We start from the raw sequence: 72,089 nt of genomic DNA on the forward strand, positions 1-72,089 counted from the left end.
CGTACACTACCTGACAAAAAAAGTGAAGCAATCAGAAGAAAAAGAATAAACGAAATGAAACGTACGGATTTGACGTCCGAGCTGGTCCCACACATCTTCTATCAGGGACAGATTTATGAATATTGCTGGCCACGGAAATACCTCATCGTCACGCAGACCGTTCGTAGCCATGTGTGGGTGAGCATTGTCCTGTTGAAAAATGCCACCACAGCTCTACCGTGTTAGAGGTAAGATATGAGCGCTCAGTATGTTAGTGACATATCGTTGCGTCGTGTAGAGTTCCCTCAATCACTACCAGCCATGATACGAAGTCATACCCGATGACGTTCAGTACCATGAGACCCGAAGTAAAACGGCTGCATCTCTGCAAATCTTTTGAAGAGCGAGAAGTCTCCCCCTTTCACAGCCATACTCGCAAATTATCATCCAGGAGAGTGCGTAATCGTGATTCACCTCTGAACCCCATTCACAACACTCCACGGCATCCCACAAAACGCAATATCTGGTGATTTGAAATGGAGCGACTGCATAAAATGAATCGCTAATGAGGTAGATGTCAGACTGGGAATCATTCGAAGAATTCTCAGGAAATGTAGTCCGTCAACAAAGGAAGTAGCTTACAAACACTTGTTCGACCTATAGTCTTTGTCAATATTCCGTACCAGAAAGGACTGATAGAAGAAATAGAGAAGATCCAAAGAAGAGCAGCGCGTTCCGTAACGTGTTCATTCAGTAAGCACGAAAGCATCACAGAGATTGTCAACGAACTCCAGAGTCAGACGTTGTAAGAGAGGCGTTCTGCATCCCGGTGTGGTTTATTATTAAAGTTCCGAGAGCGTACGACTAAAAGACCGCGAAGATAAATTAGAGAGATTCGAACCTATATAGACGCTTACTAACAATCTTGTTTCCGTGATCTATTCACGTTTGGTACAAGAAAGGAGCGAAGTGACATTCGTACCAAAACCACACAACGCAAGAAGCCGTTTGTGTTGTGGTGTTGGCAGCCTATTAATGGGGCAGTATTCCCTAGTCCAGGTCTTGCTAGTCACTAATCAATGGCGCAAGATGACACAGAAAGTTGTACGGCGTCAGTTAATGGTTCTCGGATGATGTGCACGGTTATGAAGGCATCACGATGTGCCTGTGCACCATATGGCGATCCTCGTTTATGATGATGAGACATAGTCGATCGGAAGGATGCCTATCCTGACGTTCTGATACAGCTGAACATCGATCCACTGTCACATGCGAATCACCCACAAATTTTGATATTGTAAAATTCGTCCAGCCGGCCAAATGGAGACCTACAGTGAGGCCACTTTCAAACTCTGTGAGGTGCTGACAACGATTTTCACAGTGATCACTTAACATCTGACGTTGTTCACGTCCCCTTACATGAGAGTCACCCAGAAAGCGATGCACCGATTTTTTGTTGTTGTTGTTGTTGTTGTTGTTGTTGTGGTCTTCAGTCCTGAGACTGGTTGCAGCTCTCCATGCTACTCTATCCTGTGCAAGCTTCTTCATCTCCCAGTACCTACTGCAACCTACATCCTTCTGAATCTGCTTAGTGTATTCATCTCTTGGTCTCCCTCTACGATTTTTACCCTCAACGCTGATCTCCAATGCTAAATTTGTGATCCCTTGATGCCTCAAAACATGTCCTACCAACCGATCCCTTCTTCTAGTCAAGTTGTGCCACAAACTTCTCTTCTCCCCAATCCTATTCAGTACCTCCTCATTAGTTACTTGATCTACCCACCTTATCTTCAGCATTCCTCTGTAGCACCACATTTTGAAAGCTTCTATTCTCTTCTTGTCCAACATGGTTATTGTCCATGTTTCAAAAAAGGGTTCAAATGGCTCTGAGCACTATGGGACTTGACATCTATGGTCATCAGTCCCCTAGAACTTAGAACTACTTAAACCTAACTAACCTAAGGACGTCACACAACACCCAGTCATCACGAGGCAGAGAAAATCCCTGACCCCGCCGGGAATCGAACCCGGGAACCCGGGCGTGAGAAGCGAGAACGCTACCGCACGACCACGAGATGCGGACATGTTTCACTTCCATACATGACTACACTCCATACAAATACTTTTAGAAACGACTTCCTGACACTTAAATCTATACTCGATGTTAACAAATTTCTCTTCTTCAGAAACGATTTCCTTGCCATTGCCAGTCTACATTTTATATCCTCTCTACATCGACCATCATCAGTTATTTTACTCCCTAAATAGCAAAACTCCTTTACTACTTTAAGTGCCTCATTTCCTAATCTAATTCCCTCAGCATCACCCGATTTAATTTGACTACATTCCATTATCCTCGTTTTGCATTTGTTGATGTTCATCTTATATCCTCCTTTCAAGACACTGTCCATTCCGTTCAACTGCTCTTCCAAGTCCTTTGCTGTCTCTGACAGAATTACAATGTCATCGGCGAACCTCAAAGTTTTTACTTCTTCTCCATGAATTTTAATACCTACTCCGAATTTTTCTTTTGTTCCTTTACTGATTGCTCAATATACAGATTGAATAACATCGGGGAGAGGCTACAACCCTGTCTCACACCTTTCCCAACCACTGCTTCCCTTTCATGCCCCTCGACTCTTAGAACTGCCATCTGGTTTCTGTACAAATTGTAAATAGCCTTTCGCTCCCTGTATTTGACCCCTGCCACCTTCAGAATTTGAAAGAGAGTATTCCAGTTAACGTTGTCAAAAGCTTTCTCTAAGTCTACAAATGCTAGAAACGTGGATTTGCCTTTCCTTAATCTTTCTTCTAAGATAAGTCATGAGGTTAGTATTGCCTCACGTGTTCCAACATTTCTACGGAATCCAAACTGATCTTCCCCGAGATCGGCTTCTACTAGTTTTTCCATTCGTCTGTAAAGAATTCGCGTTAGTATTTTGCAGCTGTGACTTATTACACTGATAGTTCGGTAATTTTCACATCTGTCAACACCTGCTTTCGTTGATATTGGAATTATTATATTCTTCTTGAAGTCTGTGGGTATTTCACCTGTCTCATACATCTTGCTCACCAGATGGTAGAGTTTTGTCATGACTGGCTCTCCCAAGGCCATCAGTAGTTCTAATGGAATGTTGTCTACTCCCAGGGCCTTGTTTCGACTCAGGTCTTTCAGTGCTCTGTCAAACTCTTCACGCAGTGTCTTATCTCCCATTTCATCTTCATCTACATCCTCTTCCATTTCCATAATATTGTCCTCAAGTACATCGCCCTTGTATAAACCCTCTATATACTCCTTCCACCTTTCTGATTTCTCTTCTTTGCTTAGAACTGGGTTGCCATCTGAGCTCTTGATATTCATACAAGTGGTTCTCTTCTCTCCAAAGGTCTCTTTAATTTTCCTGTAGGCAGTATCTATCTTACCCCTAGTGAGACAAGCCTCTACATCCTTACATTTGTCCTCTAGCTATCCCTGCTTAGCCATTTTGCACTTCCTGTCGATCTCATTTTTGAGACGTTTGTATTCCTTTTTGCCTTCTTCATTTACTGAATTTTTATATTTTCTCCTTTCATCAATTAAATTCAATATTTCTTCTGTTACCCAAGGATTTCTATTAGTCCTCGTCTTTTAACCTACTTGATCCTCTGCTGCCTTCACTACTTCATCCCTCAGAGCTACCCATTCTTCTTCTACTGTATTTGTTTCCCCCATTCCTGTCAATTGTTCCCTTATGCTCTCCCTGAAACTCTCTACAACCTCTGGTTCTTTCAGTTTATCGAGGTCCCATCTCCTTAAATTCCCACCTTTTTGCAGTTTCTTCAGTTTCAATCTGCAGTTCATAACCAATAGATTGTGGTCAGAATCCACATCTGCCCCTGGAAATGTCTTACAATTTAAAACCTGGTTCCTAAATCTCAGTCTTACCATTATATAATCTATCTGATACCTTCTAGTATCTCCAGGATTCTTCCATGTATACAACCTTCTTTCATGATTCTTGAACCAAGTGTTAGCTATGATTAAGTTATGCTCTGTGCAAAATTCTACAAGGCAGCTTCCTCTTTCATTTCTTCCCCCTAATCCATATTCACCTACTATGTTTCCTTCTCTCCCTTTTCCTACACTCGAATTCCAGTCACCCATGACTATTAAATTTTCGTCTCCCTTCACTACCTGAATAATTTCTTTTATCTCGTCATACATTTCATCAATTTCTTCATCATCTGCAGAGTTAGTTGGCATATAAACTTGTACTACTGTAGTGGGCATGGGCTTTGTGTCTGTTTTGGCCACAATAATGCGTTCACTATGCTGTTTGTAGTAGCTAACCCGCACTCCTATTTTTTTATTCATTATTAAACCTACTCCTGCATTACCCCTATTTGATTTTGTATTTATAACCCTGTAATCGCCTGACAAAAAGTCTTGTTCCTCCTGCCAACGAACTTCACTAATTCCCACTATATCTAACTTTAACCTACCCATTTCCCTTTTTAAATTTTCTAACCTACCTGCCCGATTAAGGGATCAGACATTCCACTCTCCGATCCGTAGAACGCCAGTTTTCTTTCTCCTGATAACGAAGTCCTCTTGAGTAGTCCCCGCCCAGAGATCCGAATGGGGGACTATTTTACCTCCGGAATATTTTACCCAAGAGGACGCCATCATCATTTAGTCATACAGTAAAGCTGCATGTCCTCGGGAAAAATTACGGCTGTAGTTTCCCCTTGCTTTCAGCCGTTCGTAGTACCAGGACAGCAAGGCCCTTTTGGTTAGTGTTGCAAGGCCAGATCAGTCAATCATCTAGACTGTTGCCCTGCAACTACTGAAAAGGCTGCTGCCCCTCTTCAGGAACCACATGTTTGTCTGGCCTCTCAACAGATACACATCCGTTGTGGCTGCACCTACAGTACGGCCATCTGTATCGCTGAGGCACGCAAGCCTCCCCACCAACGGCAAGGTCCATGGTTCATGGGTTTTTTTTCTATCAGCCGAAAAAATGCTACGAATGCGAAATGTTACACAGGCGCCAAGTTTCCGTCATTTTCGACAGACAATGTAGCTTCAGGACAGTTTCAAAATGGTTCTGTAGGTGATGTACTTTACAAACAACGTGCCGTCACTGAATTTCTCACTGCAGGGAAAGAAACTGTGGGAAATATTCATAACGCTTGTACAATGTCTATGGAGCATTTGGTGTCGACAGATCTACAGTTCGTCGCTGGGCAAGGAGGGTGAAGTGAATGTTTATAAGGTGGTTCGGCGGAGATCCACGATTTGCAGCGGTCAGTGAGGCCATCCACGGCTGTCACACCTAACAGACCCGACCTAGCCCACCTCGGACTTCCACTTGTTTGGGCCATTAAAGGAAGACATTTTGAGGACGAAGAGGAGGTGATTCACACAGTGATGCACTGGCTTCGCCACCAGGACAAGGATTGGTACCGACAGGGCATACACGCCCTTGCTTCGTGCTGGAGGAAGGCCATAGAACGGGATGAAGATTACGTGGAAAAATACGGTGTATATATAAAACACCGTCCTTTCGTGTGTGTAACCCTCATTGTGTTCAATAATGGATTGTTGAAGAAAAAAAATGCGGTGCATTACTTTCTTGGCAACCTTCGCATATTCAAAGAAGTCTGAACAACCTTAATGCACTTTGGTAGCCGCTCTACGTATGTGAGAGAAACGCAATTCTTACAGCGAGCGCCACTACTGCCAGCTAAATAAAAGATTCAAGCTACTGAAGGCACTAACTACTGATAGGCATAGTTAGCAAATGAAAGATTTTGATAGAGAACAAACAATGTATTTACCTTAATAGTGTTCAAAAGTCATAATATATATATATAACAGTTCATGACATCCAGTCTTACAAATTTACTGACTCCAGATCATCCGCTCTCAAAAAACTCCGCCATATCTCTCCCCACATCCACCACTGCTGGCGGCTCACCTCCAACTGCGCAACGCTACGCGTTGTTAACAGCCAACAGCCCAACACTACAATAGCGAATATTACAACAATGACACCCAGCCACAGACTGCACACAGGACAGCCAGTGATTTTCATACAGAGCGCTACGTGGCGTTACCAATAAAAAAACCTAAACAGCCTACTTACAATTTACATGCTAGCCGCTGGTGTGTATCTGTACAGATTTTCGTTAACATGCGACCATGTCTTCTGGGTAATTCAATTGTTTGTTAGAGTGTGTAATTCTCTTCCGTCTCCACTTTTTTCTTACCTCAAAAATCGGTTGCAAGCACTCGAAATATTCCTAATCAACTGCTTCACAAGGAAGGTGCTCTGTTCATCCTAATCCAAATTTTCGCGTGACAGGAGGAGAGAAGTTGGGATGGCCGGTGGCAGGAATCCAGAATGATCTGTACATTAAACTTTACGATTAATAGAACACTTGATTTCTAAAATTAAAAAAAAAAAACGTAACTTGTAGTTGCGAGATGTTTGAGGTGCTTCCTGTGCCTCTTACATGCAGTTAAATTTACATACTATTACTACTCGCTGAACAGAGGCTAAGTATGGCCTTCCTGTTACTCACTACTGATGCTCTGGAAGTCTGCGACAGAACTGGAGCCGACCAGCGATGGGCGGCTGGTGCAGTCAGCGTTTACAGGATGGGGCGGGGAGGGGGGGGGGTGGCTGAGCTCTTTCCTGGAGAATGGCGCTGTCCACTCTTTCCATTGGTGCGCGCGTCAGCTCCTCTTGATGCCGTTTTGCGGCTCTCTGCTGCTCGGTGTGCAACCAATGCTTTAGGACTGCACACATTCCTTTTCAGATAAATCTTTCTCTTATATTATCAACTTTCTCCATACGATGCAGCTTTTCGCTTTTGATTTCCCTTTTAGAAATTATGTCGATTATTAACGTTTATTGGAAGACACGAAAGTCGCTTCCTGGCAGTGACGTAAAATGTTTATTGAGGTATGGCTTCCATGAACCTATCTCACAAGGCTGCGTATAAGAGCAGTTTTAAACTCACACTACTGGCCATTGAAATTGCTACACCACGAAGATAACGTGCTACAGACACGAAATTTAACCGACAGGAAGAAGATGCTGTGATATGCAAATGATTAGCTTCTCAGAGCATTCACACAAGGTTGGCGCCGGTGGCGACACCTACAACGTGCTGACATGAGGAAAGTTTCCAACCGATTTCTCATACACAAACAGCAGTTGACCGGCATTGCCTGGTGAGACGTTGTTGTGATGCCTCGTGTAAGGAGGAGAAATGCGTACCGTCACGTTTCTGACTTTGATAAAGGTCGGATTGTAGCCCATCGCGATTGCGGTTTATCGTATCGCGACATTGCTGCTCGCATTGGTCGAGATCCAATGACTGTTGGGAGAATATGGAATCGGTGGGTTCAGGAGGGTAATAAGGAACGCCGTGTTGGATCCCAACGGCCTCCTATCACTACCAGTCGAGATGACACGCATCTTATCCGCATGCCTGTAACGGATCTTGCAGCCACGACTCGATCCCTGAGTCAACAGATGGGGACATTTGCAAGACAACAACCACCTGCACTAACAGTTCGACGATGTTTGCAGCAGCATGGACTATCAGCTCGGGGACCACGGCTGCGGTTACCCTTGACGCTGCATCACAGGCAGGATCGCCTGCGATGTGTACTTAACGACGAACCTGGGTGCACGAATGGCAAAACATCATTTATTCGGATGAATCCAGGTTCTGTTTACAGCATCATGATGGTCGGATCCGTGTTTGGCGACATTGCGGTGAACGCACATTGGAAGCGTGTAATCGTCATCGCCATACTGGCGTATCACCCGGCGTGATGGTATGAGGTGCCATTGGTTACACGTCTCGGTCATCTCTTGTTCGCATTGACGGCACTTTGAACAGTGGACGTTACATTTCAGATGCGTTACGAGCCGTGGCTCTACACCTCCTTTAGTTCCCTGCGAAACCCTACATTTCAGCAGGATAATGCACGACCGCATGTTGCAGATCCTGTATGGGCCTTTCTGGATACAGAAAATATTCGACTGTTGTCCTGGCCAGCACATTCTCCAGATCTCTCACAAATTGAAAAGATCTGGTCAATGGTGGCCGACAACTGGCTCGTCACAATACACCAGTCACTACCCTTGATGAACTGTGGTATCGTGTTGAAGCTGCATGGGCAGCTGTACCTGTACACGCCATCCAAGCTCTGTTTGACTCAATGCCCAGGCGTATCAAGGCCGTTATTACGGCCTGAGGTGGTTGTTCTAGGTACTAATTTCTCAGGGTCTATGCACCCAAATTGCGTGAAAATGTAATCACATGTCAGTTCTAGTATAATATGTTTGTCCAATGAATACTCGTTTATCATCTGCATTTCTTCTTGGTGTAGCAATTTTAATGGCCAGTATACTTACGACACATTTTTGTTTGAAAAGCAGCCGTGGTATCACATTCGATGTACGAGGTCGAAATACTTTAACACAGACGACTAGTTTAAACTAAATTAATATTAATTAATCAGTTTTATTATTCAATTACTTACAAAAATATGCTATCACCAAATACACAGTACATCACCTTACGCAATACGGCGTAGGAAAATCATTTACGTTCAAAACAGCTTCCAGTCGCCTTGGAATGGATAAATAGAGATCCTGCATTGTTTTCAATGGAATCTTGTACCATTCTTGCTGCAGAATACTGGCAAGTTCAGATAACGTCGATGAATGTGGGTAGAGATCACCAAAACTTCAACCAATCGTAGACTACAAAGGCTCAATAATATTAAGATCTTGTGACTGTGGTGCACAGGAGAGATGCGACAATTCATCCTCGGGCTCACAAAATCAGTCCTCGACATGTGAGCTGTGTGAGCAGGAAACTTATCGTCTTGTAACGCACATCACCATTGGGGAACGAACGTTGCACCGTGGGTGGATCTGATCATGCAGTTTGGTCACATAGTCCTTGGCAGTAATGCGGCCTTGCTGAGAAACTATGGAGCCCATGCAGTACCACGATAGGGATAACCAAATCATCACCGTACCCACGCTGTGTTTCACTCTTGGTAGGTAAACTCACCTAGAAGTTGGAATTAGTGTGAAATAAGACTCATCCGACCAAACGATTTTTTTGCCCTGCTCCATAGTTTAGGTTTTACGGCTTCGACACCACTTTTTCCTGCTACGCGCATTTCCATCACAGGTGAGTAGCTTTGTAATTCCTGCTCGCCTTGCAATTCGCTGCTTATGGGCCTCCCTCAGTGTTATTTTGGTGCTGACAGGGTTCGCAATTGCAACATTCCGGTCTGCAGTGACTTCTACAGCCATCGTCCTCTTATTTTTCCTCTGAATACTCTTCAGTGACTGTCCGCCAGACACACTCAATACACACTTTCGTCCGCGTTGTGACTTAGCGGATAATGTTTCTTGGCCTTTCCTGTGTGCAGTACTAATCTTAGGTAGGGTGCCTCTCGAAAAACCCAATACTTCAGCTGCCGTGCTTACAGAAGCATCCACCAAATGAACACCAACAATTTCCGCACGTTCGAATTCAGTAGAACCGACATCATGCATTCAGTACTACACAGTACACTTTTCTGACCACGACTGACTCTTGCAACGTTTCGAGGACATTGCACAGGTGCTATTCGTGGTCAAATGCAACAGTGCAGTCTGTAGGCTTGTCTAGCATCTACATTTATATTGAAAGCTGTATTTCTGGCTGCGTTTCCATATTTTTGTCCACCCCTGTACTTTGACTTGCCGAAATCTGAACCATATTTATAATCTGTGGATTAAATCCAGTCTGTTCCGTTCAGTTCTATTTTTACCTTTTCCAGTGATGTTTCTAGACCTTATGTTCTCATGTCAGTCAACCTTGTACAGATGAAGAAGAATACTTTCACAACTTACACACCCATACTCCGCCGGCCGCGGTGGTCTAGCGGTTCTAGGCGCTCAGTCCAGAACCGCGCGACCGCTACGGTCGCAGGTTCGAATCCTGCCTCGCGCATGGATGTGTGTGATGTCCTTAGGTTAGTTAGGTTTAAGTAGTTCTAAGTTCTAGGGGACTGATGACCACAGATGTTAAGTCCCATAGTGCTCGGAGCCATTTTTTTGAACACCCATACTCCGCTCCTAAGAGTGCTAGAGGCTTTTCTATAGACAATAGATATATATGTACCAGGCATAATTAAAAATGGTCCAGTACTTCCACAGTTAAGCTTAAAGGTCAGTACGTCTGTATACTATTCTTACCAGAAAATTGAATGCATAAGCCGCTAGGCTGATTGTGCGATAATTCTTGCACTTATCAGACCTAGATAACTTCATAATTTGGTGGATGACATTTAGCCGAAAGTTTGATGCTGCGTCTCCAGTTTTACGTATTCTACACACAAATGTAGATACTCATTTAGTTCAATTTCCCTCAGTTATCTTTAAAAAAAAACCGTTTTATTCGATCGCGATTCTTCCAAAGCTCTGTCAAACGCTGGATCCCCTATATCTTTCTAATCGACGCCCATTTCTTCCTCTGTCACATCATCAGAGAAGTCGTCCCCCTCATAGACGCCTTCAATTTACTCTTTCCACCTACACTCTCTCTCCTCTGCGTTTATCAGTGGAATTCTGATTGCACTCTTAATGTAACTGCACTACTTTTAATCTCGGGGAAGGTAATTTGGACTTTTCTAAGTGCCGAGTCAGTCCTTTCGAATTTCATGTCTTTTTAGATTTCTTCACATTTATCCTAAGCTCATTTCGCCTTGGCTTCCCTGCACTTCCTGTTTACTTCATTTCTGAGTGATTTCTATTGATACATTCCTGTCTTTCCCTGAACACTTTTCTACTCATTCCTTTCTTCGATCAAATGAGGAACATCTCTTGCTCAAGGTTTCCTCGTAGTTACATTCTTTGTACATATGTTTGTTTTTCCAGTGTCTATGACTGCTCTTTTTACAGATGTCCACTACTTTTCAACTGAACTGCATACTATGGTATTCTTTACCTCAGTAATCACATCTTTAGCGAACTTAAAATGCTTCTCATCATTCCACAGTACTTTAGTATCCCAATTCTTTCATACTGATTCTTCCATACGATTGTCTTGGCCTTCAGCCCACTCCTCATAACTATTAAATTGCGATCTGTGGCTAAATCTGGTCCTGAGAACGCCTTACAAACCAGCATATGATTTCTGAATCCTTGTAGGACAATGATGTAATCCCGCTGGAATCTTCCAATGTCGGCAGGTCTTTTATAAATATGGCACCTTCTGCTGTAGTGATTTTTGAACAGTGTATTCCTCGTTATCGGCTCGTGTTTACTGCAAGAATCTACTAATCTTTCTCCTATCTCATTCCCACTACGCACTCATATTCCGGCTAAACACAGTTTTCAGTTCCTTCCCATTCCTCAGCTTTCCATAACCCATCTTTATTCGAGTACATGCTGAGTTAACCGTTCAATACCCTTTTATGTCCCCTGTATCTCTTCACCTTCTACTTATGAGGCATGCCTTAATTATTGTTATTGGCATTGGTTTGCTTTCAGCACTGGTGAGAATAATCCTATCACTGAATTGTTCAAAGTAATTTACCTTTCTATTCATAACGAATCATACTCCCGTTATATCATTTTCAGCAGCTGGCGATGTTATCCTATACTCATCTGACTAGAAACCTTGTCTTCTTTTCATTTCATTTCACTGACCTCCACTACCAAATTTAGACTTCTTACTGTGGTATCGTCCAAAGATCGCAGTGCCATATCAAAGTCGGCAACTCGCATCGATACTCCAGAAGTTAGCGATGTTTCGCTGCAATCCGCACCTACGAATGGGAGACGCTGGCGGAGCCGCTTCTCGCGCCCAGCACTGCAGCGTCATCACACGGAGGCCCATATACAGCCGAGCAGAGGGAGGCTCAGCCCAGTTCGTGACCTCCGATCCAGCAGACAACATAGCCTAGTTAGAGCTCCTGTGTTACTCATGTCTTCGATGGAACTGTGCTGTCACTGGCTAATTACTTTTTTTTCGTCAGAGGAGCAATATGGAATCTTTCTCCAAATGAGAGATCATAATGATACTTCAATTTTAGTTGTAGGCCACATGTCCTTTGGATATACAGTGTTCGTATTTGATGCAGAGATTTCCATTGCCTTCAGCATCCCCATGTCATTGATCATTGGTGAGTCTTCCGCCTTTTACGAGGGCTAATCGGAATGCGAGGTCCGATGGAGTGCGAGATGGAAACCACAGTGCAAAATTCGATGACGCTTTGCACAAATGTGTTAGGCAGTATCTCTAGTATGCCCGTTGACTGCGTCACGTCGTTCTTTTCAGTTCTGAGGCCACAGTGAGCACGTAAAGATGCTCAGAACAATGGTGTTTCCCGCCAAATACGAGGGCCTGGTGTGAGATTTCGCCTGAATTCATGAAACCCACAAAACATACCTGTCATACGTTTCCTTCTGCATGACAATTCTCGGATGCACTCTGAAGGGACAATGAAGATGCTCCTGCAGCGTTTTCGACGGAAGTGTTTGATCACTCACAATAGATCCCGTCTCTCCCTGAGTTTCACCTCTGCTCACATGAACAGCTAGCTATGAAGACAACATTCTGGCACAGATAAAGAGCTGTGGACTAGCGTAGAAAATTTTCGGGAAGCATAGGTGGCGTGATTCTACGAGAAGGGTATTGGAAAGTTGGTACAACGCTAAGAAAAATGTCTAAATATGGGCGGTGACTATGCGGAGGAGTAGCTGGAAGGTGTAGCTAACTGTTGCAAATAAAACATTTTTGTTTTTCACAGTGGTTTCCATTTTGCGACTGGTCGGAACTTACTTTCCGAACTGGCCTCGTAGAAGCAGTTTCTCACTCCAAGAACAAGAGAGTACCCTGCACCTCCATCAATCCTGGCAAGGTCCTTGGCAGAACGAGAGTGACTTCTTATGCTGGAAGTCTGCGGGAGTCATTTCCGACAACTTTTGTTCAAAATTTAAGCAGTGCTTCTCATAGAACCTAGGACCTGCAACGTTGTGATTAGCAGCCAAAGACGTTATCCTCAGACCGCTATACCTAAGAGCACTTTGATTGATCGAATTTCTGTTACAAAACGAGACAAGTTAATTTAATTCACTATTGAACTTGGTCACTTCATGTTGGCTTTCAACGTGTAGTTCTAAGAAGCTTTACTGCATTACGTAAAATATCTGTCTGATAAGTTTTTACTACTGACAAAGATAGAGTTTGTAAAATTAACATTTCATTAACATTTCATCTTGTTTAGCCATTGAAAGTACCATACCAGTTCAGTCGGAAGAAAACGAAAACAACTGGTAAAGACTTCTATTACGCTTCAGGAAATGCACCATAATCTTTCTCTCAAAGTTTCAGAAACGATCAGTATTGTGAGAGCAGTTGGGTTTAACGAGGGGCAAATCAGTTAATTTCTTGAGTGGTTATAAAATCTGTAATTGCAACGAATCCAGTGTCACGACTGTACAAAACGTGTCAAAGTTGTTCCATTGAAATAGCACAGTCAGTTTACTAAAATGAATTCAGCCGAAGAAGGAAGAAGTGTGACCACATTCTTCGGTATGAAGTCTGGGAGTCAATCCAGGACACCATTCTTTGTCCTTCCCTGGCAGTGTAGCAATGAAAGAATCTTAATTGGTGTTCCTGAAGGCAGTTTAGAAGAGATCAACCAAATGGCTGGGCGACGTCCAGCTGTTCTTGAAATGGAAGGAGCACCTTGTATAATTTGCACATCCTTCTGTGAAACTTCTGTTCTGTGAATATTATACGTCCGTGTAAGTCATAAAAACTTGGAGGCTGTCAACTATGCCCGAAGTACAGCTTTCATAAAATCGGCACTCCACCACATACGACTCACTAGCTTCCGTCTCTGGACCACTTATTTATGAAACCACTTACAACGAAGCTGGCGAATCCTAATGTCAGGGAAATTTCTAAAAAAAAGGATTGAGAAAGTAATGGCAATAACATCGAGAGACCAAGAAGCGAAAAGTATTTGTATTTTTTGCAGGAAAATCCATGATATAGATTGTATCCGGCGTTCATTATGCAAACTGTGTGCACATGTCATGTTCTTGCATTTCGGAGACAACTGAGACGTACGAATGCGACTTTTGCCTACGTTGAAGTAACGTCTTGTTCACTCCACTAGTTTTGTGAATGAACAGTTCTCAGGTGAGATTAATTTGCACTGGAATTGCGTCAGTGATATGCTAATTCATTATGCATGAATGATGTGTTTAAAAATTTCGATTCTATGGCTACTAATAATTTATAAAGCTTAAGAGGTCATTTTTAGCCGACCTCTCATGCATCAGTTACGTCTGGGCTATCCCGATGAAGACAGTGCTGGATATTGTAGAAAGCTCGAAATATTTTCGAGAATTAACACGACAAGCCCGCCAATAACACATAATACATCAACCCGTCGCGAAAGACTTCGAAGTTATAAAATAACAATATGTTTCGATCGTCCTCCAGCGTGGAGACTTGTCTGTCACAGACTATTAATTAATGCAATGGAACATCCTATCACGTCTCACCAACCGCTTCAAAATGTCACCTTTTCCGTTGCACCGATTCCATTGCTTCCCAATTCCACAGACTCTGTCAGTAAAATTCAATATACCGTGAATTTTTGTGTTAGGAGTATAATATGAAGGAAAAATAGAAATATACCAGTGGCGATAATTAGGACACCAGCGTTTCTAAGTGACTGTTAACGGACGCCGCATAGTTATGTAACACAATGCAGCTGACGTTAACGTGGCAGTTGCGGCCGCTTGCAGCGAAGCAGGGACGTTGCCAGAGAAACTTAATTAAACAGTAATATGCATGTGATTCACGTAAATATGTTAATTATTCTTACTCGCTGTGAACAACGTCACAAATTGGTTTACAACACCGTGGCTGTACCATAAGACCGGATGGGAAGTGTAGACGCACAGAAGGTTCGATTCACTATGTTTTCTGTTGGACCTTTAAGATCATAATTGTACAGGTAGTGGAGAATCCTAAGCAGATTACTGCGAAATAAGTGTCAGACAAGCTACAATGGGCGTATAATCCCGTAACAAAACTGAATGTTACATTGAAAATCGTTTGGTCCCATTGCAATCAGATGTGCACTTCAAGAAAAAAATGGAACAATGCCTACTTGTCATCGCCGATTTCTCTCAAATTGGTCATATATGCAATGCTGGGTCAGTTATCAAAGTGCCAGAAGGGGCAGCACCAGATAACAAAGGATTCAGAAAAAATTAGCATTTTTGGCGTGAATCTAACGACTTATGAGCCATTTATGATGACGGCATATTTTCGAGTCAGCGGTTGGGATCGTAACTTATATTGCAAAAAACAGTAATAATCCCCAGTTTATAGTATTGTTAATACTTTCATAAACGGCATGAAAAGAAAAGGCAAATGATAATTTGTGGTTTCCAACTAATTTCCAAGGAGGAATTGCAGGGCGTAGACGAGAACGTCTTGTATAAAATTAGATGCTCTTTTATTGTAAAATTGATTAAAATACTTGCTGCGATGACATTCATCGTAAAACCAGGCGGCCAATAATTTTCCCGGTATCTTGCACTCCTCATAAATGTAGCATTTTTAAAATAATGTTGTTGTTTTGAACATTCATGAGAAAATTAAACGTTGTCTACATTCCGCATAGCATAGTTTGCACCAAACCTCGTATAGCGCATCATTTGGCCACATGTTGGCGATGCTTGTAGGTGATGTACGATGATGCAGTCTTCTCTGGTTGCAATTCCTTTTTGTCTATCGATCAGATGGAGAAGAGAAATTTGTGATGCAATCTGACTGAAAGGAGGGATCGGTTGGTAGGACACATCCTGAGGCATCAAGGGATCACCAATTTAGTACTGGAGGGAAGCGTGAGGGGTAAAAATCTAGAGGGAGACCAAGGGATAAACACAGTATGCAGATTGAGAGGGATGTAGGTTGCAGTAGTTACTCGGAATTGAAGAGCCTTGCGCATGATGGAGTATCACGGAGAGCTGCATCACACCAGACTTTTGACTGAAGACCACAACATCAACATCGATCAGATGAAAACCGTTTTGTATCTTTTTGATTAAATTCTGTACCTGACGATAAAAAAAAGACATCACACTACTGCATTAGCGGAGTGCATGTGAATTTGCTCGGTCTCCCCACGAAGGGATTGACAGAAGAAATTTCTTCTCCTGCACGTACGGCTTCATCATATCAGTCAACATGTTTTTGCAGAAGGCTGTTGTAAGTTTCAGAGGCTCTGATGAATAATGACAGCATTCCTGTATTTATTGGCGTATTTATCCACTGTATTTTTGAATCCTCGTTCCAAATGAGCCATTACTCTGACTGTTGACCTGATTTTCCAGAAAGACTTACAGCATTTCACGATGTACACGAGTGAGTTACTTTGCTCATATCCCATCGTTTCGCGAGAATTACTTTTCCCTCGCCCTTTTCCCTGATGGTCCACGGTTCGGCTATAAGTAAAATTGGTACTGGAAATCTGGTAAGCGAATATACTAATGTAAATACTTTGTTATACGGGACGTTAAAGAGAGTATTTTGAATTGACATCGACTGATGAGAATTCGCGTCTTATCTCTTTGTTCGGACACATTTGTTAGAGTTCCTTAATGGACAGCTGTTTGTAGAGTCCTCGTGGATGCTGTAAGTACAACCCTTTCTTGGATATTTATTTCCAATCTAGAATTTCAAAAAAATGGTTCAAATGGCTCTGAGCACTATGCGACTAAACTTCTGTGGTCATCAGTCGCCTAGAACTTAGAACTAATTAAACCTAACTAACCTAAGGACATCACACACATCCATGCCCGAGGCAGGATTCGAACCTGCGACCGTAGCGGTCACGCGGTTCCAGACTGAAGCGCCTAGAACCGCACGTCCACAACGGCCGGCTTGGTCGAAATTTGTGATGACGAGTAGGCGCTGTCGCCTTGTAAGCGGCTGAAATCTGCGTTGCGGGTTGCCTAAATAACGTCTCCCATGGGAATAAAAGTTTTCAGTATTTAATATAATTATTGGCTAAATTAAAAAATTTGAAACGCCGTCATAACCTGTCATTAAAAGCTATAGTCTTACGTTAAAAGTGTAAAGCAATAGTCTAAATCACTTATGAATCACTTGGAGGAACGTGCGCTAGAGATCGCCATCAGTTTCTATCATTTTCAACAGTTTTTGCTGCTTTTAGACATGAGGTTGCGTCAAGTGGTGTACAACATATAAAAGCTATTTGGAATACATACAAAACTGGCGCACCGTGAAGGAATTATGCGAATGAAGCGGAAATCGGTAGATGTGATGTACTTCTACAGACGAACACATTATCTGCACCTTCCTCAGACAGCTCTTCGGTCTGGAATCTCATTGACGGGAGTAGAATTGTCTCCATTGATAAATCCCGCATCGAATTCACCCGTAATGACGGGCGAAGACTTGTCTGGAGATGTCCTGGACAACTGGACATCGGTGTCGCCCGCCATAGGGTCCGGCAACCGGAAGTGATCGTCTGGGGTGGCATTTCTTCTCATAGCAGGACATTTTTAGTAGTCATCCGCGGCACCCTACAGAGCAGCGATACGTCGGCAATATTCTACGCCCCGTTTTGTTGCCCTTCATGGCAAGCCATCCTGGGCTTACGTTTCAGCAAGATAAGCCCGCCCGCACAGGGCGTCTTGTATCCCGCCTGGATAGGTGACGCGTGGATCTGCTCCTGTGAACTGCTTCTGCAAAATGGGCCGAGAGTGAAGGACGCGTGTAGGAGCAGGAGAAGATGAGGTACTTCGGTACTGCGTGTAAATAAAAGCACCTTTACTATAGGAAGAATATGAATACATAAATTATTACTTAACTTTGGCTTAGATGAGCACGTAGGTGCGAAGCCGTACATTAATCAAAGCTAACATCGACTAGAAGTTACAAAGGTAAAATCTGCAGTGGCTCGCCTACTATGATAATGAAACAATGTTGCTAGGTCGTCCGCTCGTGATCATATGGCTGAATCTAGAGCGGCGCTCATAGAGATGCACAGCGCCGGCTAGAGGGCGCTGTCGTCGGCGAAGATCTTTCGCTCTCTTAGTACCAACCCAAGAACGGGCACCTACGCTGTGGCATCGTCGCAGAGGTTTTTCTCCCTTGGCGCTTGCGTTGCCATTTTTTTTCCTCTGCCCTTACAACCGCTACCCTTCGATCGCTTTCCTCCACTTTCTATCTCCTGAAAGACCATGTTAATGAGTAATCTTACCCAGACGCATGGATAATATCACAGCTCGCATCCTGTGACTTCTGATTCAAAAACTAACATGTCATACGGAGGTTACATTAGAACTTTTGGTTTGGTCAACACGTTGGTGTGGGCATGGAGGGGCCCCATCCTAATGTAAAAAAAAATGTGGCATCGTAGCTATTGATGCCACAGGGCGAGAGTTTATACTGCTTGTCTTCGCGCTTGCCAAACCATAACATTGCCACAAAGGCTGCCAGATATCTCCCCAATTGAGAACTTTTGGAGCATTATGGGCAGGACACGTCAACCACCTCAGGATTTTGACGGTCTGACGCCCCAGTTTGATAGAATTTGGCACGATATCCTACCGGAAGACATCCAATAACTCTAGCAACCAATGTCAAACCGAATGACTCTTGGAGAGGTTGACCAACGCCTACTGACTTTCAATTTGTGAAGCTCTTTCTCCACTGAACTCTTCCCTATTCGACTAATTTCTTTGTGGTACGTCGTTTATTTCTTAATTTTTTTTTCTGTTTGTTTTGTTTGTCCTGGAGAGCATATTGTTAATTCTTCAGATACATAACTTGTGATAAGTAAAATGCTATATATTTTAGAATTATTTTTATAACATATGAATGGTTAAACAATACTTAGCCAGTCGTGTACCTGTACACGCCATCCAGTCGTGCACCATCTTGTACCCTGAACACGTGAAGATCTTTTACCATGGAATATGTGGTACTTGGAGATAAACTGAGTTTCTTTAATGTCAGTTTTACGTGTCCCGAGAACGGAAAGTTGTTGTAGTTGGCAAGAGCTGAAGTTACTCAATGTATTAACTTGCCACTGGTTTTTATCTTCTACTTACCCTAATTACAGTGATTGATTGTTGGTGTGTAACAGAGCAATAAAGTAACAGAAAGACGACTAAATACAGTATTGACAACATTGTATTGCTTATACACTTTTAAGTTTCAAAAGAAAATTTGATCCTAGGTATGACTACGTTGTACCTTGGAACATGCTTTCACTTTTGGAAGAACCCAGTTTCCCGGAATAATTTCTGTTCTTTCATAAGAAGACTACAGCACACATAATTTGAATGACATCACTTAAAGATGGAATAAGAAAATACACACATCAAAAAAGTTTTGCATCACCGTCGTTCCCAGAACTTCTGGAGATAGACGTTGATTTTGGATACTCTATCACAGACACAGTCCTTTCGACTGTTCAGAGATGCCACTAAAGCCACCCAAAGAAACAACCAACCATGCATGAGCAGCGCCTATTAGACGGAGGGGATCAGTTGCAGTCATTCCACCAGGAAGGAGGTACACGGCTCGTGTTGTCTGTAGTACAACCATGCCTCTATGGTCAATACCGTGGTTCGATTCCGTCCGCACTGTTACTTTGTGCCAGGAAGAGCTCTCAACAAGGGAAGTGTCCAGGCGTCTCGGTGTCAACCAAAGCGATGTTGTTCGGACATTCAGGAGATACAGAGAGACAGGAACTGTCGATGACATGCCTCACTCAGGCCTCCCAAGGGCTCCTACTGCAATGAATGACCGCTGCCTACAGATTATCGCTCGAAGGAACCCTGACAGCAACGCCACCATGTTGATAATGCTTTTCGTGCAGCCACAGGACGTCGTGTTAAGACTCAAACTGTGCGCAATAGGCTGCATGATGCGCAACTTCACTCCGGATGTCCATCGCGAGGTCCATCTTTGCACCCACGACACTATGCAGCGCGGTACAGATGGGGGCAACATGCCGAATGGACCGTTCAGGTTGGCATCACGTTCTCTTCACCGATGGGCGTCGCATATCCCTTCAACCAGACAATCGTCTGAGAAGAATTGAGAGGTAACTCGGTCAGGCTGAACGCCTTAGACACACTGTCCAGCGAGAGTAGCAAGGTGGAGGTTCCCTGCTGTTTTGGGGTGGCTTTATATGGGGCCGGCGTACGCCGCTGGTGGTCATGGAAGGCGCCGTAACGGCTGTACGATACGTGAATGCCATCCTCAAATCGATAGTGCAACCATTCCGGCAGCATATTGGCGAGGCATTCGGCTTCATGGACGACAATACGTACACCCATCGTCCACATCTTCTGTAAGACTTCCTTCAGGATAACGACATCGTTCGACTAGAGTGGCCAGCATGTTCCCGAGACATGAACCCTATCGAACGTGCCTTGCATGAAAAGGGCTGTATATGGACGACGTGACTTACCAACCACTCTGAGAAATTTACGCCGAATCGCCGTTGTGGAGTGGGGCAGTCTAGACCAACAGTGCCTTGGATAGTATGCCACGACGAATTCAGGCATGCATCAATGCAAGAGAACGTGCAACCGGTTATTAGAGGTACCAGTGTGTACAGAAATCTGGACCACCACCTCAGAAGGTCTCGCTGTGGTGGTACAACATGCAATGTGATGTTTTCATGTGCAATAAAAAGGGCGGAAATGATGTTTGTGTTTATTCCAGTTTCCTGTACAGGCTCCGGAACTCTCGGATCCGAGGTGATGCATAACTTTTTTTGATGTGTGTATTTAAACTTCTGTTACATTCTGGCTAGAGGCGAATACTTGAAAAGTTTACTATAGTTCAAAACTCTTCTCTTCTGCTAGTATTTCTACTACTGCTGCTTCTGCCACAGTCACATCTAAGTTACCGCGTGTCAAAAGTCTGAATAACCACCTTTCTTGGCGCGGATCAATGCGAGACGTGCAGGAAGAGCGTCAACGCGGTTCTGGAAGGTACTAACAGGGATGTGGAGCCTTGTCCACTCCAGTGCCGTGGCCAGCTGCGCCTAATTTCTCAGTCGAGGATCCATGGCGCGAACATGCCGATAGAGGTGGTCAGCGCTGTTGCACTAAAAAAGTGCCGTAAAGAAAATGGTTTGTGCAGTAAAGTATTCAGTTCTCCGACGTTCATTTGTGAGGCGCTCGTTTGTTGCTGTCACCCCTTACGTGCTTTTCACGTGATCACAGGTTCGACGCCACTGATTTGTCCAGTTTTACATGTGTTTAATAGTCGTCTTATGAAATCCTAGCCCGCCGGCGTGGCCGAGCGGTTCTAGGCGCTTCAGTCTGGAACCGCTTGACCGCTACGGTCGCAGTTTCGAATCCTGCCTCGGGAATGGATGTGTGTGATGTCCTTAGGTTAGTTAGGTTTAAGTAGTTCTAAGTTCTAGGGGACTGATGACCTCAGATGTTAAGTCCCATAGTGCTCAGAGCCATTTGAACCATTTTCTTTCAAACCCTGTTAACCATCGTTGGACACATACGTGGAAGGGTTAAGGAATAACCCAAGATGATTGTTCTGAAATGGCACAGCCAAGTTTCTTCCCCATCCTTCTAATTTCCGATCTGCTGCTCATACTGTAAGTACTTCATCGTTTATGGGATGTTAAACCCTGATCTTCCTTCCTGTACGCTTCACTCGAGGTTCACAGCCGTTGTTTGCAAAGTCAAGCTAGAAATTCGCTGGCGCGAGGCAGCTGGAGAATCTAGCACACTTTCCCACGTGTTATTGTCCTCCGGCTTCTGTTATTTTTGAGCGCAGAGCGAACACCGCACCTGCCGTGAATGCGGGTCGTCTGAAAGGCGAGTGCAGACTTCGTGCGAGCTGCAGTGGGCCCACCTGTGCGCGCCGCTGCAGGCTGCAGGCGGATCAGCGCCGCTCCGAAATGTCGCGCGGCCGTTGCTCCCGCTCTACGGAGGCGCGTCTCGCTGGAATACGGAGCAGTCCGCCTAATATGCAGGACAGCGGCAGGTAGATTTCCGCGGAAATAGAACCGCTGCTCCCTTTCTGAGGGAACACAGTAACAAAACGTCTCCCGTGACATGCTGTAGTCTAGACATCTGATTAGGTTTTCATTCCCAGGAAAACACCACCTAGTGATTTAGAGCACAATGAGTCTTATAAGGATATGAGTTCGGTTGGCTGCAGCCATACAGTTTACATGAGTATCATTCACTATATTATCTGATCAAAAAGTATAAAGACAGCTCTACGTACCCTGAATTGACCGCTGGATGTCACGAGAGATCGACCTGCAGGGATAAATGGAGACGGAGAGTATATTGTTGCCAGTACAGAAGCAGTACAGCAGAGTGGGTCGTTCAGGAAAGGTCAGTGACTTCGAATATGGTGTTGCAGGGCGTGTCATCTGAGTAATAAATCCATTAGGGACATTTCAACCCTTCTATGGCTGCTTAAATCGACTCTTGGTGAAGTGAAACCGAGAAAAGACATATCACAGGTGACGCAAGACTAGGCAGACCTCATGTACTGGTGGATAGGGACTGTCGGGCATTGCACAGGATGGTCGTGGAAAAAAATGAAATCCTTGGAAGGAATCGCTCGTCAGTTTCAAACTTCTATGAGAAGTCCAGTTATCACAATGATTACAATGTCGTTACAATGATCGAGCAGTTCCTCAAAAGTCACGCCCTTCTGTCGTCAGTGGTGGTGTAAACAGCGGCGCCATTGGACAGTTGATGAGTGGAAACCAGTCATATGGAGTGATGAATTACTGTCTACCCTGTGGCTATTCGAACGACGGGTTTGGGTTCGCGGACGCCTGTAGAACGTTGCTTGCCATCGTGTGTACGAAGTATTTGGTGATGCGGTAGTGTTTCCCTTGGTTAGGGTGCGTTTCCTCTATTGTGCTTCAGAAAACATTAAATGCTGAGAGATGTGAAAACATTTTACAGCCTTGTACGCTGCGTACATTATGGAAGCAGTTCGGAGACGAGGGTTGTGTCAGCATGAATGCACCCTGTTGTAAAGCAGCATGTGTTACGCTGCGGTTTGTGTACAATAACATTCTTGATATGGACTGATCTGCCTAGAGTCCCGACCTGAAGCCAATGGAACACCTTTGGGGTGTGTTAGAACGTAGATCTCGCTCCAGACCCCACTTTCCAATATCATTATATTCTGTGGTTTCGGCTCGTGTGTGAGAATGGGTTGTCATTCCTCCACAGTCACTCAGACACTAGATTGAAAGTCAATATTTTGAACGTAGATGGACTACAGCAAAGGTTACAGAACAGCACGTGTAATAGACAGTCAACTAGCTGGAATAAGTGGTGTTTTCCAGTTAATAATTACCATAGTTTCGACGGATTTAAACATGTCTTCCTCAGAAGGACAAACGTGCATACAATGCGATAGCATAACATACAAAGGTCATGTAAAGACACCGTTACTGACTGATTGCTAATGTGAAGTTTGTAAGTACTACTTGTCCTATGTCGGTATATATCATGTTGTTTGTGACATTCCTACACTTGTAGAGAGTAATTTCTGTTTGACACGTAATATTGGTCCATGACGTTTTGATTGTAAGTTACGTTATCGCATTGTATGCACGTTTGTCCTTCTGAGGAAAACGGGACTAAATCCGTTGAAACAATAGTAAAGGCTATTTGAAAACATCCATCTATTGCAACTGCTTGGCTGTCTATTACACCTGCTGTTCATTGAAACTGTCCGCGGCACAGTTCAGGTTGCGTTTACGGTGAAGGCTGAACACACCGCATGTCAATGTCCATTACTTTTGATCAGGTACTGTATATCTATATCACTGGGTCCTCAGTGCATATGTACCCAGTACCTCACATCACAGATTAAGTACCTGTCATGCCATAATCTAAACACAGGGTCTTACTTATATGATGTCCTATCTCTGCCCATTTGTTGCTGCCGCCCGCTTCTGGATGAAGCTACCCTACATTCTGGGCATGATTCTATGCCTTGCTGCTTTTTAGGAAATATTAATTCACTTCCTTCTGTCACCCTCATAACATTTCACCACGAAAATTGATGTATATGGCCAATATTACTCTGTCTAAAAGTAAATAAAATGCTCCTTCTTCTCCTAGTTACACTTCCTTTTTTTCATTTTTTAATCGTGTCATTTTATTTTCCACGATCTTCATTAACTGCAGGTTATCACTTTCCTGTTTTTGCTAGCGCTCGAAGTTTAAATCTGCCTTCCTATAATTTCTAAGGGCTCTGATGACCTTAATGCTGAGCACCCCTCACTTAAGGGGAGCCGGAGGTGGTCAAATCCAAAAAATTACGATTTTTTTTTTTTTTGCTACCGAAAATTAATTGGAACATTCCTCTTTAATGTAAACTTTGAATTATTGTTCTACTCGCCCTAGAAGTGGAGTTATTATCATTTTCCCCCCACGCCTGCAGAGGAAATGGGCGGCCGCTGAATGCATCTAACACCCTCTCGTGACTTCCTGGCGAACTGCTTGGGATTTTCTCGGCCTGTTACGCATACAGCGAGTGTGCAAAGGTTGGCTACATTGTTTTCTGTGACAAATGAAGCGCTAAGACCGCGGAACATCGTCTCTTTGCTGTTTACCGTTTCGAATTAGTTCAGTGTTGCGCCTGTTGTTGGTAGTATTATACTTCTTGTGTAAAGCATTTTCTGGTTACGATGCCACGTTTTAGTAACCGTGTATATAAGAAGAGGACGAACGTAGGGAAAAGAAAGTTAACACTAATACCAAGTTGCGATACTACAATTACTGAAACAGTGCGTTCTTCTGCTAAGCAACACATGGCCAGCCATAGCCCTGTGACATCTTCTAGCAAGAAGCTGACTGGTGGAAGTGACAGATTTCGTGAATATGTTAGTGACAGTGATGATATTAACGAAGTACTGAATATTGGATTATTATCTTCTGTGCTGAAAGAAAGTGTTCTGTGCAAAATGTGTTCAAGTGTAGGAGTGGGACTAGAGATAACAAAGCACTTTGGTTTAGCTTGTGAGATGAAGATAATCTGTGCATGTTGCAAGTATCAAGTGACTTTCTACAATTCACATGCTACTTTCTTTGGTGAAAATGGACGATCTAGAGCGTTTGATGTGAATGTTCGACTTGTGTATGGTCTTCGATCCATTGGAAAAGGGTCTGCTGCTGCTGACTGTTTTGTGGTATTATGAACTTGCCATCGCCTCCAAGCAAATTTGGGTACTACTGTGAACTGATAGGATCCTCTGTTGAAGATGTGGCTTTGAAAACCATGAAGGAAGCAGTGGAGGAATCTGTAGAAATGAATGGTGGTTCTAGGGATTTGGTAGTGGCATTAGATGGTTCCTGGCAAAAGAGGGGTCATAAATCCCTGAATGGGGTTGTAACTGCTACTTGTGGTGATAGTGCAAAAGTGATAGATGTTGCAATATTATCAAAACATTGTAGGTGCAAAAATAAAATCAAAGGAGAGCACAGTGGAACCTGTGAGGCAAATTTTAGTGGATCAAGTGGAGCAATGGAAGTGGATGGAGTGAAACAAATTTTTGAACGTTCAGTTCCCAGATACAACGTTAGGTACAAATACTACTTTGGGGATGGTGACTCCAAAGATTTCAAGACTATAGAGGAACTGAAACCATATGGAAATGGATTTGTAGTTGAAAAGTTGGAATGCATTGGGCATGTGCAAAAGCATATGGGGGCACGGCTTCGAAGGCTCAAACAAACTTTGGGTTCAAGTAAGCACAGTGATGGAAAGACAATAGGAGGGAGAGGCAGGCTTACTGGTGGGGTGATTGAACGTCTACAGAGATACTATGGGTATGCTATAAGGCAAAATACTAGTAATGTTAGTGACATGCAAAAAGCAGTGTGGGCATCGTTCCCTCATACTGCCTCTTCCAATGAATACCCTCTACACAGCCTGTGCCCAAAAGATTCCTGGTGCAAATATAATGCAAAAAAGGACTATGATCACAAACATGGTTTGCCAGCAGCTGTGATAAATGCAATAAAACCAATTTTTCATGACAGCACAGCCAGAATTGTTACACAAATGTCTACATGGAAAGACGCAGAATCCTACTGAGAGCGTAAACAATTTGATTTGGAAAGTGATTCCTAAAAGGGTGTTTGTAAGCATAAAAACACTGTACTTTGGTCATTTATGATGCAATAGCAACCTACAACCAAGGGAACAGTGTGAAGTGTGAAGTTCTGAAGGCATTAGGATTTTCAGCTGGGGTGAACACTGTACGAGCACTAAGAAATATTGACAGAGAAAGGATAAAAGGAGCAGAAAAAAGAGAAAGGCATATGAAGTATGATGGAACAACAGGCCAGAAAAGAAGACAGAAGAGGAAGCTTTTGGAGGATGAAGAAGAAGACCCTGATAATCCATCCTATAGTGCAGGAATGTATTGAGAAACTTTGATAGCCATTTCCCCTAAATTAGAATTTTTCGAATATAAGGAACATTTTCTCAAAATACACTCAAGCTCGAGAGATGAAATTTTTTTACAGCACTCCTAGTGGTCAAACTTACATTGTAACACAGCCATTTGGCAATATGTTCAGTAGTTTCATTTCAGTTTAATTATAAAGCAATTATTTATAAAAAAATTGGGTCATTAATAAAAAAAAATAATTGGAAGGAAACTAGAAAAGATACGTGGCTGTACGTCTCATGATCGAACATACACTGTTTTTCTTTTTTCCTTTCTGAACTATAGTAATTTATAAATATTATGTAATGGTGCATATATAGGATGCAACTTATAATGTTCTTTTCGATATGTAGAATGCCTCATTAGTTACAATAGAAGGCTTGGTGGGCCTAATTTTGCCAGTTTAAATAAAAACCTAATTTCAGAAAGGTTATGTTCAAACATTAAGGACGCCTTTTCTAGGTTAAGTTTCTATGAGATGCTGGGATAATTATGAATTTATAAGTTTTGTAGAATGCAGAGCGGAAAAAACAACCTGTTCCCCTTTCTTAATACGGCGTTTGTACTCTAAAGACATCTGAAATAATCTCTGAAGTACTACAGACGAATATGAATGTTAGTTCATTTTTGAATATGGTAAGTACTTATTACTGCACTGTGTTGGCCAGCATTATCACAGCACAGTATTTTCAAGTGTGTCTATACCGTGGGTAATTTTAGCTGCAATCCCTATATTTAATGCGCATCATATGGAGGGACAAATGGTATATATGTCCACGTGTGTTTATTTATATTTCGACGACGAAATGTCACTCAGACATGTCTGATATTTACTGGCTTTTTACTGCAGCTTAAAATTGTGTCTATCAAATGTTATCACGTTATGCGATGCACTTTGTTATCCACACGCTTTACTATTTTCAGTTTTTACCTTTCCACTTGAAAACGGCTCTACAGCCGAAATTTCGATAGTGAAACAATTAAATAATAAAATCTTACACTGAAATAGCGGCAATGATTTCATTCAAACCGTATATTACGACTGTGGTTCCCAACCAAGGAAGGCCATCAAACAAATGAAAGGTACCATATCAGCAGGAGTACCAAGTTCTTTGGGAGACAAATTCGTTGAGTGTTGTCATGTCGACTGTGTTAGTAGTGGTCGAGAGTCAGGTAGGAAAGCATGGCGCGAGAGGAGGTGAAGCAAAGTGATACTGAACATGGCAAATCTCTCTATTATCAGGGTCAATGGAGGATTACTACTGCACCTATAATCTAAAATATACGTGTCGTTACTGGACACGGCGGTTTCGCGTATTTGCAGAACATGGCACAGGTCACATTTTAAAACCCAAATTACAACATATTTAAAAAATTACACAAAATACTGAAAATGGATCTGGCGTGAAGGGGCCACTTCCGTGCAGGGTTGGGTTGCAGTGGTGGATCGTGGCGAGTGTGGTCGCCAGTGAAAGTTCAGTAAACATCATCACACATTTAAAACCCATAGTACTGTATCATTGAACCCGCCAAGTTAGCCGAGATCGCTAATGCGCTGCTTCCTGGACTCGGGTAGGCGTGCCGGCCCCGGTTCGAATCCGCCTGGTGGCTTAACGACGGAGGCCAGTGTGCCGGCCAGCCTGGATGTGGTTTTTAGGCGGTTTTCGACATCCCACTAGGTGAATACTGGGCTGGTCCCCACTTCCCGCCTCAGTTACACGGCTCGCAGACATCTGAACACATTCGCACTATTCCCTGGATTACACTTCATACAGACAGTTGGGGTACATTAATTCGATTAACCATGCTGACCCTGCGTCATAGCGGGAAAATGGCACAAGCAAAAGAAAGAAAGAAAGAAAGTACTGTATGATTGTGTGGCAGTCACATAGCCTCTCAGTACATGGTGAGATGGCATGTAGTGCACGGCCAGCTGTCTGTCAGAAGTCTGTGACGTCCTACTCCCAGGGCTGCTGACGTCAGCAGCTTCCTCAGTGGTGTGCCCCAGTTAAACGCTCCATGGCAGCTCCAGAGAGGCGCCTGTGACGTGGAAGGCTCTCAGAATAATAGCAGGGATGACAGCCTCCGGTGTTGATCTCGCTCCTGTGAGTGACAGCATATGGCGCCAGGGCTCCATTTCCAGTGCAGAAGGGTGAGCAGCTGTACTGTACCAGTCTAGACCTGCTGCCCACCAGAGTAGGAGTCTGGTTGCTGGTGGAGTGAGCTATAGGCAACCCACGAGTGGAGAGGCACCAAGTCCAGCGTGGAGGATTTGTGCCGACGCGCTGCTTCCAGCCGTGTTCAGAACAACAAATCCGTGGCCTGGCGATGCACGAGAGGGGTTCAATGAGTAATGCAACACGTCTATGTTTTTTTCTCCGAAAGCAGGTTGGTCTTCTACAGGAGTACAATACACTACATCATTCCCCACTCTTCTGGCTACAAAATCCCATTTTTGAATATAGTCTCCATTCAATGCGACGGCCTTACGCTATACTGAGAGGGACCATAAGCCTACATGGTACCACTCTACAGGTCAGCGTTGGAGCTGACGTTTTGCTGCATCAATAACTTACCCATCATCCATGTAATGCTTCCCACAGAGTGCATCCGTCATTGAGCCAAACAGATGGAAGTCCCAACTGGTGGATGTGTGTGTCAGCACTACCTACAGAGACATCCGGCTGAGCAGCGAGACGTTTGATTGAAATCCTTCGATCCTTGGAATGAGAGAGTGTGGACATTCCAACATTGCCGGATTCACAGCTGTGTTCGGCTGGCTGGCGCACGGGAGATCGGACAAGTTTGCGTGACCTACTTGCGGGATGACTGACGCTTCGCCCAACGACACACCGTGCTTCAGTTCAGTGACAGGTTTCGGTAGACATTTTGCAAGCGCCTATGAATATCTGATATGCTCTGGTTTTCCGCCACAGGAAGCTCAATAACAGCTCTCTGCTTGGAACGCATCTCCGACTCTGACACCACTTTGAAGACTGCGTATAAATTCGCCACCTATCGGAATTGCATGAAACTATAGGTGTTGGAGTATTCCACGTTGTCCAGAACAAATTCCTCATTTTTTCAACTGAAATTGGCCACTGCTTTCTGAATGCCCCCCCCCCCCCCCCCGTAGAAGCTACTTGACCCGTTTTGCAGCCGGCCACTGTGACCGAGCGGTTCTAGGCGCTTCAGTCTGGAACCGCGCGACCGCTACGGTCACAGGTTCGAATCCTGCCTCGGGCATGGATGTTTGTGATGTCCTTAGGTTAGTTAGGTTTAAGTAGTTCTAAGTTCTAGGGGAATGATGACCACAGACGTTAAGTCCCATAGTGCTCAGAGCCATTTGAAGCATTTGAACCGTTCTGCAAATGTCTGGAGGATTGCATCGCAATCCATAAACAGATCTGTTGCCGCAGGCGGCATGATCATACCTTAGGCATGCCGGCTGCTTATGGTTCCTCCAGCTGCTGCAGCTGAGCTCCTTATTTCCGCAGTAACACCCAAAACATAATGGAGGACCTGAAAGACACACTGTAATTAGTATCACTTGCATTCCGTCCACTTTCGGGAATAATCCTCCAATTACTTCTGTACTTGTTCTTCAGTCGATTTTACCCGATGAGGGTCTTCATTTTTCCAGAAGGAAAATCATTGGCAAAGCCAAACAATTTCCGTTCGGCATACTACGATGAGATATAAATGCATTTCAGTTCCACAGTGTGCTTGATAATTGGTTCCTCGATCGCCTTGTCTTTACTCCCGTCCTCTACAAAATACGGTTTGTTCACTATGTCTGCGTCTCTTATTTGTTCAAATCCGAGTTCACTGGGGCAAAAAGGGGTTTAGGAAGTTTTTGTCTACTACGAGTTAATATCGGGAGAGTGATTCTTGTTATCATACACAGTCGGAAAAAAAAATCGCAACACCAAAAATAATTATGGCAGAATATTGAAATTTCGGGAATAAACTTGTCTAGTTAACGTATTTAAGCGACTAATGTTGCATGTTCACAGATTAATGTAAGCGCGAAATAAGCCACTGCAAATGTAAAATTCTGGTACATTATTAACCGGTGTAACCGCCAGAATGTTGAATGCAAGCATATAAACGTATTTACATTGTTTTGTATAGCTGACGGATTTCAGTTCGTGAGATAGAGTTCCATGCCTGTTCCACTTGGTCGGTCAATATAGGGACGATTAAAGCGGGTTGTGGATGACGCTGAAGTTGTCGTCCGTTGATATTCCACATGTGCTCGATGGTAGACAGATATGGTGACCGAGGAAGCCAAGGCAACAAGTGGACACGCTATAGAACATCTTACGTTACAAGAGCGGTATGTTGGCGAGCGTTACCCTGTTGTAAAACACCCTCCGGAATGCCGCTCATAATGCCAGCGCAACTGTCGCATCACCATATTGACGTACAAATTTGCAATCAGAGTACGCGGGATAACCACGAGAGTGTTCTTGCTCTCGTACGAAATCACTCCCCAGACCATAACCCCAGGTATGTGTCTAGCATACAGACGGGTTGGTTGGAGGTGTTCAACTAGCCTCTAGCCTTCTCATAACCAGCGGACGGCCATCAATGACAGTGAGGCAGAATCAGCTGACGTTAGAAAACACTACAGACCTACACCCTGCCCTCCAGTGAGCTCTTGTTTGCCAACAGTGGAGTTACAAATGTTGCTGGTTTGGGGTTGGTGGAATGCAAACTACACGGCTCTGGTTCGGAGCTGTCCTTGAAGTAACCGATATGTGACAGTTCGTTGTGTTTCTGTGGTACCAACTGCCGCACAGACTGGTGCTGCAGATGCAGTACGATTCGCCACAGCCATACGCCGAACACAATGGTCTTCCCTCCCGGTTGTGCCACATCACCATGCGGAGCCCGATCTTCTCGCTATTGTACATTCTCGTGACCACTGCCGCCAGCTATCATGTACAGTGGTCATCGCGAATGGAACTGTTGTTGGACCAAATGTGCTTCTGAACGTGCGTCTCATTACAAGGATATGTCCAGAATTTGAGTAAAATATCTTTACGAACAACAAACGTTGTTCCAAGGTTAGTGCTTCTGTTCTGAAATGTGAACTGAGACACATAATTTTCAGATCTACAGTTCAACAATATTGCAAAGAGAATCATTTACGGCACATAATTACACCGCAGCAGAAAAATATTTTGTAATGCCTATTTTGCGCCACTCTGTATGATGTAGAACGTGAAGTTTAACATATTTTTAAGAGAAGCAGAATGATAACCCTACTGGAAGTACTGGAAGTTAACCCTTTCATGGATAAAATTAATTTTTTTTGCAGATTTTTAAAATATTAAGGTGATAACAGTTTCTTTTCAGTTCCATTATTATATTTTCACCACCAAAATATTTTTTTAAGTTCTCCACCTTTTCACAACAAAAAGTGGGACACACGTGTCCCATGAACCAACGCAAGATGCCTTTTCTGCTGACTGACTGATTTTATAATTTTATTTTTTTAGCCATAAACAGGATTTTGCAGAGAATAAAATAACTAGAAATTATACATGCATGTAATCTTTTTATTTGTGTAGACCCAGTGTAAAAAATATTCATTACAATTCAGTTTTCATGATACATGATCAATAGTTACAAAACTTTACATGCCATGAAACTTGGAAAAACATGGTGTGACACAGAGTGGTAGACCACAAGCAGTGCAAACAACTTTTGTTCTCTTCTCTTTAGAGTTTTTGCTGCGGAATCTGCATCGCTTTCTAGAGCCACTGTTCAAATGGTTCAAATGGCTCTGAGCACTATGGGACTCAACTGCTGCGGTCATCAGTCCCCTAGAACTTAGAACTACTTAAACCTAACTAACCTAAGGACATCACACACATCCATGCCCGAGGCAGGATTCGAACCTGCGACCGTAGCAGTCGCATGGTTCCGGACTGCGCGCCTAGAACCGCGAGAAGTGCCACTGTCTTTCGGTACATGTTTGCCTACGTTCACGAGCCGGACGTCATCTGGCACACTAGAGACTCCTCTCTTTGCTGGGAAGAAAGTGGGCATTGATCCCCTCTTTTTCCTGGATGAATACCCATTAATCAATTGTCTTGCTAATCTTTACAAATAACGTCTGCTGGGACACATGTGTCCCACTAATTTTATTTCGATTATAAGATAGTACAGTCGCTGAGAAGTACATTCCACACTGTATTTGTACTAAAAAATGATTATTAAGTTAATAATAAGATGAATTACTTACTTCAGACATTGCTGGAAAGTGAGAAGTGATGAAAACTGAAGAATGACACAAATAAGTGGCGTTGCAGCGGCCATATATACACGCCAGTCAACAAAAGTAGTCACCGCTTCTCTATTGCCTTTGCAGTACAGTCCCGATTTTTTTCTTAGGTTCAGTACAGTCGTCCCTAGATGGCAGCACCGTGCAGAGCTGGGTAACATATATCCCGACACTCGAACCGGCGCTCAAAGTTAGTGGGACATATATGACCCATCAACCACGAAACGGTTAACAAACAAGTCACACAGAATTCCAGCTTACAATTAAACGTGCAAACTTAATTTTATTTTCCCTCTCTGATAAATTAAACTCCAGTTTTACAAATATTGGTTTACAATTGTAAATTTCACTTTATTTTTCATCAGTTGTCAAACGTATTTACAAGTATTTACAAGTGAAAGACTTTGCAGATGTCAAGCTACCTGCAGTAATTAACACACAAGTGATCCAGAAAATTCATGCACACCAAATGTAAAGGTATTTACAAAAAGAAACGATCTGTTGTTTGAACTAAAAATGCACACAATTTTATAATCATTTAACAGAAATGTTCACATTGCAGAATAAACAAAAACGAAAACCCAATGATGATGGCACAGTGGTGCTGAAACATGTTTAGGTACTGAGAAAAACGGTGTTTTGCATACGTGGCGGACCTCCCATCCAACAATTTTAACTGCAAACACGGCCAAGGAGCTGCATATCAAAATGATGGATATTTGTTTCCTTTTTTAGTTAATGTAACTACTACTGTGTCAACTATTTGCAAGTCATAAATTTTGTACTGTCACATTCTGCATCTCCTGTATAAATAAAATCTATGTAAACAGCACTTCACTCTATCTGTGTTTGCGAAATTAAGTTGTCACCTGACGATGGCCAAAGAAGTCGAGGCCGTGTGGGGTAGCCGCGTGGTCTGGGCGCCTTGTCACGGTCCGCGCGGCTCCCCCCGTAGGGCATGCGTGTGTGTGTTGTCCATAGCGTAAGTTACATTAAGTAGTGTGTAGGCTTAGGGAGAGATGATCTCAGCAGTTTGGTCCCATAAGACTTTACCATAAATTAAAAAAAAATGTCGAAAGCCGGTTCGTGAGCAAATAAATATAATTTTGCAGAACGTTACGCCGTGTTGCCTATTTAATATTTTGACAGACTACTGCAGGTTCGGTGTTTCTTTGTTTCAAAAACTGCCAAAGTACGCACGGGTAATCCGCAAGTCGAATAATACGCACCTGCATAATTCGAGGCTTGCTGTATTGTGCTTATTAACAGTGAGATAAATGTCGACGGAACGTAAGGCGAGTAGTAAGTGGGACAGCAAGAAAAAGGTAATTAAAGAATTCAGGTAACTTAATTAGAACTAATTAAAGTAGTTCTGTCGGATTCAAGTGGGCCGGCCGAAGTGGCCGTGCGGTTAAAGGCGCTGCAGTCTGGAACCGCAAGACCGCTACGGTCGCAGGTTCGAATCCTGCCTCGGGCATGGATGTTTGTGATGTCCTTAGGTTAGTTAGGTTTAACTAGTTCTAAGTTCTAGGGGACTAATGACCTCAGCAGTTGCGTCCCATAGTGCTCAGAGCCATTTGAACCATTTGGTTCAAGTGGTACAAGAGTTACACATTAATACTCACGCGCGCCACGGATAACCGAGCGCATTGACATCTCCACTTCCGGCGCACGGGAAGGCACACATCGCATGGAATCGACGTCGAGGATTAACGACGGAAACCTGTGTACTGAAAGGCCTGGATGTGGTTTCTAGGCAATTTTCCACATCCATGTTCCGCCTCAGATATACGACGCGCAAACGTTTGCAAAAAAGATGTCAGATTTGTATGAATTGTATGAGTGGATGGTATCTGTTCTTCCGGATATATCCGAAAGAACAGACACCAAGCATTCATATAACTGATTCTTCTCGATGGGCAATTAATACACCACCTTCAGTGCGAATGCACATTTACTTTCGGCCTCCAGTGGGAATCGAAAAGTAGCGAGCACTGAGGACACGGATAGTGACTGCGGATAGGTGACTCTAGGTGGGAATGTGGGTCGGCCGGGAGGCGTACCTAGATAGTCCAAGTAATTGCGACCAACACTGTGTCTGGGTAACGCAGTGGTCAGTGGTTAACGCAACTGTCTCGTAAGCAGAAAATCCCTGGTTCGAGTCCCGGTCTGGGACTCGTTTTTCACTCGTCGCTGCTGATTCCATACAAAATCCCGATTCAGTTCATTCTCTTCCCTTTCCTTTCCTTTCCTTCCTCCTCCTCCACCTTCAGTTTACACAACACGTCACATTTGACTTTGCGATTACACTGAACACAGGCAGAAGAAGGAAAGGGGAAGGATTAGTGCATTATGACCCGTCAATTTCGAGGTCACTAGAGGTAGAGCGGAGGCTCACATTAAGAAAGGATGTGGAAGGAAATCGCCGTGCCCTTTCAAAGGAACCATCCCGGTATTCGTCTTAAGCGATTTAGTGAAATCATTACGACAGGCGTTCAGTAAATAAGGCAATAAATTTTTTTCTCGGCCACTTTTGATTGAAAGAAATGCAGAATTTGTTGTTGAACATCGTGGAATATTCCCGCTTGACCCTTTATAGTTTCATGAAGTTTCGATAGGTGGCGGCGCAACATAAAGCCATCAAAATGGCATCTGTAATGGAGACGCCTTCCAGGCAAAGAGCTGTCATTGAGTTTCTTTTGGCGAAAAACCAGAACATAACAGACATTCATACGCGCTTACGGAATGTCTACGGAGACCTGGCACTGAACAAGAGCATGGTGAGTCGTAGAGCGAGGCGTCTGTCATCATAACAATAAGGTCGCGCAAACCTGTCACATCTCCCACGTGCCGATCGCCAGCACGCAGCTGTGACTCCTGCAATGTTGGAACGTGCGAACACCCTCATTCTAGGTGAGCGACGGATCACAGTCAAACACCTCGCTGTACGTCTGGACGTCTCTGTTGGTAGTCCTGGCACAGTCGTCCACCAGTTCGGGTACCGAAAAGTGTGAGCCCGCTGGGTTCCTCGCTGCCTAACAGAAGACCGTAAAGAACAACTAAGGACCAATAGTGCGGAATTACTTGCGTTACGAGGATGGTCGTGACAATTTCATGTCGAAAATCGTCACAGGCAATGGAACATGGGTTCATCGTTTCGAACCGGAAACAAAACGGCAATCCATGGAGTGGCACCATACCACCTCGCGTCGGAAGAAAAATTCCAAACCCGCACCCTCAGCTGGCTAATTCCTGACGACAGTCTTCTAGGAGTCTGAAGGGGTTATTCTATTTGCGATTATCCTCATTGGGTACGATCAACTCTGAAGTGAGATGTATTGTGCTATCCTCAGGAAACTGAAGAAACGACTTCAGCGTGTTCGTCAAAACAAAAGTGCAAACGAACATCTTCTCCATGATAATGCAAGGTCTCATACAAATCAGCGGAGCGGAGAGGAGCTCAAAAAATTTCATTGGAATGTTCTTTCTCACCAAGCCTACAGCCAGGATCAGACTTGCTACTTCCACCTGTTTGTCCTAACGAAGAATGTAGTCCGTATTACACGGCTGATGGGTAGGTTACTGATGCAACAAGTAGAGTGGTACCATAGACCCTCCCAGTAAGGTGGCGTAAAGCCTTCGCGATGAATGGATAATATGTTTAAAAATACGATTTTGTAGCCAAAAAGGTGGAGAATAATGTGGTATATTGGAATCCGGAATAAAACCGAGCTGCTTTCAGAAAAAAAATGCTGGATTACTTATTGAATGCTCGTCGAAACACTGTAATTTTCGACTTTCCTTAAAATACCACTGCTGTAGCCACCAAAATATTTTTAAAACTCCGTTATCTGCAGTGGAATGAATAGTCTATTATAACTGAAATTCCATTGTCCTTGAAGGAAAGTCCACAGTGTCTGAATCAATTCAAAATATGTTTTTCTAGTTTTCTTTCTTTACTAGCTTGTGATTTCAGTACGTGCCCACCAACGTTGCGTGAAATAAGAAGAAAACAGACATATTGTTAGCACATTTTAAAACTACAGAAAAAATAACTATATTATTATTTGATTATACTATAATTCAACATGCATTTTATCATAATCGATAAATAGTTACAGTAGAAGTTTTATCTTTTAGCGACAGATTGGTGAAATTTGGATGAAGAATTCAGTAGTTGTACGTTCAGAGGAGCCACGTAATGTGTTTTGCAGACTCCAAAGAAAAACCAGGTTGGAATAGCCGGCCGTGGATTTGAAGCCTGAACCTGACGAGTGCAAGTCCAATATCTGCGTTACTACTCCCCTCTGTTGGAGCTTTTTGCACCATCATTATGAAACTTTAGAAAAGTCATCTACATTTGTCAGTATATTGCAAAGTTATGACAACTGTGCTTGATGCGTCATATCATTCCTTGCTTCCTCTGGTCCAGACACAAATCTCAATCTTTTTATGGGACGATCAACGTCTCTCCTAGCAGGTCGATATTCGAGATTAACTTTAGGGAATCTTTTCTTGTCGATATTAGAAGGTGGTTCTTCCAGTTTACTTCGACCTGAGATTTTTGTCATTCAAAGTTTTTTTTTTGCCATCTAATTTCTTCACTCTTTTTCCTATTACTCCCATACAGTGTAATCAATACAATCATAATTTTATAGATTACAATCTGAGGACTTACCTTTCTGTTATCATCGAATTGTTTCGCACATAAATTGAGACCGGTAACGTTTCTTTTACATTTCATCGTCATCATTAAAAGATATTTTCCAGATTAGGTTATTAAAACTGGAAACTTATTCTATATATCGAATGGCCATTCTTATCTTAGCCGCAATAGGATATTTCTTTGGGAATGTGTAACGTACCCTCTCTTTTATTGTTTTTTTTTGTTATTGTTTTTTTTGTTATTGTTGTTGTAGAGATATGAAATTATTGCAGCGGTTTGCTTAGTCAGCCGTACTTAGGAATTTTTTGACATTAAATGGAGCCTGAAACTTGCGTAATAAATACTTCGCGTGAAGTGCGATTTGCGGCATAAAGAAAAACTAATTGCGGAGATGCAATCCACAGAATATTAACAGAAAAGCTTTAGAACAATGCGCATGACTGACTAGACACATTCAGAGGGTTCGTACATTCGCGTACGAGTGGTTGCGATCTGATGAGAAAGATCTATCTTAATATTTTTTTTGTGTAAAATAATTACGTCATAACACACTCGGAGATTGCGAACGTACAATCAGGGTAGAGGCACGTACTTTCTATCATTCCCCGTGGCCTGGGTAAAGGAATTGCAATTATTTAAATTTAAGAATATTTCTTTTTCAATCGGACTCCTATTTTTATACGAAAAGGAAGGTTGCAGGTTCTGAATGTCTCGGCAAAAACACATCGAAATTAATCTTAGCGGCCACCAAAGGAAAGTAGTGAGCACAATCACGTACCTCTATTGTTGAGCAGCGCCGTCGTACAGATCGTCGCCTCCATCTAAAATTCGCCTTCTCGAATTAACAGAATAATTTGTACTCCATTGGTATGGGATTTAGGCTTGATCTTGACAGAAATTATAAAACACATTTTTCATCATTTAACACCTTCATTTAACACACACATAGACATGAAACTATACAGTACGTCTTTACGCCAGCACATCAGAACAAAAAAGGTAGTTAATACCAGAAGTAATAAAAGAAGATCGAAATTAGTCCTTTGTCTCTCAATGACAAAAAAGTTTTTTAGAGTGTTTCTCTGGTATGACAGTCGAACAAATTTTCTTCTTGTATCTTTGAGATTAAATTACAACATTTTTTTTGTTCCTTTTCAAATGCCATAACTTTGCCTTCCTTCTTGGGTGCTCGTAGAGTGTAATTTCCATTAATAACATTTAACATATATACCGATCTTTGCGGTTGGTCTTCATACTCCTGTAGAATAAATTGTTCACCAGCACCATAGCAGATGCTCCACCTTTATTCCACGCTAAAATTTTCTTTCCTTTTCCTGACTACTTCATCCACGTACATGACGAACAGAGCTGGAGACAGGCTACAATTTTCCTGTACCGCTTGACTTCTTAAAGTTTTTCCGTCAGTTTATATCCCGGACATAATACAATATTCGACATTTTATATCTCTTTCGTATTACGCAAATCAAATGTTTCCGACATCCATTCTTTAGCATTATGCTCCACTGCTGCTCCCGATACGTTTATCAGAAGCGTTCTCATAGTCAATAAAGGCGATGTACGTTCTTAAGTTAAACTCCATTGTTTTTTGCAGTAACTGATTATGCATTATCAGTACAGAATAATGAGTACTTTTCCTGCATCCATACTATTCGTCCGATGAAAGAGCTTTTCTTGTTGTATTGAGCCCGTTACTTATTATTTTTGAGTATATTTAGTCCTATTCATTTAAACAAAGTTATTCCTCGATAATTATTGAAATAACGTATATATCCCAACTTGAACAGCGAGAATATTCTTATTTTCCTTCGGTATTCAAAAAGGTCGGTGTCCCGTGAAACTGCTGTGATATCCTTTTTTGCTACTTCAGAACCGTTCTCTACGAGAATGTTCGTCAGAGTGACGTTTCTTTTAAATGGATTCCGTTGATTGTTTTCTGGGGTCACGGGGTCAGTACGCGCGGTGCGTACCAGTCCCACTTTCAAATCTCGTTTGCCGCACAAAGGCGCTTCTCTAGCTTTGAAGTCGCTCTCCGAGTGGCAGAGGCAATGTCCGAAAGGTAGCGGCAATTACTTTTTTTTTTAAAAAAAAAAGAAAAGACTGCAGTGCTGAAGAGGTTTTTACGGGAAGTGGAAAGAAGGAAATTGCGAGGTGAGAGTGTTTCATTTCTTTCCGCCGTCGACATTGGTGGCAGCACTGAGGAGAGAATAACGCCTATGGATGGCTCTCCTTGACCATCGGAAAGTTTCTGAACCGTGAGCTGGCGCCACAATCCAGGAATGTGGATTCCTTTCTCTGGATCCTCGTAGGTTGCACTTTTACCAAAAGCATTAGCACAAGTTTGCTGTCCTGGACTGCTACATAGGTCATCGGCACATCCGGAGGCCTTATTTGAAAACAAATCAATCTCGGTGAATCTCTGGTCTGTAAGCCGGGAAACTCCTTTATTCCCCAGGATACGACCATTTTCAAACATGTCGCCCTCTGGTGATTACGGGCCGGCAGTAAAAGTTTTGTTGTATAAGTAACGGCAATTTAATAATTTCTTTCGTTACATTCCATTCAAGGGACTTTTTACTTTTATTGTTAAATATGTATGAAAAGTAACTATCCAGCCTTAGAAACAACGACGCAGAACTACTGAAACGTGTCATAAACGGCGATGGGTTGAGGGGAATGACATCAAAACCAATCCTCTGTCGTTCCATGGTAAGCGTTATGGATCACCAAGACAGGAAAAAACTTGACAGCTGCAGTCAAAACTTACGGCTGCTCTCACTGTGTTCTTTGACTTCAACGACAAAGAGCACCACAAGGTCCTACGATCAGTAGTGATTGATTACAGATGATACTAGTTGTGGTGTGTGTACTGTAAGACCTTCGGTACACACACCATCAGATTATTTGACTTGTCGCTCTAACAAAGTAGGCGAGTGTCAGCAATATGTCTCGTGGTCTTATCGTGGCGTGTTTATCTTCGGCGGTTAGGTCAGACGATAGAAATGCCACTTGCACGCTTAGAGTAGCTGATTGACGGTGACCAACTTTAAACAGAACTTGATTAATTTTCACACACATTTATTAAAATAATAAAAAGCATAGACATTATGTAACTTGATTCTGGATGCTGTTTATAATTGACAATCTGAAGTTCCTTTCGTCTTGGTGCATTAATCTTATTTTCACATATCTCTGATACTTGACAAAAGTGTCTATACATTTATCTTCATGGCTAAGTACAGGAATATGATAATCTTATTAGGCGCAGACTGAAATTTGACTACAGACTAATGCAGAATGATGCAGACTGATGCAGACTAACTAATCGGAGGTCTGTACACCCATTATAATACCTCGCGCGTTTAGGTATCACTGCGTGAGTGTGATCCGCGAGGAGAAAAGGTTCTACGTTAGCAGCAATCTCATTGGCTGCGTTACATATTAATACGCAGATCGGCGGAAGCAGAATTTGGTCCGTCTCTAAGACAGCGCCATCTCGCAGTACGAGACGGACGAGCGCTGCGCCTGCGCTGTTGTGCTTAGCGGGGCGCGCTCTAGTGGGAAAGTTGTGTACGCGCTGACTACGCGGAACTATGTACACAACACTGGTAAAGTAATCAGCAGATCAAACCAGTTGCAAAATGATTTAGACAAGATATCTGTATGGTGCAGTAAGTGGCAATCGACTCGAAATAATAAAAATTGTGAAGCATCCACATGAGTCTTAAAAGGAATCCATCAAATTTCGGTAACATGGTAAATCACACAAATCTAAAGGCAGTCAATTTGACTATACGCTTACAGATTATAGATAAGAACAAATTAAATTGGAACGATCACATTGCATGAGGGCTTAATTAAAAATATAATGAATGCAAATTCTTTTTAATTTTGGTCGATGTAAACGGTTGGCCCTGACTAGTATTTGTACGCAATATGACTGCATAGAATAACAATAAAGAATGAAAGAAAATTTCCGTTAACGCAATTAATTAATTAATTAAGTCCCCAGCATCTATAAAACCTACGAAACCAAAGCACAAGTGTAACTGTTCTGTGTGTGGAAGTGTAATTCAACGTACACATCTGGCACGGTTCTTCTTCAATAAGACAAGAAATTTTAAATACCATTTATACTGAAGTAATTAAAAAAATAGAAATACTATAATTGTGCTAGAAAACCAGAATTACACTCTAATACAAGAACACGAGCCAGATGCTTTGAGACTGAACCTGTCATGAGGCATTGTTTAAGACATAATAAAAAAAAGGAATTTTTTTTACCTTCATATATATATTGACGAAAAGCACTCTGATCATTACAATATCTCCATTCGAACATCTGCTGTCTAGCCCATCAAACAACTGCGTACAACATGGCCACAAATAGCACAGCTATCAATATCCTCTCAGCAAGATCTGCACAAGCACTCACTACGACGACATCTCAACAACGACTTGACTCCTACTACTTCTCAACAAGCACTGACTACTGCCACATCTCGACAAGCACTGCCAGTGGAGGCGGCGGAATAAAACTCTTTGGCGCAATCTCTGGCGCTGTGGCTCAGTGTAGCCACCTTTCATCATAGATAATATTGCAGGGAAGGCGAACCAAAGTCTCCGTTTTATTCGCAGAACGCTTAGAAGATGCGGGTCTGCTTAAGAGTCTGCCCGTCCTTTATCGGAGGATATGAGTACTTGCTGTGTACATAGTTCCGCGTAGTCAGCGCGTACACAACTTTCCCAATAGAGCGCGCCCCGCTAAGCACAACAGCGCAGGCGGAGCGCTCGTCCGTCTCCGCACTACGAGGTGGCGCTGTCTTAGAGACGGAATCACACTCGCGCAGTGATACCTGAACACTCGAGGCATTATAACGAGTGTACAGACCTCCGATTAGTCAGTCTGCATCAGTCTGCATTTGCCTGCACCAGTCTATAGCCAAGTTTCAGACTGCGCCTAATAAGATTATCATATTCCTGTACATAGCCATGAAGAGAAATGTATAGACACTTTGTCAAGTATCAGAGATATGTGAGAATAAGATTAACGTACCAAGACCAAAGGAACTTCAGATTGTCAATTGTAAGTAGCGTCCAGAATCAAGTTACTTAAGGTTTATGATTGTTATTATTTTAATAAATGCATGTGAAATTAACCAAGTTCTGTTTAAAGTTGGTCACCGTCAATCTGCTACTATAAGCGTGCAAGTGGCATTTCTATCGTCTGACCTAACGGCAGAAGATAAACACGCCACGATAAGACCACGAGACATATTGCTGACACTCGCCTACTTCGTTAGAGCGACAAGTCAAATAATCTGATGGTGTGTGTACCGAAGGTCTTACAGTACGCACACCACAGTACTATTGCGCGGTTTAGGATCCTTACCAGATAGGACTGACGGAGGGCAACGAGAAAGTTCAAAGAAGAGGAGCTCGTTTTTATTATCGCGAAATAGTTGATATGTGATACACGAGTTGGGGTGGCAATCATTAGAAGAAAAACTTTTTCGTTGGGGCGTGATCCTTTCACGAAATTTCAATCACCAACTTTCTCCTTCGGATGCGAAGATAGTTTATTGACGCCCAACTATATTGCGAAAAATGGTCATCGTAATAAAATGAGATAAATCGCAACTTGCATCAAAGATTTAGGTGTTCGTTCTTCCCGCGCTCTTCGACCAGAGCGGAATGCTAGAGAAATGGCCTGAAGGTGGTTCAATGAACACCCTGCCAGGCACTCAAGTGTGAACGGCACTGTTGTCTTACAGATTTAGGGGTATATGTGTTTTTCGTGAAGGAATCTAAGCGACATAAGGGCTGTACGATACGTGATTGCCACCCTCCAACCGATAGTGCAACTATTTCGGCAGCATATTGACGAGGCATTCGTCTTCATGGACGACAATTCACGCCCCCATTGTTCACATGTTGTGAATGACTTCCTTCAGGATAACGACATCGCTCGATTAGAGTGGCCAGTATGTTCTCCAGACATGAATCCTATCGAACGTACCTGGAATAGATTGAAAAGGCTGTTTATGGACGTCGTGGCCCACCAACCACTCTGCGGGATCTACGCCGAATCATCGTTGAGGAGTGGGACAATCTTGACCAACAGTGCCTTGATGAACTTGTGGATAGCACGCTACGACGAATACAGGCATGCATCAGTGCAAGAGGACGTACTACTGGGTATTAGAGGTACCGGTGTGTACAGCAATCTGGACGACCACCTCTGAAGGTCTCGCTGTATGGTGGTACAACATGCAATGTGTGGTTTTCATGAACAATAAAAAGGGCGGAAATGATGTTTGTATTGATCTCTATTCTAATTTTCTGTACAGGTTCCGGAGCTCTCGGAACCGACCTGACGCTTTTTTTTTTATGAGTGTGTATTCGTATTTCTGTTGTAAACCAGATACGTGTTTATTGATTAAAGACATTTTAGAATAATTAAAGTTTTGCTAATCAAACTCCCCAAGGTAAATAAAAGATCTGAGTAAAGTTTGTCAGTGTGTGACTCTTCAATCTGCATAATATAGTAAATTAAAAGTTTTTATTGGTTCTTTTGAGTTTTTACGCAACTTTAAGGCTTGTTGACTAAATCCCTTGTGATCGTTTAATTTCTATAAAAGTAAATCAAAGTAGTTGTCACCACGCGTTGCACTCTGCATGGTTCGCAGTATTGCTTTTGATTTTTTAATTTTTTTTATTCATTTATTTTTTTTTATTTTTTTTCATGTTCCCGGATACAATACATTTATGCAGTTGCAGCCGCAAGACGAGGTATGTTGTCTGTTGCGTGCAGGGGCATCGGAGTATAATTGCAAGGAGACGTCAGAGAATATTTTTAAGATCACAGTCAGAAGCTGGAGAATTGATTTTTTCATGATTTATAGGAGTAGTACCTAATTTCTGTTTTCCTTCTCCATCAGAATACTGACATGTCGCAATAAGGGTTTTCATAACACAGTTTGTATGGCCACGTATCAGATTTTATGACAACGATAGCAAAGTTTCACTAGATTGCCTTGCAGTTTTATAAAAAAAGTATAGGTAATGATAATATTGTCTAAACTAGAGCTTTACACATTTACGTACGCCTTTCACCAGGCTAATAAAAATTTGCAATATTTGATAGATAAATTTTCAATGCTATTTATAAAACTAATCGCTATCCATGCGCAGGAACAGGATTTCATTCACTGATTTCGCGTGGTACATTACTAGCGCGAAATCTTTACTTGGGAAGAGGTACTTTTGTGCTGTCTTATGCGCGACACGTTTTTACACATTACTATATAACAGTAAGCTACTTTCATGTTTGTTAAAGGCAGCAAGAGTACTGAGACTAAGTCGCAGGTGTTTCATAGAAGTGTTTCTGTTCTCCGCTGGAACTGCTCGCTCGATATTTCCAAGGACCTGGGAAATAGCTCTATTGTTTGTGTATGGACAAACAGCGTTCGTGAATCATGCATTACAGATTTCTCTTATCTGCCATTCACTTCTCATTTTTATTAGTCTTCTTGCCATTTGGCATCACAACAACTGCAATGTTTTTCATAGCAACGACGTCAGATCTTTTCAATGCTACCGTATTTTACACACGATATGACGCTACGGAATACAAGACGCATTTTAATTTTTAAGCAATTTCTTTTAAAAATAACATTTTTACGATTTTTTTTATTAGACTGCAAAGCCAGACTAAAAAATATTCTTAGTTTATGAAGCCAATCTAACCTTGAATGACTGAAAATTGTCATCAGATTTCATATCATCTTCTTCTTACTCTTCGTCGTCATTGTTGTCCCCTTCATGTATAACATGGTTTTCATTGCCATAGAGTACGTACGCCGCACTTCTAGAAACATTTAATAATAATGTCTTCTCTCACTCTTGTTTGACCACGACTGTTTTATCCACTGACACACTTGCTTGACTGTATGTCGTCTTAAAGCTCCCCCTGGCGTTAATGCATGTTGGGTTTTATCCATCATCCATTTGTTCCACTTCCCTTTCACATACACTTCAAATCGTTTATTTATCGCGGCATCAAGAGGTTGCAGTTGTGAAGTAAATCCTCCCGGATTAATATTAATTAATGTATTTCCCTGTCTCTGTTTCTATTTCACAGAATTTTTCAAATGACTACTGAACTTACCTAGCGCAAGAAGAGAACTCTTCTTTGATATAATAGTTTTCCTTCTCTCCCACACTCTGTTGATCCATTATTTCATACCACCTTCGCCCATCCATCCTTTGTCATGCACATGAACGAAAACACGTCGCGGTATTTCAAAAGGTTTTGGCATTGTTTGTGCTCGAATGATCATCGTATTAAGTACAGTACTATCAACACAACATGAAAGGACAACAGTGTATGGCATTTTCTCATGTCCACATGTTTTTATACTTACAGTTTTAGCACCTTTCATGATAACGGTTCTGTTACTCGGCACATTAAATATCAGAGCAGTTTCGTCCATACTCACTAGCTTTGGCTTAGTTCCACACTGTTTTTCGTTCTATGTATAATAATAAAACGATGTAAATATGTTTTCTCTTTTTACTCTTGTGGCATTTTCTGAGATATTTTGGTTTCGGTTCACATGCTGAGTCCACGACGCTTTATAAACCTATAGCACAAACTCCACCCGTAAAGTCTGGTAAATTTCACTGTAGTGCTAGAATACGAGCGTGTATCTGAATCAATTTCGTATTAATTCCAATGTCGTTTTGACAGAATCCTCGAATCCATTTCAATACGTCATACGTTTTGGCCATTTTGCATTCTGTCCTCTATTTACACATCTAGTGTTCCTCATTTTTTTTTTCAATTCTTCTTAACTAGCCCGCCAATCGCGAGTGGTTTCTTTTTTCCTGTTGGTGGCCGAAATGCCGCTCTGATGCGATGTTTCCTTGTTCTTCTGCATGTGCTACTACTTTCTATTTATAGCTTGCATTATACAGTATGAAAACATGTTATTTTTTCCATTACGAAACTAGCTCTTAACAAAAATATTAATTCAAGTTCACTGGTGCCGTAAACTTCAATGACGCATCATGGGTTCGTCATGGCGGAGTGGGAGGCAGACAGTGTTAGCAAGCTTGTGAATCCTCGAACTCATGTTTGACGCCTCGGTGCACTGCTGCTGCTAGTGAATCCAATGTTGCCAGACAGACATAGTTTTGCCCGGCTCATAGAATATATGCAAATTTTTAAGACTTGCGGGAATTTAAAATCAAACACAGGAATTTTTTATATTAATTTCGATTATAAGACGCCCCTGAAATTTGGAGGCAATTTCTCGAGAAAAACGTGCGCCCTATAGTCCGTAAAATACGGTATTTGTGTTCTGAAAGGAATGTGCCGTTCGAGAAATACACCACTTGCCCGCGAATGGCAAAGGTCCCGAGTTCGAGTCTCGGTCCGGCACACAGTTTTAATCTGCCAGGAAGTTTCATATCAGCGCACACTACGCTGCAGAGTGAAAATTTCATTCTGGAAACATCCCCCAGGCTTTGGCAAAGCCATGTCTCCGCAATATCCTTTCTTCCAGGAGCGCTAGTTTTGCAAGTTTCGCAGGAGAGCTTCTGTGAAGTTTGAATGGCAGGAGACGAGGTACTGGTGGAAGTAAACTTCTGAGGATGGGGCGTGAGTCGTGCTTTGGTAGTTCAGATGATAGTAAGCCATGTTGTGGCTCGCGTTGGTGCTATTGGTAGATTGGCATTGTGTAATAGGGAAAGTGGCGTCTCGTTTTCTTCTCGTGTTTACTGGCGCCACTACGTTTATTAGCATTGTCTGTCCACAAGTGGCAGCAGCAGCGGTTATCGATATCTAGTACCCTAGTACTATGTTTGGAAGGGCGTCAAGTGTTTTCTGGATCGGAGTGAGTCGGAGAGTTGTGTTGAGACGGAGCAGCAGTGAGGTTCGGCTGCATGAGGACATGCCAGAACCGCTGGCGGCATGCGGACACTGCCGGATCGAGGGCCACAACTTCGTTGTCCACCCAAGACGTTTGAGTTGAGTGAATATTAACCCAGTAGTGAAACCTCCACTATTTTGAGATCACGCCATTTCTTAGCGCTGCTGCTTGCAGGCTCGCCGGAACAAAGAGCAACGAGTGGAGTGTTTGGAGGTGGTGAAATTAGTTAGCCATTCTCTGCTTCTTATTATTAATCATTGAATTCTTGTGTTTATTGGTGAAGTTCAACCAGCGGAATTTTTCTGCCTAGTGGCCGCTAACGCCCCAGTTACCTGCCCTGGAGGTCAGCGTATTTTCGCGGCAGCGTGCCTTTCCTCGCCTTGCCACTGCTGTCCTGTAAGGCATGTAGTTAGACAGCCTTGTGGTTCGGATATGTTGTTTCTGTTGGACTGATTTGGTCGTAGTGGTTCCTTCTGCTTCTGGATGTTCTAAATGCCGGATTCTGAAGATGCAGTACTATCCGCCGGTTCCGCCTTGCCTGGGTTATTCCATCTTTGTATTGGTTATCAGACGTTAGGCTGATTTTGCAAGAGTGTTGGTCTGCATTTGAACTGTAACTAGTTTGAGTTGCCATACGGTTAAGTGAATACAATTCTTGGCTGCCTGTCTCATCCATTACAAAGTTGAGCGACTTTCCCAGGTCGATCCTTGGAGCACTGCCTGAGGCCCACTTCTCTCTTGGTTTGAAGAGATTGTGACGATTGTGTTTTTATGTAAAAAAAATTTAATTTTGAGTTATTACTATTAGGGCCTTCAGCCGACAAGTAATTTGAACTTTTGTTGAATAAGGCCTTCAGCCATGAGTGTAATTTGTCTAAAGAACTTTTAATTAGATATTGTCTCTTAATAGTGAAATTTGATGATCGTGTTTTTTTAATATTTTAGTATATCTTGGAGAAGTTTAACTGTTCTTAAGAAATTGATATCCAGACTTCAGCCATCAAATTGTTTTGATTTATTACTGTTGGGGTCTTCAGCCAACTGGTTAATAAGGCCTTCAGCCATGAATGCAACTTGATTAAGAATTTTTTATTAGACATTGTGTCTTAACAGTCAAATGTGATAATTGTTCCTTATTGTCAACCTTATTTGCAATTGGTTCCAAATAAAGTGTACGTGATTTTTTTTAAAAAAAACTGAGTATTTAACGGTAACAGAGTAAGCCCGCGTCCACACCCAATCTTGCCTTTCCCTAAGTCCCATGTTTCAGGTAGAGCACTTGCCCACGAAAGGCAAAGGTTCCGAGTTCGAGTCTCGGTCCAGCACACAGTTTTAATCTACCAGGATAGTCTCATCTGCTTACATGTGTGTTGGCATAGTTTGCCCCGCAATACAGCAGCGACAGTGGGTGACATGGATTCGACATACCCATGGAGGTTTCCCGCAGAATGTGATACCAGAAGTCCACGCACAAGTTACGCGATTCTCGTAAATTAAGAGTCAGTAGTCTGTGGTCACTTAATGGGCACCAAGCAGCATCCCACATTTTCCCATCGGATTCAAATTAGGTGGATTTAATGCTCAAGACATCAACGTGAGTTCACTGTTATACTACTCAAACATCTGTAGAACTGTTCTGGCTATGTGATGCGGGCAATCCTGCTGGAAGATGCCATCGCTGTCGGAAAAGACATCAAACATGAAGGGACGCAGGTGGTTCGCAACACTGTTCGTGTAGGCCACAGTTGTCATAGTGCCTTTGATGACTGTCGAAGGTGTCAAATGCTGTGGAGTCCCATGTTCAACATTGTGCGCTGTACGTTAGGTTGTGCCTAGACTACCACTGTATGCTGTTGCATTTCAGCCTATGCTGCTTTACAGAGCAATCAAATCTCTGACCATCATGTTCTGCGATGAGACGTGGTCGCTCAACACCTTTTCGCCTACTCGTGACTTCATCGTTCTCCACCCACTTTCCATACGTAGTCAGGACACCATCACGTGAAGTGCGGACCGGCTTTGCCGTTTCTCGGACGTTCGTTCAAAGGCAATGGCCCATAACAATCTGCCCTCCTTCAAGGTCGTTTGTGTCAGTGGATTTCTCCATTGGCAACCTGCATCGTCCAAAGAATGATTCCCCATTTGTCTTTGCTCTCCTTACACACATCACTTACCGTCTCACGTGCCTACAACGTCACCAGGCGCTATTCAATTGCGCAGTGGGCAGTACTCATAATGTTTTGGCTCCTCAATGTACATAGCACCTGGCTGAAAATGACTTACAAGCTCGTGGCGCCCTCCGTCGGTAATGCAGGAATTCAGATGGCTGTTGATGGTGTTGGCCCAAGCTTCCATTCTCGCAGGCATACGTTCAATTAGGTTCTGGAAGGTTTCTTGGGCAATGGCAAGCCATTCTTCACGGAGTGCTGCGCTGAGGAGAGGTATCGATGTCGGTCGGTGATGCCTGATACGAAGTCTGCGTTTCAAAACATATGAAAGGTGTTCTGTAGGGTTCAGGTCAGAACTCTGTCTAGGCAAGTCCATTACAGGGATGTTATTTTCGTGGTGTGCATTATGAGCAGGTGATCCACAGTGTTGAAAGTTTGCAATCCCCATCTCCGAATTGCTCTTCAACAGTGGGAAGCAGGAAGGTGCTTAAAACATCAATGTAGCCCTGTGCTGTGATAGTGCCATGCAAAACAACAAAGGGTGCAAGCTCCCTTCATGAAAAACACGACCACACCATAACACTACCACCTCCGAATTTTACTGTTGGCACTACACACGCTGGCAGATGACGTTCACCGGGCATTCGCCATACCCACTCCCTACCATCGGATCACCATATTGTGTACCGTGATTCGACACTCCACCCAACGTTTTTCCACTGTTCAAACGTCGATTGTTTACGCTCCTTACACCAAACGAGGCGTCGTTTGGGATTTACCGGCGTGATGTGTGGCTTATGAGCATGAAATACGAGTTTTCTCACCTCCTGATGCAGTTTGGAATTCCTGTGTGATGGTCTGGATAGATGTCTGCCTATTACGCATTACGACCCTCTTCAACTGTCGGCGGTTCTGTCAGTCAACAGACAAGGTCGACCTGTACGCTTTTTTCCTGCACGTGACCCTTCACGTTTCCATTTCATTATCACATGTGAAACAGTGGACCTAGGGACGTTTAGGAGTGCGAAAATCCCGCGTACACACGTATGACACAAGTGACACCCGATCACCTGACCGCGTTCGAATTCCGTGATTTTTGCGAAGCGCCCAATTCTGCTCTCCCACGGTGTCTAATGACTACTGAGGTCGCTGATATGGATTACCTGGCAGAAGGTGGCAGCACAATGCACCTAATATGAAAAATGTATGGTGACACTTGTTTCGTGTGGTTGTTGTTTTTGCAATGACTGGCTTTAGTGAACAGTGTGCGCTGGTGAGACATTAGTGTTTGCTCGTTAAAACTGGAACAGAAGCTCTTGAAATGTTGAAAACAGGAACGACGCTATGGGGAAAACTCAACAGTTTGAATGATTTCACGTTTCAATAATGGTAAAATGTCAGTTGATGACAAACCTCGTTCTGGTCGTGCTTCTACGGCTCAAACACGTGGCAATGTTGAAAACATTTGTGCAGTCATCAACGAAGATCGACGATCGATTATTAAAGAAATTGTCGAAGTGACAGGACTGGCTTTGAAGTCAGTGCAACTCGCGCTGCACTGCCAAGTACACTCCTGGAAATGGAAAAAAGAACACATTGACACCGGTGTGTCAGACCCACCATACTTGCTCCGGACACTGCGAGAGGGCTGTACAAGCAATGATCACACGCACGGCACAGCGGACACACCAGGAACCGCGGTGTTGGCCGTCGAATGGCGCTAGCTGCGCAGCATTTGTGCACCGCCGCCGTCAGTGTCAGCCAGTTTGCCGTGGCATACGGAGCTCCATCGCAGTCTTTAACACTGATAGCATGCCGCGATAGCGTGGACGTGAACCGTATGTGCAGTTGACGGACTTTGAGCGAGGGCGTATAGTGGGCATGCGGGAGGTCGGGTGGACGTACCGCCGAATTGCTCAACACGTGGGGCGTGAGGTCTCCACAGTACATCGATGTTGTCGCCAGTGGTCGGCGGAAGGTGCACGTGCCCGTCGACCTAGGACCGGACCGCAGCGACGCACGGATGCACGCCAAGACCGTAGGATCCTACGCAGTGCCGTAGGGGACCGCACCGCCACTTCCCAGCAAATTAGGGACACTGTTGCTCCTGGGGTATCGGCGAGGACCATTCGCAACCGTCTCCATGAAGCTGGGCTACGGTCCCGCACACCGTTAGGCCGTCTTCCGCTCACGCCCCAACATCGTGCAGCCTGCCTCCAGTGGTGTCGCGACAGGCGTGAATGGAGGGACGAATGGAGACGTGTCGTCTTCAGCGATGAGAGTCGCTTCTGCCTTCGTGCCAATGATGGTCGTATGCGTGTTTGGCGCCGTGCAGGTGAGCGCCACAATCAGGACTGCATACGACCGAGGCACACAGGGCCAACACCCGGCATCATGGTGTGGGGAGCGATCTCCTACACTGGCCGTACACCACTGGTGATCGTCGAGGGGACACTGAATATTGCACGGCACATCCAATCCGTCATCGAACCCATCGTTCTACCATTCCTAGACCGGCAAGGGAACTTGCTGTTCCAACAGGACAATGCACGTCCGCATGTATCCCGTGCCACCCAACGTGCTCTAGAAGGTGTAAGTCAACTACCCTGGCCAGCAAGATCTCCGGATCTGTCCTCCATTGAGCACGTTTGGGACTGGATGAAGCGTCGTCTCACGTGGTCTGCACGTCCAGCACGAACGCTGGTCCAACTGAGGCACCAGGTGGAAATGGCATGGCAAGCCGTTCCACAGGACTACATCCAGCATCTCTACGATCGTCTCCATGGGAGAATAGCAGCCTGCATTGCTGCGAAAGGTGGATATACACTGTACTAGTGCCGACATTGTGCATGCTCTGTTGCCTGTGTCTATGTGCCTGTGGTTCTGTCAGTGTGATCATGTGATGTATCTGACCCCAGGAATGTGTCAATAAAGTTTCCCCTTCCTGGGACAATGAATTCACGGTGTTCTTATTTCAATTTCCAGGAGTGTATTAACTGAGTGAAAGCTGCTTATTCGTAGGGATAATCTAATATTGTTAACAAGAAATGACAATAAGAAATACATATATTGAGAGTCCAATGTCAAAATACTCAGACTCGTGAACAGGGGTCCAGAAGAAGTTCGTCAACTTACACCACTTATTGCCCGAACCGTCCGTTTCTTAGCCGAAAATATGCTTTTAGAATGGGAAGAGTTACCCCGGAATATAATACCATACAACATAAGCGAATGAATATAAGTAGCCTAATTTTCGTGTCGAACGGTCTCTCACTTCAGATACCGTTTGAATAGTAAAAATTGCAGCATTAAGTCTGTGAACAAGAGCCTGAACGCTGGCTTTCCACGACAGTTTACTATCTATCTGAACATCTAGAAATTTGAACTAATCATATACCCATTCTGTGAAATTAAAAAGTCAGGGTTTGTTGAATTGTGTGTTAGAAACTTTAAAAACTGAGTCTTACTGTGGTTAAACGTTAGTTTATTTTCTACAAGCCATGAACTTCAGTCATGAACTGCACTATTTGAAACCGAGCCAATGTTGCACACAACATCATTTTCTACCAAGCTAGTGTCATCAGCAAACAGAAATATTTTAGAGTTACCCGAAATACCAAAGGACATACCATTTATATATACCGATCGCTAAGGCACCCCCCCTCCCTCCCCCCCCCCCCACACACATACACACTTGACCATACCCCACTCAGACCCCACATCACAGACATTCTCAACATTGTGAATAATGAACTTTTGCTGTCTATTGCTAAAGTAAGAGGTGAACCAATTGTGAGTTGCTCCCCGTATTCCGTAATGGTCCAACTTCTGGACTTCATTAAATCATGCCTGGCGTTCGAAACCTTTCGTTTAACCCATCCAGTACCTCACAGAGAAAAGAGAATATAGCATTTTCAGTTGTTAAACGACTTCTAAGGCCGAACAGTACATTTGATAGCAAATCGTGTGATATAAAATAGCCAATTATCCTTACATACACGGCCTTTTCAATAACTTTAGCATGGTATAGAAATAGGTCTAAAATTGTCTGCATTATCACTTTCTCCCTTTTTATAAAGCGTCTTTATTACTGAGTACTTTAATCGTTCAAGAAACTGACCGTGCCTAAAGGAAAAATTACAAATATGGCTATATACAGGGCTTACATGTGCAGTACAGTAATTTAATATTCTCCTAGGCACTCCATCATACCCATGAGAGTCCTTAGTCTTCAGTGATTTAATTACTGACTATCTTTAGTTAGTCTTTGAATATTTGTATCTTTGTGTGAGTGCACGAGCGCTTATGTTACGTTCCTTAGTTAACCTAATCATATGATGATAAACAGTTTTCCTTATAGAAAAATATTGTTAGGGTTTTTATAAGTGTTAAACGTTGACTGAAGGTGATGAGTACGCTCAGTTTTGTCAATAAATTGCAATTTGGAAACAACTTAGTTCGTTAAGCTTCCCCGCGATGTACGTACCAGCACGCTATTCACCTTCTGTGGTCATTAATCTCATTTATTCTGTAAAGGAAAAGTACTAGGAAGCATTTAGTAAAGTTCATTCCCTGATGGGTCGATCTGAAGTCCAGTATTTAAATTTCCGTTGCCCGATTTTCTTGTGATTTAACGTAAGGCCAAATTCAGTTAATGTTTATGTGACTTCAGACGGTTTGGAATTCAGTGTATTTTAGAGAATGATAAACAATCTTTTGTTCTATAGGAAGCTCGCGGCTACGAAGTAAGTCCATGTCATATGGCGAGAAACGTCCCACCAAAGATCCGGTTACAGACGTTTAGACTTTTTCAGTATTTTATAGAGACTGGTTGTCTTTAATAGTGAATAACAAAAGAAAATTTCAGTGACTGAATTGCAAACGCTTTTGTTGTTTTGGAGTGTAATTGTCCATCAGCACCAATGTGTTTAGAGCAAGAATATTGCCTAGGACTGGACAAGGACGGCGAAGAAAATTAGTGAAAGTGTATTCGAAGGAACCATGCTTACATCCCCAAAACTGATACAAGGAAAGGACGGAGAATTTAAATTTGCTTAGTTGACTAGCAATTTGAACACCTTACGACCCAAGTAAGAGCCCAGTGTTTTTGAACTATCGCGCTACGTCACTCGAGAGACGTAATAAACCGCTTCCAGCTTGTGGTAGAGCATTCATGATATGATATTTTCGACATCTTCATTCTTCTGGTCTGTTTTCGGGACCTACCACTCTATGTTGCTTGCATTATATTAGTGCTCCGTATTTATTGAGACGATCCGTCATTTCCAGTAATCCACTGTAGCGCTAAGATTTTGTAGGTAGTTCACTTATTTACACTACTGGCCACTAAAATTGCTGCACCACAAAGATGACGCGCTACAGAAGCGATATTTAACCGAGATGAAGAAGATGCTGTGGTATGCAAATGATTAGCTTTTGGTGGCTCTGAGCACTATGGGACTCAACTTCTGAGGTCATTAGTCCCCTAGAACTTAGAACTAGTTAAACCTAACTAACCTAAGGACATCACACACATCCATGCACGAGGCAGACCGTAGCGGTCTCGCGGTTCCAGACTGCAGCGCCTAGAACCGCACGGCGATTAGCTTTTCAGAGCATTCACACAAGGTTGGAGCTGGTGGCGACAACTACAATGTCCTGTCATGAGGAAAGTTTCCAACCTATGTCTCATACACAAACAGCAGTTGACCGGCGTTGCCTGGTGAAACGTTGTTGCGATGCCTCGTGTAAGGTGGAGAATTGCGTACCATCACGTTTCTGGCTTTCATAAAGGTCTGATTGTAGCCTATCGCGATTACGGTTTATCGTATGACTGTTAGCAGAATATGGAATCGGTGGGTTCAGGAGGGTAATACGGAACGCCGTGCTAGATCCCAACGGCCTCGTATCACTAGCAGTCGAGATGACAGGCATCTTATCCGCATGGCTGTAACGGATCGTGCAGCCACGTCTCGATCCCTGAGTCAACAGATGGGGGCGTTTGCAAGACAACAACCATCTGCACGAACAATTCGACGACGTTTGCAGCAGCATGGACTATCAGCTCGGGGACCATGGCTGCGGTTACCCTTGACGCTGCATCACAGACAGGACCGCCTGCGTTGGTGTACTCAACGACGAACCTGAGTGCACGAATGGCAAAACGTCATTTTTTCGGATGAATCCAGGTTCTGTTTACAGCATCACGATGGTCGCATCCGTGTTTGGCGACATCGCGGTGGACCCATATTGGAAGCGTGTATTCGTCATCGCCATACTGGCGTATCACCCGGCGTGATGGTATGGGGTGTCATTGGTTACACGTCTCGGTCACCTCTTGTTCGCATTGACGGCACTTTGAACAGTGGACGTTACATTTCAGATGTGTTACGACCCGTGGCTCTACCCTTCAATCGATCCCTACGAAACCCTACATTTCAGCAGGATAATGCACGACCGCATGTTGTAGGTCCTGTACGGGCCTTTCTGGATACAGAAAATGTTCGACTGTTGCCCTGCCCAGCACATTCTCCAGATCTCTCACAATACACGAGTCACTACTCTTGATGAACTGTGGTATCGTGTTGAAGCTGCATGGGCAGCTGTACCTGTACACGCCATCCAAGCTCTGTTTGACTCAAAGCCCAGGCGTATCAAGGCCGTTATTAAGGCTAGAGGTGGTTGTTCTGGGTACTGATTTCTCAGTATCTATGCACCCAAATTGCGTGAAAATGTAATCAAATGCTAGTTTTAGTATAGTATATGTGTCCAATGAATACCCGCTTATCATCTGCATTTCTTCTTGGTGTAGCAATTTTAATGGTCAGTAGTGTACTTTAAAAAAAGAATTCTCGATTTTCGTTAAAATACTCAATTTCGGCATAGCTTTTACAGTAATCCCAGGCAGCATTATATGCCGATTATTAACATGAAGTGATTTGGAATGTGAAGTGCAGCAATACTGCGCAGTCAATGATACTCCGTCGAGCTCGTGAAACAAAATAACGCGCCGCGGATTAAAGGCTTGCTCACACGCGGTGGGGGAAGACCGGGAGATTACTCTTTTTATTTTTTATTTTTTGAGCGCTGTGGTTCACCTGTGCAATAAGGCGAGGATTGAGGGGTGTGGCGTGGAGGGGGGGGGGGGGGGGTAGTGGACGGAACTGCAGGCAGCACTTGCAGCGCGCATCACGCTTCACGGGGCGTAATTTAATTCTGAATGCACTGAACTGAGATTAAAGCGGCAGTGTGGCGGTGTGACTGCAAATCACGTTATCGCTGATGGAACAGCACCAAGGCGGCCGCTGCGTATCTCCCCACCTGCCACGATCCCTGTCGCTTCATTTGCGGGCGGATCTGATGCCTGAGTCTCGTCAAACGATACAAAAGGTTGCTTCCGAGAGTTGGTGTTATTCGCTTGCTACCTATGAAAACTGACTGTACTACACGTACGAGCACTGGATAAGCAAAAGAAAACTGGTCCAGGAAATACACCACGCGTCCTACAATAGGCAATCCAACTTAGATCATTCTCCCCACGTGCGAAAGACCTAAGTTTGGTTGCCTAACTTCAGACGTATTAAGTATTTCCAGGGCCAGTCTTACACTCAATGGCCAAAGAAACTTGTGTAGGTACAGAGATATCTAATCAGGCAGAATACAGTGCTGCAGTCGGCAACGTCTATATAAGACAACAAAAGGTGCAGTTGTTAGACCGATTACTGCTGCTACAATGGCAGATTATCAAGATTTAATGTTGTATTATACACTCCTGGAAATGGAAAAAAGAACACATTGACACCGGTGTGTCAGACCTACCATACTTGCTCCGGACACTGCGAGAGGGCTGTACAAGCAATGATCACACGCACGGTACAGCGGACACACCAGGAACCGCGGTGTTGGCCGTCGAATGGCGCTAGCTGCGCAGCATTTGTGCACCGCCGCCGTCAGTGTCAGCCAGTTTGCCGTGGCATACGGAGCTCCATCGCAGTCTTTAACACTGGTAGCATGCCGCGACAGCGTGGACGTGAACCGTATGTGCAGTTGACGGACTTTGAGCGAGGGCGTATAGTGGGCATGCGGGAGGCCGGGTGGACGTACCGCCGAATTGCTCAACACGTGGGGCGTGAGGTCTCCACAGTACATCGATGTTGTCGCCAGTGGTCGGCGGAAGGTGCACGTGCCCGTCGACCTAGGACCGGACCGCAGCGACGCACGGATGCACGCCAAGACCGTAGGATCCTACGCAGTGCCGTAGGGGACCGCACCGCCACTTCCCAGCAAATTAGGGACACTGTTGCTCCTGGGGTATCGGCGAGGACCATTCGCAACCGTCTCCATGAAGCTGGGCTACGGTCCCGCACACCGTTAGGCCGTCTTCCGCTCACGCCCCAACATCGTGCAGCCCGCCTCCAGTGGTGTCGCGACAGGCGTGAATGGAGGGACGAATGGAGACGTGTCGTCTTCAGCGATGAGAGTCGCTTCTGCCTTCGTGCCAATGATGGTCGTATGCGTGTTTGGCGCCGTGCAGGTGAGCGCCACAATCAGGACTGCATACGACCGAGGCACACAGGGCCAACACCCGGCATCATGGTGTGGGGAGCGATCTCCTACACTGACCGTACACCACTGGTGATCGTCGAGGGGACACTGAATAGTGCACGGTACATCCAAACCGTCATCGAACCCATCGTTCTACCATTCCTAGACCGGCAAGGGAACTTGCTGTTCCAACAGGACAATGCACGTCCGCATGTATCCCGTGCCACCCAACGTGCTCTAGAAGGTGTAAGTCAACTACCCTGGCCAGCAAGATCTCCGGATCTGTCCCCCATTGAGCATGTTTGGGACTGGATGAAGCGTCGTCTCACGCGGTCTGCACGTCCAGCACGAACGCTGGTCCAACTGAGGCGCCAGGTGGAAATGGCATGGCAAGCCGTTCCACAGGACTACATCCAGCATCTCTACGATCGTCTCCATGGGAGAATAGCAGCCTGCATTGCTGCGAAAGGTGGATATACACTGTACTAGTGCCGACATTGTGCATGCTCTGTTGCCTGTGTCTATGTGCCTGTGGTTCTGTCAGTGTGATCATGTGATGTATCTGACCCCAGGAATGTGTCAATAAAGTTTCCCCTTCCTGGGACAATGAATTCACGGTGTTCTTATTTCAATTTCCAGGAGTGTAGTAGGCACCCGAGCGATGGGACACAGCATCTCCGAGGTAGCGATGAAGTGGATATTTTCCCGTACGACCATCTGACGAGTGTATCGTGAATATCAAGAATCCGCTAAAACATGAAATCTCTGTCATTGCTGCTGCCGGAAAGAGATCGTGCGAGAACGGGACCAACGACGACTGAAGACAAACGTTCAACGTGACAGAAGTGCAACCCTTCCGCAAATTGCTGCAGATTTCAGTGCTGACCATCAGGGTGCGAACCATTCAACGAAACGTTATATGCTCTACCATACGGGCTTTCGGAGCCGACGGTCCACTCGTGTACCCTTAATGACTGCGTGACACAAAACGTTACGCCTCGCCTGGGCACGTCAGCACAGACTTTGGACTATTGATGTCTTTGCCTGGTCGGACGAGTTTCGTTTCAAATTGTATCGAGCGAATTGTCGTGTACGGAAACGGAGACAACCTCATGAATCCGTGGAGCCTGGATGTCAGCAGAGGACTGTTCAAGCTGGTGGTGACTCTGTAATGGTGTGGGGCGTGTGCAGTTGGAGTGATGTGCGACCCCTGATTCGTCTACATACGACTCCGACAGGTGACACGTACGTAAGCACCCTGTCTGATTACCTGCATCCAACCAAGTCCACTGTGCATTCCGACGGACTAGGGCAATTCCAACAGGACAATGCGACACCCACACGTCCATAATTGCTACAGAGTGGCTCCAGCAACACTCTTCTGAGATGACGCAAAACTTCCACTGGCCACCGAACTCTCCAGACAGGAACATTATTGGGCATATCTGGGATGCCTTCAAACGTGCTGTTCAGAAGAAATCTCTGCCTCCCCCCCACCCCGCCATATCGTACTCTTGCGAATTTATGGACAGCCCTGCAAGATTCATGGCGTCAATTCCCTCCAGCACGACGTCAGACGTTAGTCCAGTCCATTCCACGTCGTGTTGCGGCACTTGTGTGTGCTCGCGGGGGCCCTACACGATATTAGGCAGGTGTACCAGTTTCTTTGGCTCTTCAGTGTAATATGCCTGATTTATGAACACATCGAACCGGTACACAATAAAATAAACAACCTGCACCACGCTTCACATTAGAAACACACAATACACTGAATTTTCTGTATCTCACCACACAGGAAACAAACAACATCCATGACTTCATAATATTCAGGAAACCGACAACCACGAGCGTCACCATTCACAACCTGTGGAACCACCCAAAGGCACACAACGAGAAAGCTTCAGATTCATGCTCCTCATGTTCTGCAGAATATTCACAAGCAAAAAGTACTTCACGCAGGAGCTAAACGCAATAAAGAAACAGCAGAGAAAACTGGTTACAAGCCCCATATGATGGAGAAATTAAACCAACAAATTTGAAAGAAAGCATAAGACACATGCACAAAACTTTACAAAACACAGACCAACACAACACAAAAACAATGACCGCATGCAAATCACGACGGTGCAACAATAAACACAAAACAAAATGACACATACCTACACAATAAAATTGTCCACAGAATAGGCAATAGACTGAGGAACAGATAGGATACAGGACAGACAACACTACACAACAAAACCTCAGAACTCAGGAGAGACCCACAGATAAATTAAACATATGAGGAATATATGAACTCACACGTATCGCTTGCCAGTCGGTATACATTGGAAAAACATGCAGTAACTTTAAAACAAAATACGCAGAACACCTCAGAGCCTTAAAAAGTAGCATCACCCATAGCACATTTGCTGATCACCTAATAGCCCGTAACTACCGCCCAACCACAATAGCAAAAGCTTTAAAAGTACTGAAATCCATCCACTGCCTGTACCACAAACTAACAATAGAAGATAACTTGCATATACAGAAGACAACAGCAGAAGGAAAACAAGTCTTAAATAAAAACACTACACTCTGTAAAGGCACGTTGTTGAACACATTAAAGGAACTTTACAGAAAAGGCGACACAAATGGCTAAATGAGCTCATACACTACACGCGCGCGCACTCTCTCTCTCTCTCTCTCTCTCTCTCTCTCTCTCTCACACACACACACACACACACACACACACACACACAGAGAGAGAGAGAGAGAGAGAGAGAGAGAGAGAGAGAGATAAAAGAAGTAAAGGAAATTCAAATTCGACGCTAAACACTCTCGGGAACAAACGAACGCCGACGGGGTTAGACACTTAACAACATAGTACACACCATGTTTTGCGAAGGCATTTGTAAGCCAGAAATTACACAAAGTACAATAATATGTGTGTGCAGTGCCCTCAGGCTGCAAAAGAAGAAGAATAAGTCACAATAAAAACTGAGTAGTAACAAATAAATACGCAAAACATTTTCTCACACCAAATCACGTTTTTCTTAAAAATCAAGGGATGTGTTAACTCGTTGACATAATTCACATTTACACCATTTGGTTTGTAGAAGACAAGCTATCAGTGCAGGACACTATACAGATGGTCCTGGAAGACTATGTAATGTAAAATCACGGTAAGAACAAAAACGAACAATTACTGCCTAAAGGCCTCATTATGATAGATAAATTACAATCTAAAATATGTCTACTTTTTACAGTTTTCAGTAAACAAAAGCCACTGATGATGGCCCATAGATGCCGAAATATGTTTGCGTGCCAACCAAAATAGTGCTTTTACATAAAAGGCGGAATCTATACCCAATAATTTTCACTGCAAACACGAAAAAAAAATGAAGTGCAAATACAAATCATGAATATTACTGACAGCATTGATAGGGAGAGAAACATGAATGTGTGAGAAAGAAACTGGGAACAGACGACTTCTATATTTTTTCGTTGTTTGTCTGTTTTTGCACATTATTATAACAGCAAGCCATTCAGTGTTCTTCCATTGTGTGTTCTATATCATTATAAAACATATTTTTTTGTAACTAATAAATATTAGTTGACAAACTTTTTCATTTCTGTATAACCAAAGCAATTACTTTTGATGAAAGTACAGTTTACAGCATAAACATTAAAAAATCTATATTATTATTGTTGTTTTTTGCACCTGATAGAATGTTCTTAATCATGATCAAAGCCAAGAGTTTCTGTTATTGTTGATAAGGATGAAAGTTGTTTATGAATAACAGAAATATCTCTTACGTAAGTTTGAGTAACTACTGAAGCGATGTTTGGTATGTTTTTGTTTTGCATTGTTATAATTTCACCTTTTTTAAAAGTAAATCGTGTTTTCTAGCTCTATATGATAATCTTGTATTTTGTTTTTGCTTTTACTAATACATCTCCCCTCTTTCACCTAACAAATGAACAATTTTCGAATAAAGTCTGAGTTAAATACTGACAATTTCACTTTTGCTATAAATACTGTTTATTTTAGTTTAACAGATAAGAGCATAACTATGTAGAACAAAAATATTACGTAGGTTACACACCTATAGTTATTTAGGTAACTTATGTATGTAGGTTATATACCCTGACTGAGTTTCTAGTCAGTTCAACACTTCCAGATTTTTGGGAAATATAGCACGACACTACTCGCATATGCAAGCAAAGCTGTAGCAATGAGAAAACGCACAACAAATATGCAACACACCTAACGTACACATAATTCGATTACGATCTTAACTGGCCACAGTCTATGCTTGGTAGAGTTTCACAACTCTATGTGTTACTGTCATGAGCATTTACGGAAAGACGGTTGAACGACTGTGAAACCACGAGTAGACGACAAAATGTTGGACGTCCACACCTAATTATAAAGGGCAATCAAAAAGTGCCCGCTCGAAGGCCACACTAACACTTTGCATAAAACTTGGTGCTTACATACCCAAATCGAAGTAGCATGGCTTGCAAATATACTACACCAACGCACTCAGACGGAAACTTTTTGATCACCCCCTATAGAAAACATTGACCTCGGAGGCTTGCCTGCTCTATAAATCAGGATAGGCGGCGATCTATGGAAGAACTGACAACAGCATACAGTGCTGGTGCAGAGACAATTGCTTCGAATAAAACGGTTAAGCTTGCATGGTTTAACATGGGGATCCATAGCAGACGCCAGTTCACGTTCTTAACATAGACACATCCCCAATTACGAATGACGTGAAGACAGTATCACCTAGAATGAAATTCACTCTGCAGATGAGTGTACGCGGGTATAAAACGTCTTCACAAATTACTTTATGCCAGAGTGAGCTTTACTTCCAAAAGCACCACGTCTCCTACCCTGCAAACTCCACAAAAGCACTCCTGCGAAACTCTGAAGACTAGCACTCCTGTAAGAAAGTATATTTCAGAGACATGGCTTACCACAGCCTGGGAGAAGTTTGTAATGTAGGAGATGAGGACTGACGGAAGTAGAGCCATGAAGACATGTTGTGAGTCGTGACCGGGTAGCTCAATCAGAAGGCTCAGGTCCTGGGTTCGAGTCTCCGTACAGCACCTAGATCTAATATGCTACGAAGTTTCAGTATCATCTAGATTGGTGAATGAATCAATGACGAAGTGTCGCTTCTTCAGATGAATTACAATAAGTGATCAAAATTCTCCGGAAACACTTGGCTGAAAAACAAGTTCGTGGCTCCCTCCATCGGTAATGCTGGAATTCAATATGGTGTTGGCCCACTCTTACCCTTGATGACAGCTTCCACTCTCTCAGACATACGTTCAATCAGGTTGGGGAACGGCAGACCATTCTTCGCGGAGTGCTGCACTCAGGAGAAGTATCGATGTCGGTCAGTGAGGCCTGGCACGAAGTCGGCGCTCCAAAACATCTCAAATGTGTTCTGTAGGATTCAGATCAGTCCATTACAGGGACGTTACTGCCGTGTAACCACTCCGCTAAAGGCCGTGATTTATGAGCAGGTGCTCGATCGTGTTGAAAGATACAGTCGCCATCCTCGGATTGCTCTTCAACAGTGGGAAGCAAGAAGGTGCTTAAACCATCAATGTAGGCCTGTGCTGTGATAGTGCCACGCAAACAAGGTGTGCAAGCCCCCTCCATAAAAAACACGACCACACAATAACACCAACGCCTCCGTATTTAACTGTTGGCAATACAAACGGTGGCAGATGACGTTCACTGGGCATTCGCCATACCCACACCCTGCCACATTGTGTACCGTGATTCGTCGCTCCACACAATATTTTTCCACAGTTCAATCGTCCAATGATTACGCTCTTTGCACCAAGCGAGGCGCCTTGTGGCATTTGCCGGCGTGATGTGTGGCTTATGAGCAGCCGCTCGACCATGAAATCCAAGTTTTCTCACCTCCCGCCTAACTGTTATAGTACTTGTAGTGAATCCCGACACAGTTTGGAATTCTTGTGTGATGGTCTGGATATGTCTGCCTATTACACATTACGACTCTCTTCAACTGGCGGCGGTGTCTGTCAGTCAACAGACGAGGTCAGCCTCTAGGTTTTTTTGCTGTACGTGTCCCTTCACATTTCCTCTTCACTATAACATTGGAAACAATGGACACATGGATGTTTAGGAGTGAGGGAATCGCGCGTACAGACGTATGACGCAAGTGACAACCGATCACCTGACCACGTTCGAAGTCCTTGAGTTCCGCGGAGCGTCCCATTCTGCTCGCTCACGACGTCTAATGACTTTTGAGGTCGCCGATGTGGAGTACCTCGCAGTAGGTGGCAGCACAATGCGCCTGATATGAAAAACGTATGTTTTTGAGGGTGTCCGGATGCTTTTGATCACACAGTGTATGTTTCTTGTTAAAAACCTGGTGAAAGGCTCATCGGAATTTTTACTGCGCTATGGATGCGTGCGGTTATTGACAGTATTAAGATATGGGGGCATACACCTGGCCTTCCATGGGCCTGCTATAGTAATGGAATTCATCGAGACAATTGTAGACCATTGAACAATACTGCAGACCATCTGAATTTGTCCACACTTGGTGTCTTCCGCGATAGCGAAGGCATCTTTCAGGAGTATATCTGCGCCACAAGGCAATATTTGTGCTAAGGTGGTTTGAGGAACATTATACCAAATTTACGTTGACATCTTGGCCACTGAATTCGCCATCCGAAAGAACACATCAGACGGAAACTCTCTGGCGCCAGATCCACCCACACTAAAAGGCAGCCCGCAGTTTATGGGTATTGCATGATTGTGCGTAGGTGTCTGGAGCAACATACCTCCGGAAACATACCAAGGACTTGATACTGCGTAGAATCACTAATGTATTACTTTTCAGATGCGGAACAACATGTTAGCAGGCAGATTGTCAAAATGTTTTGGCTTACAGGTTTATTACATACTCTAAAGAGCCGAAGAAACTGGTAAACCACCCTAATGACGTGTAGGGTCCCCTCGAGCTCGCAGAAGTGCCGCAACACGACGTGGCATGGACTCGACTAATGTCTGAAGTAGTGCTGGAGGGAAATGTCACCATGAATCCTGTAGGGCTGTCCATAAACCCGTAAGAGTACGAGGGGGTGGAGATATCTTCTGAACAGCACGTTGCAAGGCATCCCAGATACGCTCAATAATGTTCATGTCTGGGGAGTTTGGTGGTCAGCAGAAATGTTTAAACTCGGACGAGTGTTCCTGGAGCCACTCTGTAGTCTAGGGTGTCGCATTGTTCTGCTGGAATTTCTCAAGTCCGTCGGAATGCACGATGGACATGAATGAATGCATGTGATCAGACTGGATGCTTACGTACGTTTCATCTCTCAGAGTCGTATCTAGACGTATCAGGGGTCCCATATCACTCCAGCTGCACACGCCCCACACCATTACAGAATCTCCACCAGCTTGAACAGTCCCCTGCTGACATGCAGCGTCCATGGATTCATGTGGTTGCCTCCATACAATTTGAAACGAGACTCGTCCGACCAGGCAACATGTTTCCAGTCATTAATAGTCCAATGTCGGTGTTGATGGCCCCAGGAGAGGAGTAACGTTCTGTGTCATGCAGTCATCAAGGGTACACGATTGGGCCTTCGGCTCCGAAAGACCATATCGATGATGTTTCGTTGAATGTTTCGTACGCTGACACTTGTTGATGGCCCAGCCTTGAAATCTGCAGCAATTTGCGGAATGGTTGCACTTCCGTCACATTGATAGAGTCTCTTCAGTCGTCATTGATCGGGATCTTCTTCCGACCGCAGCAATGTCGGAGATCTGATGTTTTTTTGGACTCCTGATATTCACGGAACACTCTTGAAATGGTCTTACGAAAAAATACAGATTTTATCGCTAGCTCAGAGAAAAAGTGTCCCATCGGTTGTGCGCCGACTATAACACCACATTCAAACTCACTTAAATCTTGATAGCCTGCCATTGTAGCAGCAGTAACCGATCTAACAACTGCGTTAGACATTTTTTGCCTTACATAGTCGTTGCCGACTGCAGCGCCGTATTCTCCCTATTTACATATCTCTGTATTTGAATATGCATGCGTGTACCAATTTCTTTGGCGCTTCAATGCAAAAGGAAGAAAAACAAAGAAAGAAAAAAACGGGAAGTTGTTTTTTTATATAGCCTCAGAAGCAAACGAGCTCCATTGGACACGCTCATCATTAACATTAGAGATTTTAGAACACATACACGAAATCAGACACGCAGTTATTCACACCTCTGACGGTATCGTTAATACTGCTGCAGATGGGCACATCGTAATACAGGGTAATTCAAAAAGAAAGAACAGATTTGAATTGTTTATCACGGGTAATCTATAAAAGACAGAAACAAATTGCGCATGTAACTGGATACAGAAAGGTTCAAAATTTTGACACAGCTGCGCTGTTATTCGTTTTTAGCAACGTGGCGACTACACCACAAAAGATATCATTTTGTGTGTTGGAATTTGTGCGAAGTCAGTTCGTTGTGTGTGTACAACTTGGATTCCGCCGTCGATTCCCCAAGACGACGCCTCTGCATAAGCAGATTTATGACCGGTGTACAAAATTCTTGAGAGTTGGTTGCATATGCAGACGGAAGAGCACTGGTCAGACACACGCCTCTGATGAAAATCTCGAGCGTATCCGAGATGCGTCGGACGAGTCCTCAAACGATGGTGTGGCGTGTTCTGAAACAAGGCCTGCACATGAAGACTAGCAGTTACTGCAGCCATTGCGTTCCGACGATCATAAGGGAAGGTACGAATTTTACATTTCAGTTCTCCAGGATATGGCAGAGAACATTTTCTTCCGAAAGACGCATCTTTTCGGACAAATCGACGTTACGCCTATCGGGTAATCTAATCCGACATAATGTAGGAATTTTGGCGTCACAGAATCGTGGCGTGGTCGTCAAACATGAAAGAGACTCACCGAAATGGAACGTGCTTTCTGGTCGTCGTAAACGGTATGGATCTTTCTTTTTTGCTGAGGAAACTGTGACCGGAATCAGGTTTTATTCCATAGAGAAACACTTATGCCGAACGACTGTAGCAGTAAAGGGTATAGAAATCAGTCGCAAATGACTTTTACTCCAATCTAGATTTTGGTCGCTGTGGAGCCGTCTTCAGTGTAGTAAATGTAAATCAAAACATAAAAAGCACCTACACTACTGTTCATTAAAATTGCTACACCAAGAAGAATTGCAGATGATAAATGGGTATTCATTCGACAAATATATTATACTAGAACTGAGATGTGATTACATTTTCACGCAATTTTGGTGCATAGATCCTGAGAAATCAGTGCCCAGAACAACCATCTCTGGCCGTATTAAAGGCCTTGCTACGCCTGGGCATAGAGTCAAACAGAGCTTGGATGGCGTGTACAGGTACAGCTGCCCATGCAGCTTCAACACGATATCACAGTTCATTAAGAGTAGTGACTGGCTTATTGTGTCGAGCCAGTTGCTCGGCCACCATTGACCAGACGTTTTCAATGGGTGAGAGGTCTGGAGAATGTGCTGGCCAGGGTAGCAGTCGAACATTTTCTGTATACACAAAGGCCCGTACAGGACCTGCAACATGCGGTCTTGCATTATCCTGCTGAAATGTACGGTTTCGCAGGGATCGAATGAAGGGTAGAGCCACGCTTCGTAACATGTCTGAAATGTAATGTCCACTGTTCAAAGTGCCATCAATGCGAACAAGAGGTGACCCAGACGTGTAACCAGTGGTACCCCATACCATCATGCCTGGTGATAGGCCAGTATGGCGATGACAAATACACGCTTCCAATGTGCGTTCACAGCGATGTCACCAAACACGGATGCGACCATCATGATGCTGTAAACAGAACCTGGATTCATCCGAAAAAAATGACGTTTTGCCATTCGTGCACCCAGGTTCGTCGTTGAGTACACCATCGCAGGCGCTCCTGTCTGTGATGCAGCGTCAAGGGTAATTGCAGCCATGGCCTCCGAGGTGATAGTCCATGCTGCTGCAAACGTCGTCGAACTGTTCGTGCAGATGGTTGTTGTTTTGCAAACGTCCCCATCTGTTGACTCAGGGATCGAGACGTGGTTGCACGATCCGTTACAGCCATGCGGATAAGATGCCTGTCATCTCGACTGTTAGTGATACGAGGCCGTTGGGATCTAGCACGGCGTTCCGTATTACCCTCCTGTAGCCACCGATTCCATATCCTGCTAACAGTCATTGGATCTCGACCAACGTGAGCAGCAATGTCGCGATACGATAAACCGCAGTCGTCATAGGCTACAATCCGACCTTTATCATAGTCGGAAACGTGATGGTACGCATTTCTCCTCCTTACACGAGGCATCACAACAACGTTTCAGCAGGCAACGCCGGTCAACTGCTGTTTGTGTATGAGAAATCAGTTGGAAACTTTCCTCATGTCAGCACGTTGAAGGTGTTGCCACTGTCGCCAACCTTGTCTGAATGTTCTGAAATGCTAAACATTTGCACATCACAGCATCTTCTTCCTGTCGGTTTAATTTCACGTCTATAGCACGTCGTCTTCGTGGTGTAGCAATTTTAATGGCCAGTAGTGTACATATGCACATAATCCCAACTGGACTGTTCATGTGAGAGATTGAGTTCACACCGAGGCCGCTGTTGTGAATCTAGGCCGGCCGGGGTGGGCGAGCCGTTCTAGGCGCTACAAACTGGAACCGCGCGACTGCTACGGTCACAGGTTCGATCCTGCCTCGGGCATGGATGTGTGTGATGTCCTTGTCCTTAGGTTAGTTAGGTTTAAGTAGTTCTAAGTTGTAGGGGACTTATGACCTCAGATGTTACGTCCCATAGTGCTCAGATCTATATGAACCATTTGATGTCGTTATCCTGAAGGAAGTCACTCACAAGATGTGCACGTCCATGAAGACGAATGCCTCGCCAATATGCTGCCGATATTATTGCACTATCGGTCGGAGGATGGCATTCACGTATCGTAGAAATCTTACGGCGCCTTCCATGTCCACCAGCTGCGTACGTAGGCCCCACATAATGCCACCCCAAACCAGCACGTAACCTCCACCCTGCTGCACTCGCTGGACAGTGTGTCTAAGGCGTTCAACCTGACCGGGTTGCCTCCAATCACGTCTCCGACGACTGTCTGGTTGAAGGCATATGCGACACTCTTCGGTGAAGACAACGTGGTTCCAGTTCTCAGCGGTCAGTTCGGCATGTTGATGGGTCCATCTGTACCGGTCTGCATTATGTAGTGGTTGCAAAGATAGACCTCGCCATGGACGTCGGGAATGAAGTTGCGCTCATGCAACCTAATGGGCACATTTTGGGTTGTAACACGAAATCCTGTGGCTGCACGAAAAGCATTATTCAACATGGTGGCGTTGCTGTCAGGGTTCCGTCGATCCTTAATCCGTAGGTAGCTGTCATCCACTGCAGTAGTAGTCCTTGGGCGGCCTGAGCGAGGCATGTCATCAACAGTTCCTGTCTCTCTGTATCTCCTCCACGTCCGAACAACATCGCTTTGGTTCACTCAGAGAGGCCTGGACACTTATCTTGTTGATATCCCTTCCTGGCGCAAAGTAACAATGCGGACGCGATCGAACCGCGGTAAGGACCGTCTAGGCATATTTGAACTACAGACAACACGAGCTGTGTACCTCCTTCCTGGAGGAATGATTGGAACTGATCGGCTGTCGGACCCCTTCCGTCTAATAGGCGTTGCTCAAGCATGGTTGTTTACATCTTTGGGCGGGTTTAGTGACATCTCTTGACAGATAAAGCGACTGTGTCTGTGATACAATACCCACAGTCAACGTCTATCTTTAGGAGTTCTGGGAACCGGGGTTATGCAAAACTTTTTTTGATGAGTGTGTATATAAAACGGAACCATTACAATGACTCAGTCGTGGGTAAAGCGGGTGGCAGACTTCGGTTTATTGGTAGAATACTTGGGAAGTGCAATCGGTATACAAAGCAGACTGCTTAAAATCACTCGTGCGACCGATCCTAGAATATTACTGAAGTATGTGCGATCTGTACAAAATCGGACCAACAGGTGTACTGAATGTTTACAAAGAAGGCAGCACGCGAAGTCACAGGTTTATTTGACCCTTGGAAGAGTGTCACATGGATTCTGAAGGAACTGAACTTGCAGACTCTTGAAGAGAGGCTTAAACTATACCGAGAAAGCCTACTTATAAACTTTCACGAACCATGATGAGCACATGTCTTTAGGAATACAATAAAACTCGCTGCGTATCGCTCCCATCGGGATAGTGAGGATAGGATTAGATTAATTACACCTCGCTTGGTCGCATTTAAGCAAGCATTCTTCGCACACTGCATGCGTCCATGGAACTGCAGAAAAATCCTAGTAACTTGTATAAGAGAATATACCGTCTGCCATGCAGTTCACAGTGGTCTGCTGAATGTAGAAGTAGATGTAGATGTAGAAGACTTGTGTGAACACAATACCATTAAATTTCGTTTTCCATTGTCGGAGATCACGTGTTTAAGACAGAAAGTTTGCAGTCGATATCTGGAATGCCAGTCCTGTGAGGCACAGCTTTCAGAGCGATGTGTCTGACGGTTTTATGTGTTCACTGTGAAAAAAGAAGGGATTATTCACTTCATCCAAAAGTCAAACACAGGAAAGGGTGCAGAATGGAATAGAACGTTTTTAATAACGTAATCCCGCTTTTAGCTGTTGAGTGTGGGCCGTGCTTTGAACGTACGCTGTTCAATTACAGGAACGGACTCACTCGCAATATTGTCAATCTGTCAGTCTTATTTCACCGACCACATCTCATTCCGTGCTCCCTCTAGCTATCCATTTGTTTCTCTTTGTCCATTATGCGTGACCCCGCTTGAGCTGATAGATGGAAGCGTGATCTACTGATCTGTGAATTTCAGTATGAGTTCCTCCACGACGTAGGCTTCATTCACAGTTATTAAGTGCTTACACGTGTAAATATGACACTAAACAACAAAAATGTGGAATAATTCTGAATATGAATTATGAAAATATACAAATATTTGAAAACTCTACTTAACGATTCCCTGATGATTTTATTTAGTTCATCTGTCTTCAGTTTAATATTTGCTATCACATTGCCGAAGCAGCACTAAACACGAAATAACACTCGCCTGCTCTCATTATTCATACTTACGAGAGTGTACTGAACAGCCTCTGAGATTCATAATAAGGTAACATTCATTTTGATTCTAAACTTAAAATGCAGAGCTTTTTGAGCAAAATGCAGCATCTGGAAGCATGTTCGGAAGTTCTCAGACGAATTGGTTGCATCACTATGATACAATATTTCGACGGACAGAATTACGTGCATTAATGATAATATCTTTAGGCCTATGTATTGGGTTTTATTTCTTTGCGATCGGTTTCGGTGGTGTATTTCACCTTATTCAGGTCCCTAGCTACGGCAAACATGTCATTAATCATACCAAACAAAAAATTGATGACATCTACATTGACTTTTTAAATGATATGTTAACTATATGACTGGGAAGAAGTTGGATGTTTACAGACACTGCACAGTAAAGTTTCAACAAAATCTCATCAATACGATTTTCAAGTACATTCAATGTGAATTTTATTCAGCTAAGTCATTATTTTCAAATATATTTACAGTAATGAGCTATTTTTATCTTGGAAAATCGGGTTTTTTGCCACTAATCCGCGTCGTACTTGCACGCGATCGAAATATCGTGAAAGTAGGACTCAGATTACTATCAGAAAATCTGATTTTCCAGAATGACAACGCCTCACCGGGAAAGCGTGAAGGCCGACACATTTTAAAAATTTAAGTTTTATGGGAAATTGTCAATTGCTGTTTAACATTGTTTACTTTCAACACAAAAACATATGACGTGGGTTAGCACTGACGTATCACTG

The sequence above is a fragment of the Schistocerca americana genome, chromosome 3 (genome assembly GCF_021461395.2).
Source record: "Schistocerca americana isolate TAMUIC-IGC-003095 chromosome 3, iqSchAmer2.1, whole genome shotgun sequence".
Lineage (NCBI taxonomy): Eukaryota > Metazoa > Arthropoda > Insecta > Orthoptera > Acrididae > Schistocerca > Schistocerca americana.